At 40.4% G+C, this 72,089-nt stretch overlaps 1 protein-coding gene across 1 annotated transcript; it reads left to right on the top strand.

Annotated features, from left to right (window-relative positions):
- The first annotated feature begins 739 nt into the window (after positions 1–739).
- CDH20 (cadherin 20) lies at positions 740–42,883 on the top strand. The gene is made up of 11 exons (XM_032222828.1): positions 740–982; positions 13,086–13,380; positions 14,990–15,109; positions 16,321–16,488; positions 18,254–18,441; positions 21,771–22,024; positions 27,463–27,599; positions 29,633–29,754; positions 36,617–36,734; positions 40,289–40,540; positions 41,841–42,883. Exons 1-11 carry the CDS (start codon positions 740–742, stop codon positions 42,338–42,340), a joined length of 2,397 nt encoding a protein of 798 aa, XP_032078719.1. The 3' UTR covers positions 42,341–42,883.
- Positions 42,884–72,089: the final 29,206 nt, after the last annotated feature.

Consider the following 72,089-nt stretch of genomic DNA (forward strand, 5'->3'; position numbering starts at 1 on the left):
AGTATTTGGACTTTTTTTTTTGGATAATATAATGATTAACCAACCATTCAAAACTCCAGAAATGTTGCATTAGCTGATGTCACTGGTTTTTCAAAAAAAAAAAAAGCAAGCAAAAATGTGAAGCTGGCTTAAAGCGGTTGAAGGTTGACTGCTAAAAAAATAATGAAAGTGAAAAATAGATGGCAGCTGCTAAATTTAAATCAAAGTGTTATAATACCACTGATCAAAAAAAATGTTGTAGGTGACAATGAACATGTTGCAGAAGTCAAATGAGGAGAGGGAGAGAAAGAGAAATCATTGCATAGTTATTAGTTATGAATTATAATTTATACGAACAGAATTTCTCCTTGTAACTACTATCAAAGACATTTGGTCATAAATATTTCCAGAGAAAATACCTGTTAACCCAAGTCAATTAATAATACAGTGAAATCCAGCAGTTCTGCTAGCGAGGTCTTCCTCTCTAGCTAGTCAATTATTGCCTTCATTTCAAACGAGAAGCTTCCTTTATATGCAACAGCCCTACATTTTTATGAGGGAGATCAAATACTCCATGGCTCAGGTTTCTTCTTTTTTCTTTTTTAAGAGAGTTTTTATTTCCCCAAAAAGCTGATAGTAGATCTTCTTTAACTTTACAGGATATTATTCTCCTTTAAGGTGCTTGCCCAGTATCACCGAAAGGCTTTATTTGGAAGTTTCGCAGATCTATCTATTGGACTCTTTAGAGAACAATCCTCATATGAAAATGCGGACATCAAGCAGAATGGACAATGCAAAGAAGTGGCTTGGACTCAGTTTTTGCTTTCTGATGAACCTCATTACAACTGTATTATCTGGAACTAGCAGACATCCAAGCAAAGGCCAAGGACAAAATCTCTCGGACAACTTGCTTCTTCATCAACGGATGAAGAGGAGTTGGGTGTGGAACCAGTTCTTCGTTCTGGAAGAATACACGGGAACAGATCCTCTGTACGTTGGGAAGGTAAGAAGCTGTATGTGGGATGGGGAATCAGAGATCTTTGGTCACGAGATGGTTAATGGTTTAAAGAATATTAGAATGTTTGTTGGGAATTTCACAAAAGAGATTTTTTTTTCCTAGTTGAGAGAGATGGGAGAATAGAGGATTTCTGTTCTGTTCTATATATATATTTGTGGACATCTTGATTTATATCTGAGAGCTTCCTGTTCGTGTCACCCTGAACTGAGAGTAATGGCTGTGTTGAAAGACTGTCAATGCTTTGCCTTTCTCCTAAAGATCAGCACTGACAATTACCAGCTGTAATTGACATCTTCCTAACAAAATCTCTGTCAGCCTTTATTTGAACTGCTTCCTGGTCCATGCACAGACTGGTGCAGATTGATAAAGAGAAAGTGGGGACAAGAGAGATTGTGGAGTCTTATTTTGGCTTCCTTCTGAAGGTCTTTGAACAAGAACTATTTCTGTATTCAGAACTTATTTCCCAATCATTGCCCAAGTATCTGTAGCCAAGGCTGAAGTGAAATCAAAATCATAGTGTCCTGCTGTTGAAAGCAGGAATTAATTTTTTCCTCTTACCTATTTGTTGATTTATACATTCCCCTGTTCCTAAACAATGGCAAACAGCAAATTGAAACAAATTTGGGATATTGGAACACAAATAGATGATCCCAGAGAGTAAAAGAAGAGGAAATTATGTAACTCACCCAGGATTTTAAGCTAGTTTTTATTTACAATATTGTTGCTGAATAGGAATGGCTGATCCAACCAGATTATTAATTTTCACAAAACAAGTTCTCTATTTTGAGAATCAGCACTGGCATAATGTATCAAGAGTAAAACATCTTATACCCAATTTTCTTTCAGTATCAGGGTTAGGCTAAATTCATGACATTCCCATTTTTCCACATCAATTATACTGTTTAGGTTCAACATCTATTTAATCATCTATTCTTTAATTTATTTAATTTCTGTGTAATATTTCAGTATCAGCTTGTAAACAAGCTCTGCAAAGTTTTCAGAGTTCTGTGTTACAAGTTATATTCAGTCCGAGTATTTCTGTCCTGTTTTTGCAATTCCCTTTGAACTATACTGGTTATTTGAAGATGATTTTGACTATTGTGAAGAGAGAGCCTTAAAGGATTTCATCTTTGTCTTATTAAGAATTGGGAATTCATAATTCTGTATGAATTATTCTCTCTCCACTGATTACATTTTTGTATATTCACCTTCATTAAAGAAATATTTAACACTGAGGCAAGGCCAATGAATCTGGGCTCACTTTTTTTTCTGTATTTATTCCATAGTTTTAACCTGCTGCTTTTGACTGAATAATGTATTATAGTTTTTGCATTTCTGTTTCTATAAACTAAAGCTATTTATGCAAGCTGTCTGGAAGTCCTGCTCTCTCAGTAGATGTAACCCAGATGTAAGATTATAAAATCCAGTCTGTGGGGTAAGTTAGAACTTGGCTTGGTAGTTTTGTACGAGATTTCGTACCACAAATAGAAAATTAAAACTTGGTAAATATCCATTTTTGCTGCTGCTGTTCTTCCAGGTCAATGCTAATATATGTTAAATAAATTTAACAAAATTTTAATTATTTTTTTGTAAGTCTGGAAGTCATTTTTCTTCATTGTTTTTATTAAGTGAGTTCCCAAGTACTTAATTGCTTTAACAGTAATACATTTGCTGTTTCTTCTTTAGGGAAACTTCATTTCAGTGTTGTTCTTTTTAATTAATTCAATATCCTTATACCAAACCATATTACTTATTAATTCTAAAGAATCCCTTGGATGAATAATTGTAAGTACAACTTCACCTGCATACAATATCTAGTTCTTAATTTTCCAGTTCGTTTCCTGATATATTTTTTTTCATTGTCATATCTTCCTTGCAAAAGCCTATTAGCCATGCTATGTACAAAAAATATGAAGTTAGATCTTCATCATACGTAGAAAATGCCAGTTGGGAATGACTAGGATTTCCTGGTTTTTCATCAACCTGCAATTATTTTATCTGCCATATCATTTACACTGTAGTTAAATCTACATTTGAAATTGTATATTCCCTTAAAATACTTGTTTCTGTCAAATTTTTAAAATGCATTTCAAAACTGCCCATATGGGAACTGTATGGGCTACTCAATAATTAAGAGTTTATTTGCAACTAACTCTGGGAGTTATGAAGCAAATTCGTTCAAAACGAGGTTTGCGAAGAATTATTTTAGCAATCTCGCCTTAGATGTACAAAATGGGGGATTTCAAAGGGCCTTTGCAGCCAACTATTTTGCAGTCCAATAAAACATGCAATCATTACTAATTTGTGCAGAATTGAGCTATCTTCTTTGCAGTAGCAGCATCTTGCGGATATGTCAATAGTGGGGAAATGTGATTTGTAACCATTCTAAAAGTGTGTTGTTACTGGGAATGTGACTCTTCTCAACGAGTTCGTATCACTGCCAATCAGTTTCAATTTTAACCTCTTATGCTGAGGCATTGAAGAATAAATTGCTTGTTTACAAAGTTGTCTGGTAAAAAACATTCATATACTTAATCACTTTTTGTAATTCCAGCAATCTGGTCACATAATAGATATGTCCAAAGAACACTATTAAACAATGTGTTTTTGGTCATTTTACAATATGATCCTAGTATTTCCCAAAGCAACCCTTTCATATTTGCTCTTTGTTTTTTTTAAACACATAATTGAAAGCCAAGATGGCGCAGTAATTAAAGTGCAGTACTGCAGGATACTTCAGCTTACTGCTAGCTGCAGTTCGGCAGTTCAAATCTCACCAGGTTCAAGGTTGGCTCAGCCTTCCATCCTTCCGAGGTGGGTAAAATGAGGAGCCAGATTGTGGGGGCGATATGCTGACTTTGTAAACCGCTTAGAGAGGGCTGTAAAAAGCACTATGAAGTGGTATATAAGTCTAAGTGCTATTGCTATAATGGGGTGAATCTCTTCACTAAAAATCATTGCATTATTTATATAATGTCAATACAAAAATAACAGGATATAGACAACAATTTAAGATATGCCTGTGAGTTTAAAAATAACCCATGAGGTTTTTGTTCCTATCATAACCCCGATAAATTGGTATCTTCATTCTGAAATGAGATTTATTTTATTTGTATCCCACCTTTATTGTATTTTTAGAAACAACTCAAGGCAGCTAACATCTCTAACACACCATTTTGCCTCCTATTTTCCCCACAACAACCCTGTGAGGTGAGTTGGGCTGAGAGAGAGTGACTGGTCACCCAGCTGGCTTTCATGGTTAAAGTGGCACTAGAATTCTCAGTCTCCCACTTCCTAGCCTGCTACCTTAATCTCTAGTCTAAACTGTCTTCTCTTATTTTTTCTTTAAAACTAAGATATGTTAAGTATATTGATATGGAAGCATAAATACCATCAACATAGAATGGAGTTTGCTGAAATATACCAAGTGAATGAGAGGAAGAGTGGGAAAGGAGAGAAGGAAGATAGGAAGAGAGGGATAGGAGAGAGGGTGAAGGGGGAAGATGAGGAGGATAAGGAGGAGTGGAATGAAGAGAGAGGAGAAGGAGAAAGGAAGGGGAAGTAGAGCAGGAAAGGATGATGGAGGGAAGAAAGGAGGTAGGAGAGAGGTAGAAAAAAGAGGTGTATGGAGAGCAGAAGAGCTAATAATGGGTTTTTATCTTTCTGGGCGTTGATGGCAAGAGGAACTGGTGTAATTACTACTTAATAGAATAGGATATTGGCTATGTAATAGTATACATGTGTTTATATGTTATGAAAATGGAAAATAAAAAAGTATATTTAAAAAAATCTCTAGTCTAAACTGGATCAAATTAACAGTGGCGTAAACTGGAGATCATTACCACACTCACAACCCAGCTCACGGGTGATTCCTTAGAGCAGTGTTTTTCAACCTTTTTTGTGCAAAGGCACACTTTTTTCATGAAAAAAATCACGAGGCACACCACCATTAGAAAATGTTTAAAAAATTTAACTCTGTGCCTATATTGACTATAGGCGGATGTTTTTCCCACGGCACACCTTACACTATGTCACGGCACACTAGTGTGCCGCGGCACAGTGGTTGAAAAACACTGCCTTAGAGCTTTAAAAATCCTTCAAAGTTACCTATAAATCATTTCTTAACTGTGGATTTCCCATACTTAAGATAAACACTTTAGTGAAGCTCATTGTGAATATTTCAGTGGTTTCCTTGGTGTATTGTTTCAGGTCCAAGATTCCTTGAGTAGCATTTCCAGTTAAAAGAGGTTGGAAAGGAAAGCCTGGGAGAGCTGTTGTCCCTCAAAGTAGAGGGTACCAGATTACATGGATTAGTGGTCTCAATCAATTCATATGTAATTGAGAAAGGGATGCTAGAAAGGTAGATGATGGCCTGGCTCTATTAAATTTTCCAAGATCAAAGAGGTCAGCTGTAAGAATTACATTCCAACCTTGACTGTGTATTTCTGTGGTGTGCAGGCACTAAGATAAGAATGCTATTGTGAAATAAACTTGTTTAAATCACTCATTAACAATGCTAACAGACTGCAAGTATGCATAGAAATATTCATTATAATGCATTACAAGGGTCAGCTTCCCCAAAACTACACATCTTGTCAAACCTTTCATTTATCTTCCCCGAAACCTTTTGTAAGAAAAAAACAATATTTTAAAACGTTATAGTAAAGTGCAACAATGCTACTAAATTCCTTAATGGGGCATATTCTCTTTCCAAATTACTTCCCAGGTAGTCTTATGGGTTTTAAACTGATCGTTTTTCTAAATCAGAAGATTCAGATTCAGATTCAGATTTAATTTATTTGTATGCCGCCCTTCTCCGGGAGGGACTCAGGGCGGCGAACAACTCAAAAGGGGAAAAGGGGATACAAACACAATACATATAATTAAAATTAGATGAACATGAGCTTTTTGTTCCAGTGTCCCAACAAGATATACATACGTCATATATATAAATTTAAAATTGATTTTTTTGGTGGTATCTAAATTGTTATAAAAAGTAATTTTCTGTATCTATAATTTTCATCTACAAGTGAATTGTATGAAAGGGATCCTAATTTTAAAGAAATGAGACCATTTTTATATAGCAATGTATAGGTCAGTGTTTCTCAACCTTGGCAACTTGAAGATGTCCGGACTTCAATCCCAGAATTCCCCAGCCAGCGAATGCTGGCTGGGGAATTCTGGGATTGAAGTCCGGACATCTTCAAGTTGCCAAGGTTGAGAAACACTGGTATAGGTGTCTGCATCTGGATTCAAACCACCACAGAGAGTTCAGAATTGTCCTGACTTGTATCTAACAGATGTGACCATTTGAAGAAAAAGAAGACACAATTCTAGGTTCCATCCTTTAGTTCCAAGGTTGCGAATCATCACAAGAGCTGCCTGAGGATTAATTCATTAGCCCGAGGGCCACAGTGTTGAAGACATTGATCAAAGAGTCACCAGCGAATTGAAAATGAAGAGTATCACAGCAGGCCATTTGACGTATTTATTTTTAAAACTCTACTGTGAATTAGCTTTATATCTTTCTCTTTCTTTCTTTTCTGTCTTTCTCTTTCTTTCTTTCTTTTTTGCATTTTTTTTGGACATTTGTCTTACAACATTTTTCATTAACTAGGATAGCAACATAAAACCTGGCAGATTTATCCCCTCAGAAGTGTCAACTGTGCTTGAACATTATTTTCAATTCTGCCAAGAAATAAAATGTTATTGGCAAATCTCAAAACCCATGTTTTGTCTTCAATTTGGCATGTGTTGCAATCTCAGGAGAGGCTATAATTCTGCAAAATTTAGTTCAATTTCAGATTGCTTTTAATGGAATGTGGGCTGAAAATTGATTAAATAGATCAGTGTTTCTCAACCTTGGCAACTTAAAGATGTCCGGACTTCAACTCCCAGAATTCCCCAGCCAGCATTCGCTGGCTGGGGAATTCTGGGAGTTGAAGTCCGGACATCTTCAAGTTACCAAGGTTGAGAAACACTGAAACAGATGCTGTATCACACAGGAAAAAACAAAAACAATTGCCATTTGTTGTCTTTTTAGTCATAGTTAGTGGAAAGCACAGGGATTTTAAGGGGTTGAATCAAGTTAAGATTTGAGTCTAAGCCCCACCTATTACCTTCATCACAGGTGGAGTAGAAACCAGAATCAACCTCCCTGAGATAGGGATCAGTGCTTCAATCAATATTTCCCAAACTCAATAAATTTAAGATGTGCGGACTTCAACTCCCAGAAATGCTTGCCGACTTAGGAATTCTGGAAGTTGAAGTCCATAAATTTTAAAGTTGCCAAATTGAAAAACACTTGTTTAAATTATCCTTAGATCTGCACGTGAGCCACAGTGGTGCAATGGTTAGAGTGCAGTACTGCAGGCTACTTCTGCTGCCTACAGGCTGCCTGTAATTTGGCAGTTCAAATCTCACCAGGCTGAGAGAGGAGGAGAGAATGAAAGGAAGACAGGGGAAAGAAGAAAGAGGTAAGAAGGGGAGGATGGAAGGGAGAGAAAGAGAAGGAAAGAGGGTAGGAAGGGGAAGAGGAAGAGTAGGAGTAGGAGAAAGGGAAGGGAAGAAGGAAGGGGAAGGAGAGGAGGAAGGAAGAAAGTAGAGAAGGGAGGGAGAGAAAAAGGAAAGGGAAAGGAGAGGAGGAAGAGAAGGAGAGAGGGTAGGAAGGGGAAGGGGAAGAGTAGGAGTAGGAGAGAGGTAAGGGAAGAAGGAAGGGGAAGGAGAGGAGGAAGGAAGGAAGTAGAGAAGGGAGGGAGGGAGAAAATAAAGGGGAAATAAGGTGGTGTTACAACAGGAGAAAGGGATGGCAAATAAAGCAACCCAAACTGTATATTATAACCTATTAAATGAAATAATAAATGTATAAGAATGATAAATGTAAAGAAGAATAACAATCATGTGAATGTATACTTAAAATGGTATGCAAGAGAATTAAAAAATAAAAAATAATTTGAAAAAAAATCTCGCCAGGCTAAAGGTTGACTCAGCCTTCCATCCTTCCAAGGTGGGTAAAATGAGGACCGAAAATTGTGTGGGGCAATATACTGATTATTGAAAGCCTGGCTCACAGAAACAGTCACACATTAGACCTGCTTTTATACCAGGGTACTGACTATGATATCTGGAGTTGGGTGATATTAACTATTAATCCTTTGTCATGGTCAGATCACTATCTGTGGATGTAGCCATGATGGGGTCCTGCACCATGGAAGGGAGGCATTTTTCACCTTCCCCAGCTCCTGAGACTTTAATTGTGCCTCCGGGAGGGTGAAAACTGGCTCCCCTGGGCTCCAGAGGCCTTCCGTTTCCGGCCTTCCAGAACTTCCAGGAGGCCCATTTTCCCCCTCCCCAAATCTCCGCACAGGCCCTGCACTTACCTCGCACCCAAAACAGGCTGCGTGGAGACTCCTGGATGGGCAGGGCGGAATGGGCATGGCCAGCCAGGGGTGGGATTTGGAGGTTCTCTGAATCGGCCATAACATTAGCTACAGGTTTCCATCTCCATTTATTGAATTTATAGGCCGTCCAATCCCAGAGGACTCCGGGCGGCTTACAGAAATAAGAAATATTAAAAAGGATTAAAACAAAATAAGACACAACAAATTAAAAGAAACACAACATGCATTCCCCCAAAGCATCCCACCCCTGATATCAACACAAATAATATAGCAACAGCAGCTACTACTACCTTTGATGGTTCACCAAATAACTCTGATAGCTAAAAGATTACTCTTCAGAACAGTGGTGGGTTTCAAAAATTGTTCGAACCTACTCTGTGGGTGTGGCCTCCTTTGTGGGAGTGGCTTGCCTCCCATGTGACCGGATGGGAGTGGCTTGCTGCCCATGTGACCGGATATGAAGATGCTGACGACACTTGTCAGAACCACCTTAAATTACACAGCACTGGCATGCATAAGAATATGATGTAAACTTGTTCTTTAAAAGGCATCTTTGGTTTGCGTTAAAACAACTTCAACACACGCAATGTTCTGATTGCACCACAAACGCAGTAGCCATCCTTACCTTTCACAGAGGCACTGAGTTTTATAAATAGGAGCATGATAGTGCAGAATAATCATATCCAAGGACCAGTGGTGGGTTTCAAAAAATTCTGGAACCTCTTCTGTAGGTGTGGCCTGCTTTCCGGGTCCACTGGTGGAACCTCTTCTAACCGGTTCGGTAGATTTGACGAACCGGTTCTATTGAACAGGTGTGAACTGGTAGGAAACCCACCTCTGCTTCGGAAGGTATATTAGTTGGTCTACCACAACCACCATTTATTTTACAAAGAGCAAGGACCTTCCATGGGCCTCTTCTAGAAGACTATGCCAGCTGAGCAGATTCCATTCTGGGAGCACCAGGAAGACTGTGTGTAGGAGGATGTTCTGAGTTGTTGAACTGATGAGTATTAACATGAAAGAATTGATCTCACTGTGAAGCTTGTAGTTCTAAGGGGGAAAATCCGTAGTCCCATTTACACTGCTCTTGTGCTGGCTGCAGCTTTAGCTGTTTCTTCATTCGCCTAATTCCACAGAAATATTTATACAGTAATCAAAATTTGTTTTTTTAAAGGAGTTTGCTTTTAAGAGTATTTTATGGAGTTCTCAGGGTTTTTTTTCAGGATGCATTAAGATGCATGTTTTAAATTTTGATTGGGAGCCACCGAGAGCTTGTTATAAGACTGTATAAATATTTTAAATACATAAACTATTTGCTGAACAACTCAACTATTCCAAAAAGATTCACTCTAATGAGAAGCAGGAAGGATGGAGAGGTTGGGGGCTTTAATTAGTTTATTTGGCAGCATTACGGTGCTTTAGTGCATAATTTGTAACAAAAATTAAAATGACATGTTACCATGCGCGCTGTCTTAACATCATTCCTGCCCTAAGGTTTTCAGCTGCCTATTCATGAGCTACTTAGTGGCTTGCATTTGTATTTTTTTATATATATACTTATCAAATGGTTTTGTAAAAAAAACAACCCTAGAATTATATACAAGTGAAAGCAAGGAATTGTAAAATCCAACCAAGGGTATAGGATGAGGTTATTGTGGCCAAGATTAATGTGCAAATAGGTCTTCCTTTGTAAACCTTGAGATTCAGTCGCATTACTAGACATCTTCTAAATTCAATAAAAGGAGCAGTGTTTACTCCTCGTTTTTCCACTTTTTTTTTTCCTATCAATGCACGTGAACTCTGGGAAGGCAAACAAAATGTCTATTCAGTCTTCTATTGCTAATTACGGTTGCACAAGCTTTTAATGAAGCCAGAAATAAATTTTATATTTATTCAACTATTTTTACAAACAGTAACGGTGGGCATGTTATTAATTGAATTGTTCTTGTTTTCGTAAAAGATAATGGTACTTTATTTTGCTGATCTACATTTTCACCTCCCAGATTATCAGAGTCTACTCAGAACTAATTAATTACTGTGCAATGTATTAATTCATTAACTGCCTTTAACATTGTATCGTGTATTATCAACTTGCAGCTGTGTGCCAGTACATAAAGATGTCCCAAACAATTGTATTTACCTTATCTTGTATTTTTCTTGAATAATGTCCACATTGTAACTTCATCATTTCTCCTTAGCTTCACTACAGTATATTCTGTGAAATAAATTCACTGCCACATTGTTATTTCTGTACTTTAGATTTAATCTAGGAAACACTGATTAGGAGTGGGATATTACAATGCAAAGAAGCAATAGATTTGGCATCAAATATGTGCACTGCATACATAGCAGCTTTGGGTTTTTTTAATGACTTATTTCATGTATGTATTTTTATGATTCACTAGATGATTGGAGTGATGGGGAAAAGGACAGTAACATGGAAATTTTTAGTGCTTTTTGCTAGCCCCAGTGCTTAGTTTTTCCTTCACCATCAAGGCCATTGTAGATCAAGAACTATATATTTTTTCCAAATCCAAGCTATGGTGTGCTTCCACATTACCCTTTACCTGCCATTTCCTTAAAACAGACTTCAAAGTTTCTTCTATGGTATTTAGATACCTCCAGAGATGTGATAACTCATAATTAGATAAAAGTATTTCTGAGTCATGTCATATTGCTGAAATATTTTCCTTAAGAAACTTCCCTACCTTCCCATTGTGCTATCCCCTTAGTGTCCAGCAAAGACAATTTAAGCTTTTTCACCTTCCTATATCCATTGCTCCTGGAAGCATGAAGCCTGAAGATGATGAATGAGACTTCGTTTAAACGTCACCAAGACACCTCCAATTTTACGCGGGAGAAAACCCGAATAACCAAAGACCTACATACTAACACCCGCGAAAACCTCAAAAAACAAATATGTACATATGTACTTGTACTTGACGCCTCTTCACCCATCGTGGGTATAGGCGACTTCCATGGAAATTTGACGCCACTGTTTTCGGTCCTGGGCTAGGGTTGTCAGGTGGTGCAGCCAGTCGCTATTATATGATTTTTAAATACTTTTAGCGAGAAGGGCCTGCTTCCCTGTTTGTAACCGATATTGTTTAGCCCTAAAAACGGCGATCCATGGAAGCTGTTTCGGCTGGATATACCCAAGGGGACGCCAGTCCCAAGGGTCGACAGAGCCCGATTGGTGGGAACGGCGGGCACCACATGAAGGCCGGGTTGTCGTTTGATAGTTGAGAGGCTTTGCAATAAGCGTTGCAATGTATATTTTGCGCATCAACTATCCTTGCCCGCCCACTGTACATATGTATGTATATGTGTATGATTTATAACCCTAGACTTCCAGGGGAAATGGAAGGCTTTGCTCCTTCTCTATGGGATCTCTATTAGTGATAGTTAAGTCATCCATTCACGACGGTAATGGGCAGATTTTGCCTCTTTTACAATATTTTTTCCTAAATGCCGCTGTCCTCGGTAGGAATTAGTCATAGCCATTCATTTCATGTGTTCCCTGTTCTGAGTGTCCCCCATCGCATCTTGTTCCGTAGAATCGTGCGAGATTTTATTTATAGCTCAGCCCTTCAGTTACATTTCATAGTTATGCTACCGCAAACTTGCCCAGCCTGACAGCTTCAGTGGGCTTTCGGAGAGCAATTGTGATCCTTCATAGCAACTATATTTGCAAAGGATGATGGAAGGTTGCCAGGTGGCATAAGGCTTTGGCTACCATTAAGGGACATGACATTTTCAGCATCATAAGAAGGCTCCTACTAGTTCAAAAAAAAAACTTGCAGTCTAAAGTTTATACAAAAACTTCACAGTCTGGAGAGAATATGGCACAAGAGGAATGCAATAACTAAAATCTGTAATGTATATTTTTGATATTGTTTATTTGGTGAGGACGGTCACAGATTATTATTTATCTCACAGCCAAGAAGAGTTGGTACTTTTTTCCTGCATGAACAGCGGCTGGTTTGGGTGTTTTAGATTTTTGAATGTTTAAATTATTTGCACATTGCCGGTCAGTTCCATAACAGGACAAATCTATGAAAATGATTCTTTAATTTATTCTCAGTTCTATACTCAAACCCTGAGAGTAATCGTAAGTCTGAATACTTAATCTTTGCTAAGAATGTCTCTTCTTTCTCCCTCCTCTACTACTTCTAACCTATTAACCCAGGGAACCTGAATATACATCTTATTTCTGAGTAAATTGAGTTCTCCAGTTATAAAATATTATTTACAACACGTCAGTTTCCATCATTAAGGATCAGTGGAATGTGGAACACAAAACAGTTTGTCAACTAAAGCAAATGCCACAAAGCTGCTTCTGTTGCTGCTACTGCTGATGATAATGGAATAATGATAATAATAATTGGAAAAGGCAGCTTTACTTGGAACAGCTCACATTCAGCAAAGATACCTTTAATACCATAAATCAGCAGTAACTGCCTATCACGGGTGCTTCAGAAGGATTTGGTCAATGAATAAAAATGCATATCTAGTCCAAACATCTGGCTAACTGTGCGAACAACCATAATAATAACTCCTGCCAAAATTACAATAATTAAACTTGCTGGTCCTTTTGTATCATATGATCACAAACCTCCTGCAGCAGATTCATTAAGTGACTCCTGGTGAGTATTGTGTACCAATTCTATTCCGTTCCCTTTTTGTAGCTCCATTCTGATATGGACAGAGGAGATGGATCCATCAAATATATCCTTTCGGGAGAAGGAGCAGGAATTGTTTTTACTATTGATGACACCACTGGAGACATCCATGCCATTCAGAGACTAGATCGAGAAGAAAGGTCTCAGTACACTTTACGGGCCCAAGCCTTGGATAGACGAAGTGGCAGACCAATGGAACCAGAATCTGAATTTATCATCAAAATCCAAGATATCAACGATAATGAACCCAAATTCCTAGATGGGCCATATGTTGCTTCAGTTCCTGAAATGTCACCAGTGGGTAAGGAAAACTTAAAGAACATAATATGTGTTAAACCTTGCTGTAAATACACTTGATAAATATTAGCTCTATACAAGTGGTGGGATTCGGCCAGTTCGCACCTATTCGGGAGAACTGGTTGGTAACTTTCTAAGCAGTTCAGAGAACCGGTTGTTGGAAGAAATCTCCTTTTGTTTTTCCCCACTTTACAGGGCTAATCCTGTAAGGAAGGCAGGAAGGAAACATTCTGGTGGTGTTTCTAGCCTAATCATTATTGACCTGCTTACAGAAACTGCCTCTCCGGTTAACCCTTATTACCATTGTAACAACTAAGGCGAAGCGCCCATCAACCTGAGTGACGTTGAGTTGGCCATGCCCACATGATCACATGGCCACTGAGCCCCACCTACCCAGCTCGTCATTAGGGCAGAGAACTGGTTGGTAAATTATTTGAATCCCACCACTGCTCTATACCACCGCTTTGACAAAAACAATTGGGTTTGCTTGTTTGTCATATATACCACCTTTTATTTAAGAGCTTGAGACATCACCTATAATATTTCCTGCTCTTAATTCAAACAACTCTGTGAAGTAGTTTTGATCCAGTGAGCTTTTGCAAGTCTGTCCGCATCTAGTCCAATTCCTTAGACACAACACAACCATGCAGAAGAAAGAATAAGAATTTGATGTACAATTTAGACTAATTTCAGGCAATTCGGAGCGCAAGGTAGGAAGAAGAATGGTAGTTATAAAGGCTGGCCTTTGTGGAATAAACCTAGTTTTTGTGAATGATCTGCTGAAAATTTTGTGCCGGGATGACCAGCTGTTTCAAGAAAAAGATCTTATTGTATAGCATTAAGTTCAAATCATCTCTAGAAATAAGAAATCTATATTCTCATTAGGAAATGGGAATTAGGAAAAGTGGCCTTTTCATTTTCATTGCACTTTGCATTAGTTGAGATAGATTTTTCATCAGCTGACAATACAGGAGCCCTAACGGAGCCATAAGCAACAGTGTTTTGTGACACTGTTTTGCCTCTAGGATTAGAAAGATATACAGATGGTTGTAAAAATATTTCTGAGAGTTCCCTCCAGTTTAATTATAAAATAATGGGTATACTTTAAATATACATTTTAAAGCAAAAGAAATTAAGATCCACATTTAACAGAGCATACCTTATATATTGACCTGAGGTGGCGCAGTGGTTAAATGCAGCACTGCAGACCACTTCAGCTGACTGTTATCTGCAGTTCAGCGGTTCTAATCTCACCGGCTCAAGGTTGACTCAGCCTTCTATCCTTCCGAGGTGGGTGAAATGAGGACCCAGACTGTGGGGGCAATATGCTGACTCTGTAAACCGCTTAGAGAGGGCTGAAAGCCCTATGAAGCGGTATATAAGTCTAACTGCTATTGCTATTGCTATTGCTATTGTTTCACTATATATCTCTTCTTGATGAGTAATAAATTTGTGCCTGTCACTCCCGTTACTGCTAAGAACTCACGTGTGCAACATTCTTAAGAATCAGAAAGAGAATCTTCCTATGAGAAAGGTTGCAATTCATTGGTTCTTGTTAGATCTCTGCGTCTTTTCTCCCCAAATCTAACAAGGCTCTGCACTGTCTTCATCAGGCACCTCTGTTATCCAAGTGACAGCAACAGATGCTGATGATCCTACTTACGGGAACAGTGCCAGGGTAGTCTACAGTGTTCTCCAAGGACAGCCATATTTCTCTGTGGACTCCAGAACAGGTAATTTCATCCAAAATCATTCCCAAATGTGACATCCGCCCTTAGCTGTCATGGTGTGTTCAGCTTGGGCTTCATCATCAAAAGCCAAATGGTCACTAACCATGTCCCCTCTTGTACTTCACTCACGCACCAAGCTCTAAAGTATTGGGCGCACCAATACAAAATAATTGTTCACCAGTTTCCGGGGGGGGGGGAGCATTGGCATCTCTTTAAGCAGTGTAGGTTTTAAAGCATTTTTATGTAACAGCCTGAACATCCAGTCAACATTTCTCAAATGAATCCAACAACAATGTATTGACTTTCTAATGGCATCAAATATGCATGTGGTTCAGATGAGAAATTCAATGTTTATTTAAAAAGAAATGGCATTACAATTAATTAAATAAGTATTTGTCTTAAATTATTATGTCAAAATGCAAATGTGTGTTGCATCTCTGGGAAGATAAGGAAAAAAAAGTATGAAATGTTTCAAATAGTAATTGCCACTTGATGCTAACTGAAAAGCCTGCTTGCAATGTTTCTTTTACATTTCTTGTTGAAAATTAAATTCTACTTCAAAAATAAACAGGATCTCCTTCTATAATAAAAGAAAATTCACTGTCTTCTGAGAGAACCCTTCATACCAATTGCTTTGAGTAATCAAAAATTACAAAATTAGTCCCCAGTTGATAAAAGATAAATTTATTTCTTGGAAATCTTTGAAATAATTATTTGAAAAGGCAATACAGGTAGTCCTCAAATTATAACAGTTTGGTTAGTGACCAATCAAAGTTACAATGGCACTGGAAAAAATGATTTAGCAGTTTTTCACAGTTACGACCAATGCATCATCCCCATGGAATCATGATCAAAATTTACACTCTTGCCAACTGGTTCATATTTATGACCATTGCTGTGTCCCAAGGTTACCTGATCACCTTTTGCAACCTTCACCTAAGAAAAGTCAATGAGGAGGCCAGATTCCCTTAACAACCAGGTTACTGACTTATCAACGGCAGTGATTCACACAACGACCATAGCAAGAAAGGTCATAAAATGGGGCAAAACTCACTTAACAAATTTCTCACTTAATAACAGAAATTTGGAACTCAATTGGTCATAAGTCGATAACCGCTATATTTTCAATTCAAGGCTAATTCCTGTGAATTTGGCATATGATTATTTAATAAGTTGGGGGTTTTTTCCTATGTTATTCTCCGTGGTTTCCCTAGGATTAATTAGGACGGCACTAATGAATATGGACAGAGAAGCAAAAGAATATTATGAAGTTATTATCCAAGCCAAAGACATGGGAGGACAGCTGGGAGGATTAGCTGGGACAACTACGGTCAATATTTCTCTCTCTGATGTTAATGATAATCCACCCAGATTTCCACAGAGTAAGTACTGTGCATGGTTAGTATTTTGTTCTCTTCCAGCTTCTCAATGGAGCTCTCAATTTGATGGCATGCTTCGGCTGACATACTATTATTTGCTTGCTACCCAGTAAGCATTGGCTATAATCTGAAAATCTTTGAGATGTTATATAAAGAAGAAATAGTGATTTTATTTATTTTGCATAATGACGCCTGTTTTATATTTATTTTGTATTTATCAACATGCGAGGCACATCGAAAGTAACAGCAAGATAAATCCCTGCACTGAGAAGCTTACAATGTAAAGCGAAAAGCGAGAAAGAAAGAGACATACAAAGATAATGATCCTGAAAACGAAAACATGTTATGAAACATATTTATTCTTGTAAAATAAATCCGAAAAGCGTCCAGCATCTGAGGTGCTGAAAGGGTTTAGCCACAGCTTGAAACAACACGGGAGCCTCTTGCTCTTTAAAATATTTACTTCCCAAATATCTAGGCGAAATATCTTGATCTGGCATTACGTGAAATGGTGCATATTTCTCTAGAAAAAGGGGTGAAACAGAAGGAATGTGGGGAAAATAAAAGGAATTGTACAGACCCTGGGTGATGCGAAAGAGAAATGATGATAGATATGAGAACAAGGAGTTAGAAAGAGAGGGAAAGGAATACAATGAAGGAAGTCAGTTTGGGAGCAGAGCAACTTGCCATAGCCTTAGCCATAGCACTTAGACTTATATACGGTTCACCGACAAATGCGCGCACGACAAAACCGCGGCGACAAAACCGCGGCGAGAAAAGAGCGACATCAAAATCGCGCCCACAACAGCGTGCCGACAAAAGCGTGCCTTCAACAAACAACGCAAAAACAATGTAATAATCCTAACCCTAACCCTAACCCTAAACCTTACCTTAACCCTATTCGCGCTTTTGTCGGCGCGCTGTTGTCGGCACGCTGCTGTTGGCGTGATTTTGACGTCGCTCTTTTCTTGCGCGGTTTTGTCGTGCGCGCATTTGTCGGGTCACGGCTGTGCCAGAAGAAAAACCAACTCCACCAATCACTTCCATGGTGACAAGACTGGTGACAGTCCCAAGACAGTCTCAGAGCTATGCCAAATGTCTGATGCTGGGCCAAGTGAATCTTACACAGGCGCATCTCTAAGACAGGAAATGAAAACATTTCTATAAGGGCAGCTTTGATTGTGGGCCTAAGCTCTAAATAAGGCGGGCATCTTGGTTGCTGCAACAGGTATCCTTTGACGTTTTCCACCAGCCCAGCCTAGGCTAATCCTGCCATTGTGGCAAGGAAGGGGAAACAGCATCAAAGCCCAGCACAGCCACAGGGTTCCCAGGACCTAGTCTTACCCAATTCTCATATTTGTCTAAGAAAAAGGGAGGAGATCTAGAGGCAGAAATGACAGGACTGTCACTGTAGGCTTAAAAAAAATTCTGAAAGAAAATAGCAACCAATTACTTCCATACTGTTAAAAAAAGCCATACAGATGTTTCTCTCTTGTATTCAAGGCAGTCAAGTTCTATTTGCAGGAGACAGACCTGTGTGCATGAATGATTACACAATTGCAAAAAACAAACAAACCAACAACTCATTATTTACCACTGTTTCATCCTGTTAATGTTGGCTTATGATAATAAATTTATCTAATTTTTATCACATAATTTATTTAAATTCTCCCACGGAAATCTTTAGGAGTTTTAACTTTGCTTGGATCGTTTTCCAATTTATTTGTTCTTGGCAATCATTATCTTTTTTTCCTATTTATTTCTCCAGAACATTATCAGATGAGCGTACTGGAATCTGCTCCAGTCAGTTCCACCGTGGGTCGTGTTCTTGCTAAAGACTTGGACGAAGGTATTAATGCGGAGATGAAATACAGTTTTGTGGACGGGGATGGACTGGATGTCTTTGATATTACCACTGATCTTAATTACCAAGCTGGCATCATCACTGTGAGAAAGGTAATCAGTTTTGTTTCTCAAAAGTGTGCAAACACTTTTGAACGCAGCGCTCTCTGAACATACCGGGCAAATCTCTTCTGGCCAGCTATTTGATTTACTGAAGAACTGAAACACAAACACACCATTGCAAGAGATAACTCTTTTTCCATCTTTCAGATTAAATGCTGATAAAGTGAAGGATTCTGCATGCAGGCTATTAATTTGCCAAGGGACAAACAAATTGCTTTTTTTTCTGCAGTAAACTTAAGGAAGGATCTGTCCATTCCCATTTTATTTTCTCCACAGTCTAAGTGAAGGGTTAGATTGAAAGGTAGAGGCCTATCCATGGCATTCTAGGCCAAACTTTGCTAGCTCTTATCCAGAAAGGACATGATTAGCATCAGAGGGAATGGTTAGCATAATCAGGTCTTCCCTTCTGATATGACTGTGACGAGAGTTTGCAAACTTTCGGCAGGGTTAACAGCTAGCAGTGGGACATTGATGAAAGAAATAATCCAGACTGGGAAGAACTGGTACTCTTTTCACTTCTCAAATTCTTGGTTATATGGTGGTGCACTGCGTTGCATGTATATGTATACAATTTACATATAGTAGCTGTCACAGAGATGTGAATGCATGCTTACAATTTTCTATTAAACTTGGATCTGACATTGCTTAGCGCATGAATATGAAAATACGGGTAGAGAACAAAAATAAACTTCTTCCAAATTAGAGGTTGTTTCTAAACCAGCAACTTCTGGAACTAGCAAACATTTTCTTTTGATCAAGGTCTGTGCCAATTAAAAGGATTCCATTTTGCTAATATTCAGCAAAGTATCCATTATGTAAAAGTAAAGAGCACATAACCGCTGCATTCTTGGAAATTAAGCAACCAGCTGGAGGCCTCATAATGTTGTATAAGATCTTTGCAACCTCCATTTCCAGATCCACTTTTACGAAGATTCTCTGGTCATTCCTAGAACTTGTTTTGCTGTTGTCACGAAGATTCGTTTCAATTATCCTTTTACTGTTATGCATAAAAAGTACAACGTTACATATCAGTGCAATACAATTATCGGTGTCATTTTCTTCTGAGGTAGAATATGCCCAGCAAAAAAGCATGAAAGCTCAGCATGGAATAAAAATTGATCTGCAAAACGGAGAGCCTAGCATGTTGCTTTTCATTTTATTCCATTTCTCTGTAATAAAGACCTCTCTTTAAGAATTCAGCAAAGATAATAAAAGGCTTATAAACTAACCAAACATAATATATTTGAAACTCATTAGTTCCACTGGAATGCTTAAGCATGTGCATAACTCCATTAACATCAATGGGATTAATAGTATACAAGCACAGATGATTATAGCCATTAAAATGTTAAAATGTGCAGCCTATACATTATACACTTCTGGTATACTCCTAATGTGATTGCTTCTACTAATCCTTTTTTAAAAATAATATCTTTATTCAATTTCAAAGTCAAACATTAAAATAAAAACTAATATAAATGGGAAAAGAAATAGCAAAACGAATTAAAAGTGACAAAAAACCCACTACAAACATATTTGCAACAAAGATGACCTCCAACTTTCTTTAAATCTAGAGATAATAACAGTTCAACTACCTCTGTCTAAATTTAACCTAATAATACCAATATCTTAGAATATTAGTAATCCACTTTCTAAAACATCAACAGTCAGAAAATATTCTTTTCTTAATTTTACTAAATTGTAAAATTTTAAAATGAAGATACTATTATTGTCAAATAAATTATTGGACAATAAATTGTCAAATGAATCATATATTTTAAAAAGCTACAATATTTGTCTAACCCCATCAAATCAAATCTAATCCTGAAATCCTACAGTCAAAAATTGATTTTTCTCCTTGACTTGTAAGAAATCGAAGTCTCCAAGTCATAAAAAAAAGCTTACCGTATTTTTCAGAGTATAAGACGCACCGGTGTATAAGACACACCAAGATTTCAAATGGTAAGTAAGAAAAAAAGTTTTTGTCCTTTCTGGCCTCCAGGAGGACTCTGCAGTCTACAGCAGGGCTGGGAAAAGGCAAAAATACCTTTGTTTTTGCAAAAAAACAACTTGTTTTTCACTCATTTTTTGCAAAAAAAAACAGGTGTATTTTTGCCTTTCCCCAGCCCTACTGAAGCAGGCAGAGTGCTTCTGGGGCCTAGGGGAAGGAAAAAATGCCTCAACTTTTGCAAAAACTGGCCCGTTTTTCAGCCCTTTTTCACAAAAATGGGATGTGGGGATGGGGCTTCAGGAGGCCAAAAATGGCTGTGTTCGGTGTATAAGATGCACCAACATTTCCACACTCTTTTAGGAAGGGGGAAGGGCATTTTATACTCCGAAAAATACGGTAGTCAAATCATTGGCTCTGAGCAAAACAGTTTCATCATCTTGGTTACTCCATTAATTTCAAAATCTATTCTTCCATTGTGGGTATATCTTTCTATCTTCAGCATACAGCAACCTTTCTACCAATGTCATATATAAAAACAAAATCCCGTGTTTTCTTTCCAACTGCTTATCTGCCATCCCTAAAAGAAAATCTTCAGGTTCCAATTTTACATCTATTTTCAATTTTTTCTGAATCCACATAAATATTTGATTCCAAATTTTCTTAGCTTTCCTACATGTCCACTAAAGAAGATAAAACATTATTTTCTAAATTCTAGTCTTGGCAGAATATTTATTTTATTGCGTTTAACCAGTGTGGTTCATCAGAACTATACCTGGCTTTTGAGCAGGAATTTACCGAAACTCATGCCGCTATTTTTTCATTAACAGAATGGAAAGAACTAGAGATTCCAAAACATTTAAATGACAGAATGAAACAGATCTCTCAAACACCATCAACTTAGGATCAATTTAGACCAGGGGTGTCAAACTCATATCCAGCCCACGAGGTGCTTAAATCTGGCCCGCAGGACCGGCTTGGAAATATCAAGGGACTAGCCCACAATGCCTCTGCAGCCAAAATGATGCAGGAGGCCATTCAGGCTGAAAATGGGCCATCTGGGCACCTCACGGGGCCTCCGCACACCCTGTTTTGGCCAGCAGGGTGTGGCAGGAAGCATCCGTCCTGTCTTCTCCCAGTTCCCTGCCCCGCTGCCACATTCAGAGGAGAACTACAATGGTCATCCGGCCCTCGAAGAATTCCAGTTTGACACCTCTGGCTTAGACAGTTCCACAGTATAGATTGAAATAGAAATTCAATTGGAGTGATTTTTTTTTTTTTTTACGATATTGATAAGTAGGGGGAAAAGGTTCATTTCCGCTGCAGAGATTGCCTTACGATTTGTCTTTTATTTCTTCCTCTCTTTTTCCAGCCACTGAGCTTTGAGACCAAGAAAACTTACACTTTAAAAGTAGAAGGTGCCAATCCACACCTTGAAATGCGTTTCTTGAATCTAGGTCCATTCCGGGACACGACAACTGTGCATATCAGTGTGGAAGATGTTGATGAACCCCCAGTTTTTGAGCCTAGTTTTTATTTTGTGGAAGTGCCTGAAGACGTGGACATTGGGACCACCATACAAATGATAAACGCCAAGGACCCTGATGTGATCAACAATTCAATCAGGTTTTATTTTTTATTTTTTCCTTAATCATTCTAATTATATGAACTTCTTGGATTCACAGTTCGCTTGACTAATAGGCGTTGGAATACAATATTGAATTGCATATTCTTCTATTGCTTGAGACCAGTTTATTATCATCATATTATTTGTTCGAATCCGAATCAACATTTATTCAGGCCTGTGTCTTTCCAATACAGGAAAGCTAATTTACTACCATTGTAGTATAGATGTCATGGAACCTGTAGGCCTCTATGGAATATCAAAGAGATTTCATATGCTGAAAACGTAGTTTGTACAATCAGTATTCTAGCTGATTGCATAATTTGTGCAATCTATCTCTTGTCACGTCTTTGCAAGGCAAACATAATATATGGCTCACCATGTTATCCCAAAGGATATACAAAGGATGTGTAAATCCCTAGAAAAGGGAAGAGTGAGCAATTAGGGAAAAAAATATCTTATTTCAATGTTAACAGATGGTTTTTAGGAAATGGGTAACCAATCTTTTCTGAAAAAGGCAACATTTTTATAAATCAAAAAAACAAAATGATATTTTCTTCTTTGGCAGATATATTATGTCATTTTACAATAATATTTTGTAGCTGATTATTTTAAAGTGTTATATGGTATTTATTAACAAACTAGGGATTATATATAAATTTAATAGAGGAAACTTCTGTATACAATTTGATGCATGGTCACTTCCATGCAATCCGGTATCCATCCATAACCAGATCTTTGTTACGTGGATATCAATAGTAAAGTTGAACATGCAGTTGTCTACATGTCAACAAGGAAAGAGACTTTATCCAGGGGGGAATCATATATTTTATAAGGCACGTTTGTATGTGTGTGTTAAGGAAATAAATTCCAGATCTGGAATATATTACTATAAAATCTCCAGCAGATTCGGATGTTTCACTCCTCTTTCTTTTTTTATATCCTTTAATTAAAATATCAACTTTTAGAATGAAAAAGAGGGGTATGTTATGATTGTAGGAATTGTAGGGACTGCATTTGCAAGAGAAGATTAAAAACTGAACTTGAAGGATATTTACATGAGTAGATTTACATGAAAAAAGATGATTTGTTAATCCATTCCCAAACCATTTAAGACAGTAAAAACAATGAACTACATATTAAAGACAAACTGGCAATGAAAGTAGAAAATAGATGTTACGTGGTCCCAGTAGATGGGATTCTACATTTTATCAACTCAGTTCTCTATGTGTGCTTGTACAATTAAGTCTCAATTAATGTGGCTAATGAATCTCACAAAATGGTCACATTATTTGAATCCTGACTAATCAAAGGAATATTTTTGTGGAAAATGGGGTAATTGGTTCTAGCTCAGTGGAAATAAATTAAAATTTGTAAACATACATTTTATATATTTATTAATAAAATCCTACATACCAGTAAAAAAGGGGGGGCTAAATCTGTATCCAAAGAGTACCAGCTGATTCCTACATTCTGCTACAGTTCTTCAAATTCGCCTCCTCTTTTTTCAATCTTGCTTTTCTCCATTTTGCAAAAACAATGATTTGCATCTCAACTCTACCTGTGCTAGCCTTACCCTAACTGAATTTTGCCTCTTATTAAATATGACCTGTTATCAACTTATAAATCACACTAAAGTGTATTTTGCACTATTTGAACTCACGCTATTCACAACCTAGCTTTCTCTAAAAATTATTCTAAAAGATAAGGTACACACTACAGATTTAGCACAAGATAGACTTTGGCCTAAATCCTGAAACACTCCATAATCAGACCTGTGAGGTGAACAATGTTTCCTTCCTATGGTTTATTGGAAAGTACTCCGCCAGAGATGGAGTGTAGGAGAAAGATTCTGTCAACATAACTTTACAATAAGGTTGGAGCTATATTTCATGTCTGGAATATCTTGCAAGACTCTCAACAATCTCGCAAGGCTGATAGTACACTTGCCAAGAAACTAGGAAGGGTTCTTTCTGAGATGTTTCCTATTATCTTGTTCCTTCTGTGGACTCAAATGCCACTTGTCTCACCATTGCTTAATTTGCTGCTCTTCCTTTTGTCTTCCAAGGTCATTCTCACATATTATTATACAAAGTCTGCTTGCAGATAGCAGTAGCAGTAGCAGTTAGACTTATACACCGCTTCATAGGGCTTTCAGCCCTCTCTAAGCGGTTTACAGAGTCAGTCTATTGCCCCCACAGCCTGGGTCCTCATTTCACCCACCTCGGAAGGATGGAAGGCTGAGTCAACCTTGAGCCAGTGAGATTTGAACCGCCGAACTGTAGATAGCAGTCAGCTGAAGTGAACTGCAGTACTGCACTCTAACCACTGCGCCACCTCGGCTCTAGATATAGATAAGAACATAGATATCCTATGTTCTGATCTATTTAGCAGTCTGAACCTACTTTAAATGCTGATAGGTAAAAATATTGAGCTCCGGATAAACTGAAATAAATGGCAGCAGCCTTAGAGGCAAAACCATGGCATTTTATATTGCTTCCTATATTCAAAGTAAATTATGTACTTTGCAAAGTAATACCAACTTAAATTCTGTAAAAGCAATGGGGTTAAGATGCTCATTCAGAACCATTTTTCACTGAGGTAACCTTCCTTAAAGAATCGGGGTGGGGGGGATGATGCCACACACAAAATGTTACTAATCCCAAAAAAAGTGTTTAGAAGACAAAGTGAGAAAGAAGTTTCTTGGATGAATAGTTTCCTGAAATTACTTTGTCCCCAACAGTGACAAGCTTTTCTTGATGACAGTCAGCTAAGCAGAGAATTAATTTGGAATTGTAAAGATCTTGGATACAGTCCAGCCAAAGTTAAAACTTGTTTAATTTCATTGGCACCAAATGGAATAAATATAAGAAATGTGTGGCTCAATTGTGCTCTTATATTTCAAACAGTAAACTAATATTCTAGTCAAAAAATTGTGCTTATTTCATATTTAGCAATAGCAATAGCAGCTTCATAGGGCTTTCAGCCCTCTCTAAGCAGTTTACAGAGTCGGCATATTGCCCCCAACAACAATCCGGGTCCTCATTTCACCCACCTCGGAAGGATGGAAGGCTGAGTCAACCCTGAGCTGGTGAGATTTGAACCGCCGAACTGCAGAACTGCAGTCAGCTGAAGTAGCCTGCAGTGCTGCATTTAACCACTGCGCCACCTCGGCTCTTAGGCAGGCAGATTTCATCCTACAACTCTGCAATCCATTGAAATTCCAAGAAATAACACTTAAAATCAAATATTCACAAATGTATATGGATTATTTTTAAAGGAGTTGCATTTTGCTGAAAGTAAAATATGAATGCTACTGCATTCTGTTTTCAGTTATTTTAAAAATCTTTTACTATTGAAATGGTAAAAGCTATACTTTTCCTGTTAAAAAAGGACATGATGCATTTAAAGAATTTCGTCTAATTACCTTGCCCCATTCTAAAGATGATCATTTATTTTGAATATTCACTTATATGCCATCAGCTTCAGGAGTAAATTCAAGTTTATTGAGTGGGGTTTATTGGGGATGATTTATCCTCTAATATAGCTTTTTTAATTTATGTTAATTTATTTTATTTATAGCTCATATTTATATTTATATAAGCTCTCTTTATTATTTTGATAAATAACCCTAATCTAATATCCTGTGTCCCTGAAAATACGGCCTCCCCGGATAATAAGCCCAATCGGGCTTTTGAGCGCATGCGCTAAAATAAGCCCTCCCCCGAAAATAAGCCCTCCCTGAAAATATTGCAACACAGCAGTAGCCATGAGGTGACCACGTTCACTATCTCCTGCACCTCAAAAATAATAAGACCTCCCCAAAAATAAGGCCAAGCGCTTATTTCAGGGGTCAAAATAAAATAAGACCCTGTCTTATTTTGAGCCGAGGTGGCGCAGTGGTTAGAGTGCAGTACTGCAGCCACTTCAGCTGACTGTTAGCTGCAATTCAGCGGTTCAAATCTCACCGGTTCAGGGTTGACTCAGCCTTCCATCCTTCCGAGGTGGGTGAAATGAGGACCCAGACTGTGGGAGCGATATGCTGACTCTGTAAACCGCTTAGAGAAGGCTGAAAGCCCTATGAAGTGGTATATAAATCTAATTGCTATTGCTATTGCTATTATTTTGGGGAAAACATGGTAACTGAACTAATACCTAATACTCCTCCTCCCTCTTCCTATTTTTTCTATAACAACAACCCTATGAGGTGACTTAGGCCTGACTAACTCAAAGTCTCCCAGCTGGGTTTCGTGCCTAAGGAAGAACTAGCATTCACAGTCTCCTGGTTTCTAGCATGGTGCCTTAACCAGGACATCAAAATGGATTTAGAAGCTGATGGCAGATGGTTTCCCTTGGGATTGAAATGGCATAATATGGAATTTCTTGCATCTGGGAGTTTAAAAAATTCCGATTCCTTGATTCTGTAATTACTATGCATTCAGACTTTTCAGGATTATGCAACAGCTATTTTATGCGTCTTGATTCTGAAATATGCTCAGAGGAGTTTTGTTATGGAATGGACTTTCATGTTTTACATTTTTTATGAAAACCTAAATGACCACTTTTTGAGTACGCTGTAGAATTTGGTTTTGGTATGAGCAGATGCACTGATGGCTATTTCTGCATAACTCTTATGATTTTTAAACTGCAAGACTCTTAATTGAAACTATGTCATACTAAAACTATCGGTGCTTAATTTGTAGAAACATTGTGGAATTGTATTGCATGAATAAGGTTTCACTTTTACTGCCCTGAGTAAATTCATGAATATTTAGAAGCAAGTCCCACTGTGATTGGTGTGGTTATTTCATTAGCATGTTTGCATACTGTACTAAATAATGTTTTTTTTTCGCCCTAGACACAGTATGAATATTAACTGCTTTTCATGTCTCCAAAGGTCAATTACCAAACAAAGAAAGATATCTAATTCTTCCTAATGTTACCAACTGCTAATTCTGCTCATCTTAATTGTTTTCCATTGTCCTAAATTCTTTAAAAGAGAGCGTTGCCTCTTATTCTTTCTCCAAGAGAGTCTAAGAAATATTCAATAATTGTATATTTCTTAATTTAATATGGATGTTAATTTTTTAGCCTTTTTAAAATTTAATATCTAGAATTAAACACTCTTCCTTGTATTCATGCAACCAGCAAAGCACGCATAAGTCTTTCTTTGCTAAAGGAGATGAGAAAGTGGGATCTAAAGTGAACTAGCATAGCATTATTTCTTCTCCTCCTACTGCACAAATCAATGTTAAAAGATTTTTCAGGGATTAGGTGATTGAGCTAGTAAACTACACATATAAATTAGCATCCGAACTGAATAACTGTTAAATCCACAGAGCTAAAAAAAAAAAATAGTGACGAAACTAAATTACACCTCAATTTGTAATGGCAGGTTCTAACTACAACATTTTTTTTTTAAATATGTGAACTTCCGTAGATACTCCATCGATCGAAGCAGTGATCCTGGACGCTTCTTCTATGTGGACATTATAACAGGTGCTCTGATGACTGCAAGACCTCTGGATCGGGAAGACATTTCATGGCACAATATCAGTGTGCTAGGTGTGGAAATGAGTAAGGCAATCAAATTATTATTTATTTAAATTTATTGGATCGGGAAGACATTTCATGGCACAATATCAGTGTGCTAGGTGTGGAAATGAGTAAGGCAATCAAATTATTATTTATTTAAATTTATTGGCCGCCCAACTCCAAATTACTCTGTGTCTGCATTTGTCTTTGTGTGTGTGTTTCTGTACAGCAAGGATATATCACTGTATATCATTGGAGGCTTTCCAAGAAGAGAAATTGTATAGACTCTCCTGCTCAATCAGGGGGTTGGACTAGATCAGGGGTGTCAAACTCAAGGCCCAGGGGCCAGATCTGGCCCGCGGGCTGCTTAGTTGTGGGCCATGGGGCCGCCCTGGAAACAGCAAAGGGACGGTTCAAAGCCACATGCAGCTGTTTTCTCTGGCACAGGGTTGCAAGAGGCCATTGCAGCCAAAAACAGGGTTTGGAAGCCTGTTTTTGCTGGCAGAACACTCAGGCTACTACAGACACCCCCAACATGAGTGACGTTGAGCTGGCTACACCCACACCCACACTGCCCCCCCCCCAAATCAAACACAACCCTGATGTAGCCCTCAATGAAATCAAGTTTGACACCCCTGGACTAGATGACTTCCAAAGTCCTTCCAACTCTATGTTTTATGTTTTAAGGTTATACAAGTCTTTTAACTTTATGGAGTGAAATCAAATATTTTACGCTCATAGTAGAAGGAAGAAAACAAAACAAGGAAAAGTAGAATCAGTTCTCTTTTGCATTTCTAATTTCTAATGAAGGCTCCAATGTTCGCTAAAACATAACACCAACAAGTCTGAACAGCACCATATTTGAGCCATGTCTCTGTGATACAGCTTTGGTCTTCTTCACAGCTATTCAGTAACACAGTTACTGTTCCGGTATTAAAGTAGCAGTGCTTCAATTTTGTTTCCCTCCCTAATTTCAAGGGCAATGTCAAGATATAGAAAATCTGTTAGGCTTTGTCGCACATTATCCTAGAGAAAAGTCACTCACAATGATACAACTGGGAAAGTAGCAATGCGGGCAGAAGAGGGATCAGCAAAGGAGACATCGCATATTATACTGAGCAGGAATGCATAGTATTTCCATTCAGCAGTGATGAAAGCCAAGCTTCAGATTTCTATCTGCCAACTCCTGTTCTCTCTCCTCTGGACTGCAGCCACTTCAGCTGACTGTTATCTGCAGTTCGGCTGTTCAAATCTCACCGGCTCAGGGTTGACTCAGCCTTCCATCCTTCCGAGGTGGGTAAAATGAGGACCCGGATTGCTGTTGGGGGCGATATGCTGACTCTGTAAACCGCTTAGAGAGGGCTGAAAGCCTTATGAAGCGGTATATAAGTCTAACTGCTATTGCTAGTTTCCACCCATTGCTTCTGGTCCTGCCCTCAGGTGCTTTGGAGAATAGTTTGACTCCCTCTTCTTTGAGATTTTGGAAGACTGCTATCATGTCTCCCCTGGTCCTTCTTTTCATCAAACTAGACATACCCAGTTCCTGCAACTGTTCTTCATATGTTTTAGTCTCCAGTCCCCTAATTATCTTTGTTGCTCTTCTCTGCATTCTCTTCTGCACAAATCAAAAGTCTTAATACAGTAAAATACTATCTACTAAAGGGTTGATCTCAGCCTAGAGGAGATCAACCCTGACTGCTCTTTAGAAAGCCAGATTCTGAAGATGAAACTCAAATACTTTGGCCACCTAATGAGAAGGAAGGACTCACTGGAGAAGAGCCTAATGCTGGGAAAGTTTGAGGGCAAAAGAAGAAGGGAACAACAGAGAATGAGGTGGCTGGATGGAGACACTGAAGTAGTAGGCATGAGATTAAATGGACTCCAGAGGATGGTAGAGGACAGTAAGGCCTGGGGGAACGTTGTCCATGGGGTCACGATGGGTGAGACATGACTTTGCAATTAACAACAACAACAAATCTGGGCATACATTCTCCAGAGAACTTTTATGCAATTCAGGATTAATTTATGCTCAGGCAGAACACCTCTGATATTAAGTCACTCTTCTCTCCTTTCAGACAATCCTTTGCAGGTTGGAAGTGTTTCAGTAACAATAAGAGTCCTGGATATAAATGACAACGTGCCCGAATTTCCCAGGTTCTATGAGGCATTTGTCTGTGAAAATGCAAAAGTTGGACAGGTGAGAAGCTAAAACAGTATTTTATATTTAGAACTGGTACCATTATCTACTACCTTTATCCCTAACCTAACATTGTCTCGATCTGAACTGCACTCTCCGAAACGTCCGAAGTAGATTTCAAAGGGTACAGTAGCTTATAAGTGCAAGGAATGAGAATATTGCTAAGTCTACGTGTACGAGCACAAGTGTGTCCGTTCCCATTACAATTTCAGTAGAATATATAATACTATGTAATTTAGTATTTAATTTAACTATCTAATTTAAATATTAAATTAAATCCACTGCAATATTTAAAAGAGCAGCAAAGCAGCAGTAAAATTAATTTCTTATTACATCCTCCAAAATGAAACAGAAATGTTAAAATATATATTTCATAGCTAGAATATACAAAAAGGAGGAAGAATCTGAATAAAACACACACACGATAGATATGTAAAAGTAACTCTTGCCTTTAAATAGATTTACATTTTGTTCGAAGGAAAACATATTGATCGGTCTTTCCATGTTTAGGAGTTTGGATCCTTGCTAGCCACCTGCCCTCTAACCCAGGGGTGCTAAACTCAAAGCCCACTGGCCAAATCCGGCCCTTGGGTGCTTAAATCTGGCCCGCAGGACACCCTGGAAACAAGGAGCAGCCCTTCTGAGTTCCATTTTCAGCTGGGACAGCCTCCTGCAGCCCATGAAAATGAAACTTGAGCTGCCACAGGCACCCTACACGAGGGATGTCAAGCTGGCCACCCCCCACCCTGGCCACTCCCACCCTGGCCACACCCACCCCATCCCCTCAGGGTCAAAGACAACTCTGATGCAGCCCTCAGTGAAATCAAGTTTGACACCTCTGCTGTAACCCAACGTTAATTTTGTAGTCCTAGTTGTCCTGGGTTTTTGTCTTTTGGCTATTTCAGGAGACGGGGGAGTTGGTGGGATGTAACTGGTCTTTATCATGAACCATCCAGAGTTATTTGCTATCAGGTGGTATGTAAATTAATAAAATATATGAATAAACAATTCTAAGGTTTTTCACATTTATTTATTTTATTTTATTTTATTTTATTTTAATAGCATTTATAGGCCGCCCTTTTCCCTGAGGGGACTCAGGGCGGCTTACAATAATAAAGGAAGGGGAGTGAAGACAAAACATAAAAAGAAATGTGCAATAACTGAAAAATACTAAAAACACAACATTCTCTCAGCATTCGGGAGGGGCGGAAGAGTTTATCCCCAGGCCTGACGGGCTAGCCAGATCTTGAGGGCTGTATGGAAGGCCTGGACTGTGGTCAGGGTACGAATCTCCACGGGGAGATTGTTCCATAGCGTCGGAGCAGCAACTGAGAAGGCTCTCCTCCGGGTAGTCGCCAGTCGGCACTGACTGGCGGATGGAATACGGAGGAGGCCCGCTCTATGCGATCTGATGGGACGCAGGGAGGTTATTGGCAGAAGGCGGTCTCTCAAATAGTCAGATCCACTACCATGGAGCGCTTTATGGGTGGTAAGTAAGACCTTGAATTGCACCCGGAGATCCACAGGCAGCCAGCGCAGCTCGCGGAGGATAGGTGTTATGTGGGCGAACCGAGGTGCGCCCACAATCACTCGCGCGGCCGCGTTCTGTACTAGCTGAAGTCTCCGGGTGCTCTTCAAGGGCAGCCCCATGTAGAGCACGTTGCAGTATTCCAGCTTAGAGATCACAAGGGCTCGAGTGACTGTCGTGAGAGCCTCCCGATTCAGGTAGGGCCGCAACTGGCGCACCAGGCGAACCTGGGCAAATGCCCCCCTGGTCACAGCCGATAGATGGTGATCAAAACTCAGCTGTGGATCCAGGAGGACTCCCAAGTTGCGGACCCTATCTGAGGGGTATAAATTTTGTCCCCCCAGCCTGATTGATGGTACGGTGGTCAAATTATTGGGAGGAAAACACAACAGCCACTCGGTCTTGTCTGGGTTGAGCACCAGTTTGTTTGCTCTCATCCAGTCTTTAACAGCTTCCAGACCCTGGTTCATCACGTCCACCGCTTCATTGAGTTGGCACGGGGCGGACAGATACAATTGAGTATCGTCCGCATATTGGTGATACTTTATCCCGTGCCTCCGAATGATCTCGCCCAGCGGTTTCATGTATATGTTGAATAGGAGGGGGGACAAGACCGACCCCTGTGGCACCCCACATGTTAGGGGCCTCGGGGACGATCTCTGCCCACCCACCAACACCGACTGCGACCTGTCCGAGAGGTAGGAGGAGAACCACTGCAAAACAGTGCCGCCCACTCCCACCTCCCGCAGTCGTCGCAGAAGGATACCATGGTCGATGGTATCGAAAGCCGCTGAGAGGTCAAGGAGAACCAGGATGGACGCAAAGCCTCCATCCCTAGCTCTCCAGAGATCATCGGTCAATGCGACCAAAGCGGTTTCTGTGCTGTAACCTGGTCGGAAGCCGGACTGGAAGGGGTCAAGATAGTTTGCTTCCTCCAAGGTACGCTGAAGCTGGAGGGCCACCACTTTCTCAACAACCTTCCCCACATAGGGAAGGTTGGAGACTGGACGGTAGTTATTAAGAATAGCTGGATCCAGGGACGGTTTCTTCAGAAGGGGTCTCACCACCGCTGCCTTAAGCTCGGTGGGAAAATGCCCCTCCCGAAGAGATGCCACAGCAACCGCTTGGATCCAGCCTCGTGTCACCTCACTGCTGTTGGCAACCAGCCAGGAGGGACACGGGTCCAGTACACAAGTGGAGGTACTCACAGCTCGCATAGCCTTGTCCACATCCCCAGAGGCAACTTCCTGAAACTCAACCCAGAGATGGTTTACCAAGTCTTTCCCCTGTGTCTCAGCTGGCTCTGCAAGAGTGGAGTCCAGGTCCGCTCGAAACCGGGCAACTTTGTCCGCCAAGAACTGAACATACTCCTCAGCCTTACCCTGTAAGGGGTCCCCCGCCTCCCTCCTATTTAGGAGGGAGCGGGTTATCCCAAACAGGGCGGCTGGGCGGAACTCGGCGGACGCTACCAAGGAGGCAATGTATGTTCTTTTTGCCGATCTTAGAGCGCGAGTATACTCCTTGGTGCATGCTGTTACAAGTGCCCGGTTCAATTCGGACCTGTCTAATCTCCACAGGTGCTCTAGGCGTCTCCTCCGGCGCTTTATCTCCCGGAGCTCCTCGGTAAACCAAGGAGGTCTCCGGGGGCCGCTGACCCGGAGGGGCCGTAGTGGCGCAATCTGGTTTAGAGACCCCGAAGCTGCCGAGTGCCAGGCAGCGACAAGGGTCTCAACCGAACTGTGGGCGAGAGTATCTGGAATAACCCCAAGCTCCGTCTGGAACCTAATGGGGTCCATCAGTCGCTTGGGGCGGAACCACCTGGTCGGTTCCTCCTCCCTACGGTGGGGGTTTGGCCTCCGGAAGTCTAGCCTCAGTAGGCAGTGGTCTGACCACGACAGGGGTATGATCTCATTACCCCTCAGACCAAGATCGTAACTCCACTGCTCCGAGAGGAATACGAGGTCGAGCGTGTGACCCGCTGAGTGGGTTGGGCCTCGAATTACCTGAGTCAAGCCCATGGCTGTCATGGAAGCCATGAACTCCTGCGCTCCGTCAGAGCGTTCACCGAGCGAAGGCAAGTTGAAGTCCCCCAGAACTATGAGTCTAGGGAACTCAGCTGCCAGCTCGGCTACTGACTCGAGGAGCGAGGGGAGGGCTGCTGCAACGCAGTTGGGAGGCAGGTACATAAGCAGCAGACCCACTTGACCCTTGAGGTCCAGCTTCACCAGCAGGGACTCACACCCGACAAGCTCCGGAGCAGGGATCCTACGAGGTACTAAAGACTCCCGGACTACAATAGCCACACCGCCACCCCTTCCCTGGGCTCTCGGCTGGTGTAGCACCTGAAATCCGGCTGGGCACATCTCTACGAGGGGGACTCCTCCCTCCGTGCCCAGCCATGTTTCAGTAATACATGCCAGGTCTGCGCCCTCATCAGTTATCAAGTCCCGGATGAGGGGGGCCTTATGAACCACAGACCTGGCATTTAGCGACAGCAGCCTGAGACCAGGGTCCTGATCACTCGCGCCATCTGACCTTGGAGTGGGACTCCTAGGGCCGGAAGGAGGGATCTCTGTAATATAGCGAACCCTCCTTCCCCAATGATGGCCTGCCCTAAAGTCCCCGCCATATCTGCCTCTCCCTGTCATGACCGCAATGCTCCGACCCTCTCCTGTGGATATAGCCCCCCCAACCACCCCAATGGCCCCCATATGACCCGCCAGGTCCTCCGAATCATTCATACTCAAACTCTCACACAAGCAGTCCTCACTAATAGAGTTAAAACACAAATACAGCTAAATAAATTAAAAGTGAGATCATTCATACAACCAGACAATCCCATGCACTCAACATACCAGTTAAAATTAGAAAATAATAGGGTTGCGCAGGTCCAAGATAGTATTAGTTCGTAGTAGTCCAACGTAATAATCCACCCTCTCCTGAGGGGGGGGGGTCACACCCTAATGGGGGGCTCCACTCTTCTCCTTCTATGCCCCAAAGAAAAGTCCACAGCTGGAAGGTCAAAGTTCAATAGTATACAAGGCAATCGTGTGTAATAAAGGGAAGGCAAAAATGCCTGATGTTTATAAGCAAGGATTGTTCAGTCTTATTCCCTTTAAAGTCCCAAAGAAAGTCAGTCCCAAAGATATGTGACATATCAATGCAGAAGTAATATGCATTGTTAACATTATAATTACATATAAATATTATTTCCCATAAATTCATGGGATTTTTTCAGCTCTCTGTCTGTTCATATCAATTTGATAATGCCAGCAAGATTATTGTATGCACAAAGATGAAATGGAGGAATGAACTGTAAATGAACTAGCAAAAATAGCAATACTGACATTTTAATCATGCGGAAAGTACTTTTTTAAAACACTGACACCTTTTTGTGGATTATTACTAAAAGGACAAAAAATGAAATGATTTGTGGATTTAATGATTGAAACATATGAGAAATAAATAAAGGTTTAAAAGAATTTGTGGAAGAGTTAAGAGGGGGAAGAGGTGCTTGTAAACATCTATGGAGAAGTTGCTTTTTTCTTTTCTTGCAATTCTTTCTTCTTTTTTCCTTCTTTTGATCTTTTTTGTCTTTACCTTTAGATTTGCTTTACATTTTACCTAACATTAATATAAATATATACATCAAAATATAAAAATATGTATTTATATAAATTTAAAATCTTTAAATCTTTTTTTGAATGATTGTAGGTCTAATTGGAAGTTTTGTGAGAAGTATGGCAAGCTAAATTGATTAGAGAAAAGATAATATTGACATTTACAGTGGTTTAAAAAAAGAGTGCATTGTTGCTGTAATACATTCGTGTGTATTCTGTGCATGTAGTCAAAATTTACTTGAAAGGATATTGGATTTTACTTGAAATTACTTGGGATTTAGAATAAACTTTTTGAAATCAATGTATCCCAAATAATTAATATCCCATTTTTGTAATGTCTTCTCTAAGCATAATTAAATTGCATTCAACCTATCAGATTGTGGATTATTAGTCAAAAATCGGTTTTCATTGGGCCAAATCCTACCTTCACTAACTAGAAGCTTCTTCCCAAGGTATAGAGACAGAGAGAGGCAGACATATTTAGAAGACTCGTATGACCCATCTTATTTGTTACAAGTTCAAGAGGCTCACAAAACAGTAATAAAAACCCAAAGAATGAATCACCATTTGGACCTAATCACATTCCATGTCCATGGAAGCCTTGATCAACCACAAGGTGGCGGAACTCACAGCAGCAAGGACCCGGTCCATTTCCTCAGATTCAACAGTTCACACTCTTCCCGCATGTTTTCTCACTCACAAACTAGGGGGAGACATGATAGCAGCCTTCCAATACCTTAGAGGCTGCCACAAAGAAGAGGGAGTCAAACTATTCTCCAAAGCCCCTGAGGGTAGGACAAGAAGCAACGGGTGGAAACTAATCATGGAGAGAAGCAACCTAGAACTAAGGAGAAATTTCCTGACAGTTGGGACAATTAATCAGTGGAACAACTTGCCTCCAGAAGTTGTGAATGCTCCAACACTGATTGTTTTTAAGAAAATGTTGGATGACCATTTGTCTGAAGTGGTGTAGGGTTTCCAGTTGATCTAGAAGACCTCCAAGGTCCCTTCCAACTCTCCTATTCTATTCTATTCTATTCTAATATTGCTTCATGTTTTGGAGCTCCTCAGTAAACCAAGGTGCTCTATGAGGTCTGCAACCAGAGAGAATCCATGCAGGCACATTCCAATTCATGCTTCTTCCAAGCTGCAAAGTGTCCACTGAATCACACGCCAGAAGTTGAGAGAGAAAAACCCAGTTGTCTTCAAAAAGTGTGGGAGGGGAGGTGCCAATTGAATAGGATATCTATAGTATATAAAATGATAGGGCAGTGTTTCTCAACCTTGGTCACCTGAAGATGCGTGGACTTCAACTCCTAGAATTCCCCAGCCAGTTGAGAAACACTGTGATAGGGTGACAATATAATTACATTGGTGTAATCTAACAGTGTAGAAAAGTGTAATATAGAAATATTCTTTCCTAGCCCTACTAGTTGATTTTCTTGCACGGATTATCTGCATAGAAACCGTGTGCTCTTTCACTGAGATACGGACCATACAAATTTGAACAACTCCTGAGGAGATTTCTTTTTTTTCTTAACCCCTGATCCCTGCAATATTTTTATTGCCGTCATAGCTCTCTGCTTCCTCTTCAGCGACTACTTTCGTACTATTTAAAAGCTGCATATATTTTGCTTTCAGATTAATTCTTAAAAGCGTTTACCTCCACTGGAATTGTCGTTAATCAATTGTGTTGTTCTTCTGTCTCCTACAGCTGATCCAGACAGTAAGCGCGGTGGATCAAGATGACCCACAAGACGGACAGCACTTCTACTACAGCCTGGCTCCTGAGACAGCAAATAACCCGAATTTTACTCTTAGGGACAATCAAGGTAATTGAAGTAGGCATCAATTTGTTTGGCTTAATTAATATCTTCTGAAGTAGGTTGAATTGCAGAAGCTCTGTTTTAAAATTGCTTCTTGAGCCAGCCATTTCAAATGATAAGCGACACCTGCTCCTTAAAAGCAGCCGTGAAATAAAGGTTTCATTTTGCTTTTAGGAAAGTTGCAAAGAATTTGCCTGGTATTTCTCAGGGCAGTGATACAACCATTTCTTTTGAGGAACAATAACAAGGTTGCGCAAATCCAAAGCTTTTTTTTATCATTGTGGGGTATTTTCAGTAATAAATCGGTGGCGAGGCAGAGGGGAAGAAATGTCCAAAAGAATATTGTTGCATTTATTTTTCTTAATCCTGAGCTTTCTATGGACTTTCCCCAAACACAGAAAAGGTCATTGCCTATTATTTCAGATTTTCTTCCTTCGGGTGATACGCAGATACAAACAAGAAAAGGGGCTTCAGAGACAATGTGGGAAAATTTCCTGCATCCGGCGGCATCTCCTCCTTAATGAAGTCATATCTTTTTTTTTGCTCTTTGCTTGCAAGCTAATTCTGTACAGTGGTACCTCGGTACCCATCATTAATTGGTTCCGAGGGGCACCATGAGTAATAAAGACAATGAATACCAAACAAATTTTCCTATAAAGAATAATGTAGTACATCACAAGGCAGCTGACATCAACAAGTTCTAGCTTGTGTGTTGAGTACTGAACAAACGATTAATATTGGGACAAAATGTTCATATCACAATGTGTTGAGTTTCAAAGCAGTTGAATACCAACGTACTAATGTAGTCCCAGGAAAATTGGATTTTAATTTAGCAGGTACAAATGAAGTGCAACAAGGCCATTATAACTTGTCAACACCTCCTTAATATCTACCTAATTCAATTTCTATTTTCCTGGAATTACACAAATGCTGCATGAGCTAAGAAAAAAGTTTCTTCTTCTTTTAGAGGAATCAACCAGGTGTAACAAATATACTCATGTCCCTTTCAAAAACACCTTTTCAGTTCACTTCCATTGCCTTCCCTTTCTTTTGGAATTCCAGTTTTCCCCCACTTTATATAGCAAAAAAAAATTTTGGGCTTCTGAGCATGTTTAAGTTCCTTTTTGCCTAGTTGTAGTTTCTACGTTTTTTATTTATTATTTCAAAAAATATTAGGCAAACCAAGAGTTTTTCCTGAGTCTGGTGACACCTCCCCCTGTTCAGTGGATGATACTCTTTTAATTCAATGAAACAGTTGGGGAAATGAATGAGCTATTAATATAGAAAATGATATAAAAATAAGCTGCACTGCAGCATCACCTAATGGTGAACATTATTTCAACAGCTGGAGAAGCAAGGAAAAAGTAAATTTTACAAAAAGGAGTTCCTTGGAAATGTAGTAAAGATTGCTTTGGGACACCTTACTCACAAAAACAGTTTTGCCGTAGTCTAAAAGTTGAATTGGCATATTGTTTCAATTTATTTTTATTTTTTAAAAAAAGTTGCTTTATAAAATGGACTGGCCAGTTTGCTAAATTTCTAACTTATCCACAATGGGCCTTAGCATGTGGTCAGCCAGTGATTATTCTGTGCGTGTTCAGGAAGATGCATGCACAAAAATTACAGATTATTTTCGGCCCACTCAGTTCAACCTGGAAGGGTTTGGTAAAGGACATTGTCAGGTTCCAAAAACAGACACACCTTGTGGTTCTTCCAGACAGATTTCTTTATTTTTCTGTGGAAAAATAGACCCGCCATCATGGGTCTATTTCTACAGCAATGAAGCGCCCAGATTTATTATTTGGAAATTGCTGAGAAGATTGCAAGATATTGCTTTGCTGGAACCGATTTTCTTTCCTTAAACTTACAACTACTGATGAGCATGAAAGAAATCATCATTAAAAGATTTGTGATATAGGTTCATTTAATACTTGGGGCATTCTGCTGAAACAACATTCAGATATAAGACAGGAAGAAAGGGGGGAATTCTCTCTTTTGCCTCTGTATTTCAGCATCTTAATTAGGAATGACAAGGGAGGTTTGTTGTTAAAAAGCCGTTTTCAGGCCCATCAATTTTTATCAGGCAGAAGAATGAAAAGTTCTGGATCTCCCCATTTGTGCTACTGCTTTCAACATTTTTTCTTTATTTTTAACAGGGTTCTCACAATGATGGATATGCATATTAAGAAGGGATATAGCTTAGAATAAAACAAGACATTAAATTGTATTACAACATAGTTATCACAGCTAAAGTTCAATCTACGAACCTAAAGCTCCCCAAAACTTCCAAATAGTTTCACCTATAAGAAAAGAGTACAGGATATTTAAACTGAAATTCTGAAATTTAATGCACTGTCATGCCTTAGGTATCTCTATTTTATATGTTCTTTCTCTCCTTTCTTCTCCTCCCGCCTTCCTTTTCACTGCCTACCATCTTTTAATTTGCTCTTTTCATTCAATTTTCTTATGTGCAACTATGCTCATTGTCAGAAATACAGGTGAAATAATATATCTAAGGTCATGAACAAAATCACCTGGCTAGCAGGAGGCCATATCAATTGAGCAAATAAATAAATGTTTCACAAATAATAATAATATTATCCACAGCATGGATATGAACAAGCCAGCTTCCAAAGGCAGAGAACTATGTGTCATTGAAAGTCTAGAGCAGTGATGGTGCTCATCGAGTGCTGAAAAGGATGCACAAAAATGTTGTGCACGTGCTCATTGGTGCCACACTCTGGAAAAGCCAAACTTCCAGGTTCTAGCGCATATGTGTGCCTAATGATCAGCTTACCAGTGCACATGCCCAGGCCAGTTTTCAGCACTGGCGCACATGCGAAAGGACCACACTTCGGAAAAGCCAAGCTTCCGGGTTCTGGCACACATGCGCACCCAACAATCAGCTGGCCAGCGCCCATGCACATACCAGTTTTTGGCACTGCATCATGCGCGAAGGACAGCTGATTGTCGTGCATGCGTGCATGCCAGAAACCCGGAAGACAAACAGGCAAGGCCGCATGTGCCGGGTGACATAGCTCCGCATGCCACATTGGGCACACATGGCATAGGTTTGCCATCACAGGTCTAGAGTAACTCACAAACAATTGCATATTCCAAAAGTAGTTATGTTGCACCTGTAGATAAAAGTAAATGATCTACCCCCAGAGATCCGGACCCTCCCCACTCTCGCGGCCTTCCGAAAGTCTATTAAGACCTGGCTTTTCCGGCAGGCCTGGGGCTGTTGACCTCTTGAATGAGGTCCAGCCCCACTAAGGTTGAGTTGCATGTTGTGCCTTTTTAACTTGCCTGTCTCTCTATTTTTTTTAATTTTTAGTATTCTTTTAAATTGTTTTTTATGTAAGCTGCCCGGAGTCCTTCGGGATTGGGCGGCATATAAATTTATTAAACATTAACATTAAAGATAACACTGTAAGTTTACAAAACTAATCAATTTTGCAATAGGTATATTTGATATTTTAGCATTGTGGATAAGTATTGTTATTTTTCCTTTTTCATTCTTTCTTTCTTCCTTTTTTCTCTTCTTTCTTTCTCTTTAGACAACACAGCTTGGATTTTAACCAAGAGATCGGGATTTCGGCAACAGGAGCAGAATACCTTTTATCTTCCCATCTTAATAGCGGATAATGGGCGTCCTGTGCTAAGCAGTACTGGGACAGTAACCATTCATGTTTGCAGTTGTGATGAGAAGGGCCTTGTGATGTCCTGTAACGCAGAGGCCTACGTGCTCCCTGTTAGCCTGAGCAGAGGAGCGCTGATTGCTATTCTAGCTTGCATTTTCGTTTTGCTTGGTAAGTATACATAAAATCTCAAAAACAAATCTAATAGTCTTCAGGCAAGATTTGTTGGGCTGTAATACTAAATCACCACAGGTAGTCCTTGATTTATGACCACAATTGAGCCCCAAATTTCTGTTGCAAAATGAAGCCTTTGTTAAATAGAGAGCCGAGGTAGAGCCGAGGTGCAGTGGTTAAATGCAGCACTGCAGGCTACTTCAGCTGACTGCAGTTCTGCAGTCCGGCTGTTCAAATCTCACTGGCTCAGGGTTGACTCAGCCTTCCATCCTTCCGAGGTGGGTAAAATGAGGACCCGGATTGTTGTTGGGGGCAATATGCTGACTCTGTAAACCGCTTAGAGAGGGCTGAAAGCCCTATGAAGCGGTACATAAGTCTAACTGCTATTGCTATTGCTATTAAATGAGTTTTGCCCCATTTTACAACATTTCTTGCCACAGTCGTTAAGTGAATCCGTGCAGTTGTTAATGGTGTAAGAAAGTTGTTACGTGAATCCAGCTTCCCCATTGACTTGGCTTGTCAGGAGGTCATGAAAGGTGATCTCACAGACCCAGGACACTGCAACCGTCATAAATATGAGCCAGTTGCCAAGCACCTTCAATTTTGATCATGCCCGGGGGGGGAGGGAATACTCCAGGGGTCATAAGTGTGAAAAAATGATCCTAAGTCACTTCTTTCAATGGTATTGTCAACTTTGAACGCTCACTAAATGATCTGTTGTAAGTCGAGGATTACCACTATAGTGGGAGCAATTTTGAGCAGGGGGGTGGGGAAGTAGACCTCTTTGATTACTTTTACATATTTATTTATTTATTTATTTATTATCAAAATTTATATGCTGCCCAATCCCGAAGGACTCCGGGTGGCTTACAAAAAAAAGAGAGAGAGAAAAAAAAGACAGTTTAAAATCATAAAACCACATACATTCATTCTAATCGGGGCTGGACCTCAACAATGAGGTCAACAGCCCCAGGCCTGCCAGAACAGCCAGGTTTTAACAGCTTTCCTGAAGGCCATGAGAGTGGGGAGGGTCCAGATCTCCGGGGGTAGCTGGTTCCAGAGAGTCGGAGCAGCCACAGAGAAGGCTCTCCTCCGAGGGCCCGCCAGCCGACACTATCTGGCTGACGGCATCTGAAGGGAGGCCCAATCTGTGGGATCTTACTGGCCGCTGGGAGGTATGTGGCAGTAGGCGGTCTCGAAGGTACGCTGGCCCTAAGCCATGAAATATGAAATATTTCTTGTTGATTTGTCTTGAGTGAAGAAGAATTGCTGCCTAAGTATTTTCTGTTTCATTTAGTTCTGGTGCTACTGATCTTATCCATGAAGAGACACCGGAAGCAGCCTTACATGCTTGATGAGGACGAGAATATCCATGAGAACATTGTCCGATATGACGACGAAGGCGGCGGGGAAGAAGATACGGAAGCTTTCGACATCTCTGCCCTGTGGAACCCCAGGGAGGCCCAAGCGTTCATGAAGAACCGGCAAGACATGATGCCAGAAATCGAAAGCCTCTCAAGATACGTCCCTCAGGCCTGCACAATGGACAGCAGTGTTCACAGCTATGTATTGGCCAAACTCTATGAAGCGGACATGGACCTCTGGGCTCCTCCCTTCGATTCCCTCCAGACCTATATGTTTGAGGGCAACGGCTCAGCGGCCGAATCGCTCAGTTCCTTACAGTCTGTAACTACGGACTCAGAACAGAGCTATGACTATCTCACAGACTGGGGACCACGCTTTAGGAAGCTGGCGGAAATGTATGGCGCCACAGAGGGGAGTGGGACTCTTTGGTAACTAAAAAGGCCAAGTGCTTGATACTCAAATGCCGCCATCTAAACTTGTACCCGTCTGATGTGAGACATTTGGTGGGATGGCCTCTTACGATTAGCAATACGATGCTTGAGGGAGAATGCAGGAGAGTTTGAATAAGTCAAAGCACTCTCTGGATCAGCTTTATGAAGTTATTTTAAGCTACATTTGTAAACGATGATAAGCAGGAGAGAAAGAGAGGTGGGAAGAATTTCGTGGGATTTTTTTTTTTAAATTTTTCTTTCAAAGACTACACAATGAACATTTGGTTCTGGATTAGAATGACATTATTATCTTGCTGACTTAAGACACCCAAGCGCGCACTCACATCCATGGACCACTTATTAACTTTTTTACATCTGCGTGTAAAAATCTATACATTTCAATTCACATGGAATTGTGTGTAGAAAGCCGTCTCCTGTAGATGATTTCTTCCTCTTTGTTTATAAAAGAAAAAGGATACAGGAAATCATCAATAAAATGGAAGATTTTTTTTTTACCAGCAAATCCTAATGAAGAAAAAAGATTTGAGTGAAGTGGAAGGGAGAACAACTGACCCGTGTGTCATATGCATTATTACTAATATCAAATTAATGTATGCGGAGTCTCTCTCCTCAGCTTTTAAAAACTACGATTCAAAATCAAATCCTAAAAATTATGCCTCCTTTCTGCACTGTAGATACTTCTTCCACGTGCCAAATGCAAGAATCAGATGTTGCCAGTCAAAGCCAAATAAAGTTTTAATTTCCTATCTACGTGACGTTAGAGGGCCTTTCCCAAACTAGTCGAGATCAAACTGAGGGAAGTTTACACTGTAGGTGACCTACTTGAACAAATGCAGTATTATAGAGGAATAAAAGGATGTAATAAATATTCCATATATAAGTTTTGTATATTTGTTAATAATTTTGGTAATAAATATCATGTACTGGATGCAGTACCTTAGAACTCTTTTAATAAAATTTAAATTGAAGGAAAAGGAATCTGCAAATGATCTTTTGTCTGTTATAGCTAAAGAGCCTCTTGACCGAAGCCCTTTCAATCAGAAGTGGGTCTTCAGGGTTCCACCACAAATGCGCGCACAACAAAAGCGCGCCTGACTAAACCGCGGTGACTAAAGCGCGGTGACAAAACCGTGCGATGAATGAGCGACGAATTAGCCCTAAAACGCGCCGACAAAAGCGCGCCAACAGAAGCGCGCTGTAACGTAACCCTAAACCTAACCCTAAACCTAACCCTAAACCTAACCCTAAACCTAACCCTAAAACTAACCCTAAAACTAACCCTAAACCTAACCCTAAACCTAACCCTAAACCTAACCCTAACCCTAAACCTAACCCTACACCTAACCCTAAACCTAACCCTAAACCTAACCCTAAACCTTACCTTAAATTAAATCGCGCTTCTGTCGGCGCGCTTTTGACATCGCGGTTTTATGACGTTCATGCTTTTGTCGGGTCACGGGTCTTCAGCAGGTTCTGACCAGTTCTAGAGAACCAGTAGTGGAAATTTTGAGTAGTTCGGAGAACCAGTAAATACCACCTCTGATTGGCCCTGCCTCCATCTATTCTCTGCCTCCCGAGTCCCAGCTGATCAGGAGGAAATGGGCATTTTGCAGTAACCTTCCCCTGGAGTGGGATGAGGGGATGGAGATTTTACAGTATCCTTCCCCTGCCATGCCCCTCATGCCATACCCACAGAATTGGTAGTAAAAAAAATTGAACCCCCCCCCCCACCCACTACTTTCAATCCCTGTTTTATATTTGTTCCCAACTTGGTCTTTCCCAGACATCTAGGAAAAATTACTTCCAGAATTCCTATCAGTACCATTACTTTGGCATCCTGGAAACTGCAGTATCAACATTACACAAGGTCACCCATGGTGTTGATATTCTGCTCCCTACAATTTCTAAACCAGTATCTGGTGAGACAAATCAATGCATCACTCAAAAAAACATATTTTAAAAAATGTACATGAACCACATTGAGATTTCATGACTTTTTATCAACAACAATCTATATTTGAGGTACAGCCTTCCACGCGTCTTATTTCTATTACATCCTATTGAATTGTGTGAAGACAGAGCTCAGTAGAGAAGGCCCTAATGCAGGAAATTTGAAGGAAGAATAGAAGAGGATGACCAGCAATAAGGCGGATAGATTTAGTGATAGTGATGACGAGTGGATCATTGGAAGTCCCGAAAGACTAAATTCGGGACAGATTTGCATGCAGAAAATCTGGTGTGGTTTCAAAGAGTTGACAATGACTTTGATGGCACATTATCAATTCCATGCTGCTCTGAATTAATATCATGTAAGGAAGACATTCAATAGGAGCCGAGGTGGCGCAGTGGTTAGGGTGCAATACTGCAGGCCACTTCAGCTGACTGTTATCTGCAGTTCAGCGGTTCTAATCTCACCGGCTCAAGGTTGACTCAGCCTTCCATCCTTCCGAGGTGGGTGAAATGAGGACCCGGATTGTTGTTGGGGGCGATATGCTGACTCTGTAAACCGCTTAGAGAGGGCTGAAAGCCCTATGAAGCGCTATATAAGTCGAACTGCTATTGCTATTGCTACTCTAAGGCAGCAGTCTCCAATCCATTTGTGCAAGCAGCAGGCACATCAGTGGCAGGTTCCTACTGGTTCGGACCAGTTCGGCCAAACCAGTAGTGGTTTGGCAGCCTGGGTCCCTGGAACCGGCAGTGACAGATAAAAACCAGCCCTACGGGCAAACCGGAAGTTCAAGAACAGACTTCCGGTTTGCTCGTAGGGCCGGTTTTAGCCCTCCGGAGCCTACAGGGGCCTTTTGGAGGCTTCCCTGAACACTCCGGAGGGCTAAAATCAGCCCTATGACCAACCCGGAAGTGACTTTTGGTTTGCTCGTAGGGTTGTTTTCTACCCCCCGGAGACTTCAGGGAAGTTCCTGAAGCCTCCAGAGGGCCTGCTGGGGGCGAGGGAGGCTGTTACCGCCCTCCCCAGGTTCCTATAAAGCCTCTGGAGCCTGGGGAGTGCAAAAAAAGTATGCAAAATGGGGGGAGCACTGGGCATGCACGCTGGGGGTTGTGCATTGCATTATGGGTGTGGCACACCAAAGCACGACACCCCCCCTGTACTCCCCCCCCTGCTTTTGGCATGCGAGCCAAAAAAGGTTCGCCATCGCTGTCCTATACAAAAGGCTGATTTTTGGACCTTTTATAAATGCCTGGATTTTTATTTTTCCTGAAGTACATTGCCACCCAGTGGTAAAATCTTATACTTTCCCAAGAATGAATATGTATGTATGTATGTATGTATGTATGTATGTATGTATGTATGTATGTATGTATAATTGTGTGCCTTAAGAGGTTTATGCCATAGTACCAGGAAGGATTGGAAAGGGGAACCCATCCCTGACATGCTTTATCAAGACACAACTTAATGAAACAGGAACAGTATAAAACGTTGCTTTCCTATCACTGTTACAAACATTTGTACTGAATGATCTGCAGAGTACTCAGGGGTGGGCTTCAAAAATTGCAGCAAGGGGTTTTCTGCCCGGTTGCTGGGTGGGCATGTCTAAGGTGGACATGGTCTAGTCAGCCTCCTACACCATGGGGGGGTGGGGTGGGGCGTTCTCCGGAGGCTTTCCTCGAGCCTCCAAGAGAGCGAAAAGTGCTTCTCCCCCCCCCCCGGGCTCCAGAGGCCCTTTTAGAACTTCTGGGACCATTTCTGGACTTCCAGAACCTCTAGTAGACCCGTTTCCCCCCCCCCTCCTCAAGCCTCTGCATGGGCCCTGTTCTTACCTAGCATGATGAATGGGCTGGGTGGAGACTCCTGTGAGGGAAGGGGAGGGTGCGTTGGGAGGGGAGGGGAGGGGTGGGTGGGGTGGGGCGGGGCAAGGCTAGTCAGGAGTGGGATTTGGGGGTTTGCCCGAACACATGTGAACCCACAGCAGCCCACCCCTGAGAGTAGCAATAGCAATAGCAGTTAGACTTATATACCGCTTCATAGGGCTTTCAGCCCTCTCTAAGCGGTTTACAGAGTCAGCATATCGCCCCCAACAACAATCCGGGTCCTCATTTCACCCACCTCGGAAGGATGGAAGGCTGAGTCAACCTTGAGCCGGTGAGATTAGAACCGCCGAACTGCAGAACTGCAGTCAGCTGACGTAGCCTGCAGTGCTGCATTTAACCACTGCGCCGCCTCGGCTCTCTAATCCTATACTTTTATGTTTATAATGTTTTATAGAGTTTATAGATCTTAACTTGCAGGTAGTGGGGACAGAACATTATTCCAATGGAGACATTGTGTTCCTCATTCTGGTAGCCTTAAATTCATTCTGTAGCATTTCTTCCATTTGGCTAATGAAACAAAAATGACAATTTCTTTGCCTTGCCACGTTTTTTTTAATTTTGCTTTTCTCTAATACAATGGCTACATTTGCCCAAAAACAGGTACATTTTTCCAAACATTATCTCCTGAATATAAATTCCACGTGTTTTCTCCTCTATATCTGAATAGATGATTGTAACCTTTTTGAGATGCAAGCTGAAAAGATTATCTATCTTCCATTCCCCAAAGTTAATCACCAAAAGGTATCTTTTCCAAGTTTTGCAAAGCAGCTTGCGTCACTTGGAAAAGATACCTTTTGGTGATTAAGAATAGACTTTGGGGAATGGAAGATAGAAAAACTCATCAATTACTGGTAAATGACATTAAACAATAAGATCATTTACAGGTGTCACATAATTTCCTACACACTGAGATGGATAAAAATAGAATATAATCCAGATTTGTGACCATATGGAGAAACATTGAGGCTGAGAAGCCGATTTTCATAATGAATTGCAACTGTTTGTAGTGTATATGGGTTGTGCTCAAAAAAAGGGAGCAGAACAGGAGCAGAAAAGGCTATTTACAGTAATTCTGTTTAAATGAAATTAAAACTAAATGAAAATTCCAGAAGGTGGCAGCATCTACCTGACATTGGCTGAACTCAAAAGCTAAACAGGGTTGACTCTGGTTTGTATTGGATGGCGAACACCTCCACACACAACTGGGGAGTTATCAAATATCTTGGAAAAGACATGATAAACCATTCCTTTTGCCAACAAAATTATATCTGTATTAACACGCAGTCCCTAGAAATCGTGAGCATCTTTACTTTTTAAAATTAAATATAATTACAAAATTAAATATGATTTAATGAATCACTTAATATTAAATAAATTCAACTACGAATGGGAGATTTTGACAGCCACACTTGGACTATATGAAAAGGCTCTGTGTAAAACCCTCCTTCCCCCACCCCAGAGAATGAAATGTTTTGGGGGATATTAAAAGAGACAGAATATTATATGTCCCCAAAGGAGAAATAGAGGGGGGAAAGCTTAATAAAGGCAAAAGGCAACCCCAACAACATTCAGCAGATACCTGAAGTCTTTAGAGGTGGATATTTTGTGTCCATTAAGAAAGGCTGGGTCAATTTATTCACAAACAAAACACCTTCAATTCCAGGTGATGGGATTAAGAATTTGCGTCATCCCCTCCACAATTTCTAAGGGTGGGCATGACCTTTTAGGACATAATAGGATTAACCCACCTCCATTGAAATGAAGGTAAAGGTAAAAATTCCCCTCCCACGTATGTCCTAGTCGTTCCTGACTCTAGGGGGCGGTGCTCATCTCCATTTCAAAGCCGAAGAGCCAGTGCTGTCCAAAGACATCTCCATGGTCATGTGGCCAGCATAACTAAACACCGAAGGCGCACGGAACGCTGTTACCTCCCCACCAAAGGTGGTCCCTATTTTTCTACTTGCATTTTACCATGCTTTCAAACTGCTAGGTTGGCAGAAGCTGGGACAAGTAGCGGGAACTCACTCCGTTACGCGGCCCTAGGGATTCAGACCCCCGAACTGCCGACCTTTCTAATCGACAAGCTCAGTGTCTTAGCCACTGAGCCACCGTGTCCCTTACCATTAAAATAACAAGACACAAAAGCCCCTTCGTTGCACAATCCCAAGAATAGTTCAAACTTCAAAGTCACAGAAACCTAGAAAGTTCCATTTTTATTTTTATTTATTTTTATTTTATTTTATTTTATTGGAATTTATAGGCCGCCCTTTTCCCTGAGGGGACTCAGGGCGGCTTACAATCCATCCACTTATTCAGCCATTTTGTCAGCTGTCCCAGAACTACATGCTGTTATCGTTTCTGCTCGTCAATAAAGAGAGTCCTTCTTTCCAATCGTCCTCCATTTTATTTCCAGTTCCTTTCTCACGGCTTGGAACCAGTTCGGATTCTTCTTCCTACCACTGGATATGTCTGGGACTTTAAGTTATGTATCCATATTAAGTTTCTTGCATGGTGAAGTAGGGTTGAAAATGACACTTCTCTGGAACTCTGGAGGAGCGTACGGACATAAGGTGGGTCTTGGGGTGATTTCAGACATCTCAAAGCCACTTGCAAAGGTAATTGATTCACATAATATTCAATCAATACCATTGCTGAATGTATGTGATGATACTGGGACATTTTTTTTCACCTGCTCAACTCATACTGATTGATTGATTGATTTGTTTGTTTGATTGATTGATTGATTGTGTTCTAGCTGGGAGAACTCAGTCAGACAAACAGAGGCGAGCCAGGACTTCAAGTCAGCTAACAGTTTATTTCTAACAGGTTGCCTAACGCGGCACTTCGCATTTCGCGCGTATTAGCTAACTGGCAACAGCTGAGCCCTGCTTGACAGCTCTTTATATACCCTAGCTGTCAAACAGGTAACCAATCAGAAACAAGGACACGCCCCCTCTAGCCAAATGGACCAGAGAGGAAACTGTAGTACACAACAGATTGATTGATTGATTGATTGATTGATTGATTGAAGGCAGGGAACTCCCCTTTGCCCCAGTCTGTGGCTAGGTTTTTATTCCGATCTCAGTCACCAGTCAATAACCGAGCATTGTACTACTCAGCTGCTAGCAGGGAAAGGCACCTTCTGATTATCTGTTGATTCTCTACAGATTAACATTGTTTATATCCTAGCAACTTTAAAAGTCAGACCAAATCACTTAGCTCTGCCTGCTTTGTTTCAAATTGGAATCAAACAACAGAAAGCCGTCTAATCTGACAGCGCTTTTTGTGTTACCTTAGATATAACAGGTATGTTGTGTTGAGAAGGAAAGGATAAGGAAGTACATTGTAGGGCTAACTCTGCCTCTGTAAATATAAAACATGCAAAATAAATAAGGCGTTCTTTTCAGTCTTTCCACCGTCCCATTTTTCTCCCTTAGTATGTTAAGATACATATCTATGCTGCTGGCACAGCGGCAAGTTTAATTACTATATCTAATCATTTGCCCCAAACCACTAATGGAGTCAGGTTCTCACAACAAATGTGACTTCACCTGCTGTTTTTCAGCTTGCTGGGGCACTGCAAAAAAAAAGCTGGGATTTGTAATTAACAGAAGATCAGTGGTATAATTTGCCTCCCTAGTTCATGAAAGGGGGAAACTAATTTAAATAGGAAATTATGTATAAGTAGTTAATAACTGAACTAGGTTCAACAGCAATCATTTAGAAAGTTGGCCTCAACTTTACTGAGTAGCAGAATGTAGAATCACAGAGCCATATGGCTAGAAGGGACCTTGGAGGTCTTCTAGTCCAACCCTCTTCCTAAGGCAGGGGTCCGTATATCATCCCAAACAAAGGGATGTGCAATCTTTTCTTGAAAACCTCCAGCAATCGAGCACCCATAATCCTGAGAGGTGACCTGTTCCAGTATTAGTATCTTAGTATCCAAAGGACATGTTAAATCAGAGGTGTCAAACTCAGGCAGAATCCGGCCCAGGGGTGGGGAGGAATCCTTAAATCTGGCCCATGGGGCCAGCCTGGAAATAGCCATAGACTGGCTTGCAGTGCCTCTGGCAGCCAAAATGGAGCATGGGGATCGCATGTGATCCCCAGTTTTCGATCTGGACAGCCTCCTGCAGCTGTCTGCCACCAAAATGGGGTGCAGAGAGCCATTCCATTCCATCCATTCTGCCCCATTTTACCAGCAGGGTGCTGTAGGAGGCATCTGTCCTGTCTCCCCCCCCCCCCCACTCCCCTGCCCCAGCCAGCCTGCCAAGGAGAACTACAATGCTTATCCGGCCCTCGAAACAATCCAATTTTACACCCCTGTGTTAAGTAAATTCACATAACCAGGGTTAACCTATTAAGAAACAAGTTCTTGAATCATATCAAGATGCAGAGGTCTTATTTAATATCTAAAAAAAGCAATCTTTTCAATGAATCCGGACAATTTAAATGGTCACCTATTTTACCGATCCAATTCTATAGGGAGTTAACATGTTTAAAAAAAATTAAAACATCAATTTTAACAAAGGGTGGGGGAAAAAAACTATAGTGGTCAACAAGGGTTAACTTCACTAATGAAACTACACAACCTTCTCACTAGGAAACTTAACATCTTGACTTCCGGATCCCGGAACCCATCTAGATCTTTTTGAAACTCCAGCAGGGTTGAGGCCAATCTAAATCTCGGTGGGTAGAGTGGCTGAAGGCATACTTCTGTGGTTCCATAAGATGACATTCTTTAATAGAAGAATCCTGCAAATAGCCCAGCTCTTTGGCATGAAGGGTTTTATAGGTGGCAAGGAGCACCTTGAATTCCAACCGGAATCTCACTGAAGTAGCTGCAGCATCTGAACCAGGAGTGGTATTCAGCCAGTTCTCTCCGGTCTCGACGAACCGGTAGAGGCAGCTGCAGGAGGCTCCACCCACCCACCCCGACATAATGCACAAGCAATGCGCAAGCACTACACAGGTGCAACAGCCGATGTGCATGTGTAGATGCAGTGTATGTGTCCCATTTGCGAACTGGTAGGGAAAGTAAGTGAATCCAACCACTGATCTGAACAGCCTTCCAGAATAGCATCACGTAGTGGGAACTACCGGTTCTGTGGGCATGGTTTGGTGGGCAGGGCAGGAGAAGGATACTGCAAAATCTCCATTCCCTCCCCACTCGAGGGGAAGGTCACTGCAAAATCCCCATCCCCTCCTGATCAGTTGGGACTTGGGAGGCAGAGTATAGATGGGAGTGGGGCCAATCAGATATTTGCAGGTTCTCCGAACTACTCAAAATTCCCACTAACGGTTCTCCAGAACTGGTCAGAACCTGCTGAATACCACCTCCGACAGCACTTTATACTAAGAGATGACCAAAGGGTGAGCAACAGTGACAAGAAGAGCCACAGATAGTGCATAAATAAAGTTGTGCAGAAATCCTTCTCCCTACAGCTGCCACTTGCTCTTTCAACAGGAGCTATGAGTCCAGGAGAACCCCAAGTAATGTAGCCCTATCCAAAATCGGAAACGGGAAAACCCTGGGTCCAAGAGAACCTAAACCCAAAGCTTTTTCTTCACCACTGAGACACAATCTCCGAAGCATCACTTAACCACAACAAAAAAGTAAAGCTAGGAATCATCAACATATCAATGGCACCGTACCTTATGCTGTCATATAACCCACACCCAACAGGCTCACGTGGATGTTGAATAGGAATGTTTGAACCACGTATGTTAAAGAACTCTAAGCATCCAAATGCTTTCAACATGCTTATATTTGATAAGGAAAAAATGCAAAAGGAAAAATCATTTCATAATGAAGGACAATGTTTGCATGAGTCTCACACTGATCTCAAAGATGCAAAGAAGGTTCAGACCTGGTTCCTAGCTAGGTGGAAGAGGACGGACTATTCCAACGTTGTATTTGAGACTAGCAATTCATAAAATCAGTAGCAAATTATTTCTATATCATTGGCAATAAAATGAACGTTGGTATGTACGTGATGTACGAGATGGGACGTGGTGGTTCAGTAGCTAAGATGCTGAGATTGTCATTCAGAAAGGTCAGCAGTTCAGCAGTCCGAATCCCTAGCGCCATGTAACAGAGTGAGCTCCCATCACTTGTCCCAGCTTCTGCCAACCTAGCCGTTCGAAAGCACATACAAATGCAAGTAAAAAAATATAGGAATCACCTTTGGTGGGAAGATAACAGCGATCCATGTGCCTTCGGTGTTTAGCCATGCTGGCCACATGACCACGGAGACATTTTCGGACAACACTGGCTCTTTGGCTTTGAAACGGAGATGAGCACCGCCCCCTATAGTTGGGAATAGCAATAGCAATAGCAGTTAGACTTATATACCGCTTCATAGGGCTTTCAGCCCTCTCTAAGGGGTTTACAGAGTCAACATATCGCCCCCAACAATCCAGGTCCTCATTTTACCCACCTCGGAAGGATGGAAGGCTGAGACAACCTTGAGCCGGTGAGATTTGAACAGCCAAACTGCAGATAACAGTCAGCTGAAGTGGCCTGCATTACTGCACCCTACCCACTGCGCCACCTCGGGAACAACTAGCACATATGTGTGAGGGGAACCTTTACCTTTTACATACGTGAAATCACAAGGAGTTGAACCTAAAATAAGAAAGGGGTTTTTTTTAAAAAAAAAAAAATCTTTACTCTTATCAACAAAAAGGACCAAGAGTTATAAGTACAAGAGATATGGGACCTATCATGAAATATTGCAAAGTGGCATGCTGACACACTCAAGATAATAGTTAGTATTTTACTTTGTCCTTCTTTTCTTGTTCTTCTCCCCTCATTCACCTGGGTGATACTATTGGACTATGGACATCGGAGTAATAATGGAAGAAGAGAAATGAATACTGCATCTTGCAGGGAAATGTTTTTTTTTCCCCCTCAAAAAATGACTTCTGGCTGACTGGAACAAGATTGCCCACTACCTGAAAAAGCCACGTCCTTTGAAATCGTTTCCATTTTAGTGCACTGTGATATATGAAGTCTGATTTATTTTTTTTGTAAGACCTTGAAATAGTTTCTGTCATAAAGTTCACAATATTAATGCCATGCAGCTGTAATAGTGGATATTCCTATGCAGTGGTGGGATTCAAATAATTTAACAACCGGTTCTCTGCCCTAATGACCACCTGGGTAGGTGGGGTTCGGTGGTCATGTGACTGGGTGGGCGTGGCCAACTCAAGGTCACTCAGGTCGATGGGCGCTTCGCCTTAAAGCTTTTACAATGTAATAAGGGTTAACCGGAGAGGCAGTTTCTGTAAGTAGGGCAATAAAGATGAGGCTAGAAACCTCACCAGAATGTTTCCTTCCTGCCTTCCTTACAGGATTAGCCCTGCAAAGTGGGGAAAAACAAAAGGAAATTTCTTCCAACAACCGGTTCTCTGAACTACTTAGAAAATTACCAACTGGTTCTCCCGGATAGGTGCGAACCGGCTGAATCCCACCACTGTTCCTATGCCAGGCTAAAATGGTGACTGTATTTGGAAGTGGGGTGAGGGCTCCTACGTCCTTGACACCTGCATGGCAAGGAAAAAAACTCGACATGAATTTAGATTTTTTTAACAAAAAATCCGTTTAGGTATGGACAGAGTGATTTATCATACTGTGTGCCGAGATTAATTTATGCCAGAGCTCATGCTGTTACAACATCTGCTCTCAAAAGCAGCTCTTAGCTCTAGAACATATAAGCTCCTTTAAATAAGTAGAATTGTAGTGGAGTTAAGGACTTGCAGGACGGATGGTAATTTTCAGCATTTTATTGGTCCAGAAAATAGATCTCTCTTCTACTAAGAGGTAGAGAGGTGAGGGAAGGTGGCATTTAGACCAGAAGAGAGGGAGAAGTATAGCTGGCAACTGTGAATAATCAATAAATGAGGAAAATGATAAACAAGGATTATCTGCAGTACAATACACTGTCTGTACGAAAAAAGTTTTAAAGAATGGGACATTCATCATGGGAGGAAGGAAAGAAGAGACAAGAATGAAAGAAGAATATCTGTATTAACAGAAAATACAAATCCTGTATAAAAAAATATTTGAAGAGAGATGAATCACTCAATAGGCAGTCGACATAAGGAAAAAGAATGTGAAAACCGCTGGAACAGAGTAAAGAAACATATGTTTACTATGTGTCATAAAAATATGTGGAATTACATTGCAAATACAGGTGAGTGGCACAGTGGCCTAGGAGGGAAGATACTCGCTTCCCACTTGGAAGGGAGATTGAGAGTTCAATTCTAGGTAGCAGATGTTAATCTATCAGGGCACAAAGGGCAAATATCTGCTGTGAACTCCACATAGGCATCGGGAAGGGCATCCAGCCAGTAAACGCTCAGCTCCATCCAGTTGTCCTAACTCCACCCTGAGGCAAAGGATTGCAGGGTCATAAAAAGAAAAAAAAAAGAATGACAAATATAGGTGGTCCTCAACTTACAACAGTGAGTGACCATTTGAAATTACAACAGCATTGGGGAAAAATACAGTATCCCCATAGTCATGGGATCAAAATTCAGAAGCTCGACAATTGATTCATATTTATGACGATTGCAGTGTCCAGGGGTCAAGTGATCACCTTTTGTGACCTTCTGACATTCAAGGGATGCCAGATTCACTTAACAACCATGTTACTAATTTAACAAGTACAGCAGCAAGAAAGGTTGTAAATGAGACAAAACCCACTTAACAAATGTCTCGCTTAAGAAATTCCGGGCTCAATTGTGATCCGAAGTTGAAGATTACCTATATAGCAAAGAAAGCTTTTCGGCATGATGGAGTGAGAAAGACCATGGATGAGAAAAATGCACGTAAGAGAATGACTGCTGAAGAATATGGAGAAGTAGCGGGTTTGAAGATTAATAAAGATAAAACAAAACTTATGGTGAAGAATATGACAGGGGAGGGGCAAGGAGAAGCCAGGCCAGGTGCCCCTCCATGTGAGTGACATCGAGTTGGCCATGCCCAGCCAATCACATGACTTTACCCACCTAGTCACGCCCACCTGATCACATGATCGCCAAGCCACTCCCACCCAGTCACATGACCACTGAGCCACTCCCACAAAACAGGCCACACCTAGAGAATAGGGTCTAAAAGAATTTGAAACCCACCACTGCATAGTTAGGATAGATTTGCAAAGGTAAGGGAATAAGAAATGATTCCAAATTATATTTGGGTTTGCGGAAATACCATCCCAAGGAAACATCTGAAGATCTGAAACAACAATAGAAAAGAAAGAGTGAGAGGAGGAGAGAATGAAAGGAAGATGGGGGATAGAAGAAAGAGGTAAGGAGAGGAGGATGGAAGGGAGAGGAAGAGAAGGAGAGAGGGTAGAAAAGGGAAGAGGAAGAGTAGGAGAAAGGGAAGGAAAGAAGGAAGGGGAAGGAGAGGAGGACGGAAGAAAGTAGAGAAGGGAGGGAAAGAAAAAGGAAAGGGAAAGGAGAGGAGGAAGAGAAGGAGAGAGGGTAGGAAGGGGAAGAGGAAGAGTAGGAGTAGGAGAAAGGGAGGGGAAGAAGGAAGGGGAAGGAGAGGAGGAAGGAAGAAAGTAGAGAAGGGAGGGAGAGAAAAAGGAAAGGGAAAGGAGAGGAGGAAGAGAAGGAGAGAGGGTAGGAAGGGGAAGAGGAAGAGTAGGAGTAGGAGAGAGGGAAGGAAAGAAGGAAGGGGAAGGAGAGGAGGAAGAGAAGGAGAGAGGGTAGGAAGGGGAAGAGGAAGAGTAGGAGTAGGAGAGAGGGAAGGAAAGAAGGAAGGGGAAGGAGAGGAGGAAGAGAAGGAGAGAGGGTAGGAAGGGGAAGGGGAAGAGTAGGAGTAGGAGAGAGGGAAGGGAAGAAAGAAGGAGAGGAGGAAGGAAGGAAGTAGAGAAGGGAGGGAGAGAAAAAGGAAAGGGAAAGGAGAGGAGGAAGAGAAGGAGAGAGGGTAGGAAGGGGAAGGGGAAGAGTAGGAGTAGGAGAGAGGGAAGGGAAGAAAGAAGGAGAGGAGGAAGGAAGGAAGTAGAGAAGGGAGGGAGAGAAAAAGGAAAGGGAAAGGAGAGGAGGAAGAGAAGGAGAGAGGGTAGGAAGGGGAAGAGGAAGAGTAGGAGTAGGAGAGAGGGAAGGAAAGAAGGAAGGGGAAGGAGAGGAGGAAGAGAAGGAGAGAGGGTAGGAAGGGGAAGGGGAAGAGTAGGAGTAGGAGAGAGGGAAGGGAAGAAAGAAGGAGAGGAGGAAGGAAGGAAGTAGAGAAGGGAGGGAGGAAGAAAATAAAGGGAAAATAAGGTGGTGTTACAACTGGAGAAAGGGATGGCAAATAAAGCAACCCAAATTGTATATATTATAACCTATTAAATGAAATAATAAATGTATAAGAATGAGAAATGTAAAGAAGGATAATAATTATGTGAATCTATATTTAAAATGGTATGTAAGAAAACAAAAAAAAATTCTGAAAAAACAGAATGACTGCTGTAAAAAAAAAAACAGGAAGAAAAATGTGGCCCTGTGGATCAAGAGAGAAAAAGACGATATCAAACAACGGAGTGGATAGCAAGAAACGTCTTTTATTCTTTTAGGAAATAAAAACTTCTTCTGAAGTGGGTAAAAAGTGCTAATTAAGGACACTCCCGCAGAGTTAAGTTATGCAATTATTTGGCATAAAAGGGAAGTGCCGGAAGAAGTATTTTAAACATTTGCATGGGAATGATAATGATGTGCCAAATGCTATTAATGTTAACGTACAAGAAAAGTGAATGAAGAAGCAGTAATAAAAGGTTTGGGAATGTTAGAAAACGGTAAGCCTGCAGACTAGCTGTATGACTGAAGAAATATTGAAATGCAGATGGGGTTTTACTTGGTCTCATTGGTGGCCTCTTAAATGTCCCTCTCCGTGTTCTCCAAAATGTTTGTTTCATTTTGTTTTGTCCCTCTGAGTTTGTGTTGACTCCCGACAACTTCTTGGACCTAAAGTTGCTGACAAGATTTTCAGAAACACCTCAGCTCTAGGAAGGAGGTGATGACAAGATTGCCATCACCTCCTTCCTAGGGCTGAGATAGAACCTAGAAGTCCAAGGCCAAGGCTTTGTGTCTAAGAGAGGCCTAGGACTCGTGGTTCCCCCAATTTCTAGCACCTCAACCATCACACCAAGTAATGTCCTTCTTCTAGACAACTTTTGCCCAGTATCTTTCACTCCCAAGATAGGGAAAATTTTGGCAGCCAGTAATATACTTTTTTTTTTCATTTTTTGCAACTGCGAGGAATATTCCTGAAATAATAATGCAACCCAGGATATGGAGTGGAATTTTCAGACTTTTCAAACTGATACGGAAGCCAATGCAAACAGATGTCCTTATACTTATCATGGGTTCAATGGACTTTCTTTATTACTGATCTGCTTAAAGGGCAGGAGAAAAACACCGCCATAACTTAGAACCTTGCTATCAATTTTGGATGCTATGACTTTACAATTTCCTCTTCCATTTGATACTTCAAGAGGAATTTGTATATTTTCCCTATCATCTTTCTGTCCGGACTTTGAATAATTTTATCCAATTCGTGTTGTTCTGTTCCAATACCATATATTTTAGTGTCTTTATTGTATTTGGTTTTAATTTGGAGGTAAGTTAGCCAATCAACTTTCATATTCTGATCTGCCAATTCTTCAATTGTTTTTAAATTTCCCTGTCTGTCAATTAGATCTCGGTATCTTAGGATTTTGTTCCAATCTGTAAAATTTGGGTGTGTGACGTTCTTTCTGTTGGTGATAGCCAATTTGGGGTTTTCACATACTGGATTCTTTTGATTTTGAGCCATTGTTGCAGTAAAGTTCTCCTAATTAAATGATTTTGTAAGTATTTGTGCGTTTTATGTTTGTCATCCCATAAGAAATTATGCCAGCCTGCCTGGAGGTCATGGCCTTCTAAGATCAGAATTCTTTTATTCCTTAACTCTATCCAATCCTTCATCATTGTCATTGTTACTGCAGTTGCGTGTAGATCCCAATTTGGTAGCGCTAAGCCTCCCCTCTCCTTGCTGTCTTGCACTGACTTTAATTTGATCCTTGGTTTGTGTCCCTGCCAAATAAATCTGGTAGTTAATTTCTTTAAAACTTGAAGGAATTTTTTACCTGGATTAATAGGAGCGGTTTGCAACAGGAAAAGTATTCTTGGTAAGATATTCATTTTAATTGTTGCTATATGTCCCATTAAGTGATAATTGAATATTCTTCCAATTTTCTAAATCTTTCTTTATTTGTATCACTAATTTATTGTAACTATCCTCTTTGATTGTGGAACATTTTGCTGACAACCAGATCCCCAAATATTTTACTTTCTTAGTTAACTGCAATCCGGTTGCTGCTATGGATGCTATGACTTTAGTAAGCCACACAGAAAGGAAGGAAGCGGAGAGATGTCCCGTTTTTTTAAAAAAATAAAATCCATTTGCTAATGTACAGGTAGTCCTCGACTTACAACAGTTTGTTTATTGACCGTTCAAAGTTTACAATGGCACTGAAAAAAGTGACGTGACCCTATTTCACAGTTATGACCTTTGATTCAGGTGATCAAAACTCAGATTCTTGGCAACTGACTCATATTTACCACCCTTGTTGTGTCCCGGGGTCATGTGATCACCTTTTGTGACCTTCTAACAAGCAAAGTCAATGGGGAAGCCAGATCCACTTAACGACCAGGCAGGGGTGGGTTTCAACCGGTTTGCGGCGGTCCCCGCGAACCGGTTGGTCGGCGAACCCAGAAGTAAGTAACTTCCGGGAACGGCAAAGGGCCCACCCGCCCGCCCGCGCTCCTTACCCGGTTTTGACGAGTTCTGCGCTTCCACGCATGTGCAGGACGCATACAGCACCTGCGCGATCCTCCAGGAGCAGCTGGAGCATCGCACAGACGCTAGTACGCATGCGTGCACTGCGCGCATGCACGAGGACGCCGCCGGCCCAGTTCCAACCGAACCGGTTGGAACGGGGCGAGAAACCCACCCCTGGTTTCTAAGGTTAGTAACTTATCAACTGCAGTGATTCACTTTACAACCGTGGAGAGAAAGCTCGTAGAATGGGGCAGAACATACTTAACAAATATCTTACTTAACAAATTTTGGGCTCGGCTGTGGTCATAAATTGAGGATTACCTGTCTTATAGCTGCAGGAGAACAGTGGAAACCAACAAGCAAACATCAGGCCAGTTGATAGATTACCTGCAACCCTTAAGGGGACGACAATTTTGCATCCTTTTTTGGAAGGAGGATCTTTGGATTTAGCTACCCTTCTTCTATCTCTGCTTCCCTCCTGCTCATCCTCTGATGTGTTTGCTTATCTCGCCTTCACCGTCTTTTAATCAGCACTTCAAGAAAACCCAATCAACACTAATATCGAGAAGTCGGATCGCACTGAATGATTTATTTACAACATAACATTTAAATTATAATAATAATTCATGTTGTTGTGTTCATGCCAGTAGACAGAACCAGGAGAATAGCAATAGCAATAGCAATAGCAGTAGACTTATATACCGCTTCATAGGGCTTTCAGGCCTCTCTAAGCGGTTTACAGAGAGTCAGCATATCGCCCCCAACAACAATCCGGGTCCTCATTTTACCCACCTCGGAAGGATGGAAGACTGAGTCAACCCTGAGCCGGTGAGATTTGAACCGCTGAACTGCTGATCTAGCAGTAGCCTGCAGTGCTGCATTTAACCACTGCGCCACCTTGGAAAAGGTCTCTAAAGGTCTTAAAGCAGTGTTTCTCAACCTTGGCAACTTGAAGATGTCCGGACTTTAACTCCCAGAATTCCCCAGCCAGCATTCGCTGGCTGGGGAATTCTGGGAGTTGAAGTCCAGACATCTTCAAGTTGCCAAGGTTGAGAAACACTGTCTTAAAGGAAGAGACGGGTCATCCTATTGGCTGTTACGTCAAATGGCCCGTACGCAAAAGCCTTCCAGTAATGGGATATGGTGAGAAAAAATTCTCAGGAGCACATTAACATTCAACAAAGAAATGGCTGTGTCTGCCTCGTTAATCATTTGGCACAACAGAACCAATTTCCTTGAATGTTATTTTGGCATCAGCACATCATTACCCCATAACAAGAAGCTTCTCGGTTATCACTATATCTTGGGGGGGTAGAAGTAATTGGAAGTGAAGTGAATACTGTAAAATTGTTTTGAGGTGCTACTTCGAAACCCGTGATTGACATAAATAGCTGCTCATTATGTTTAATTCTCATTATACTCTGTTTTAAATTGCCCGGGAGACAGCACTCCATGGGATTCTAAATCAGTTGCGCAGGTAACAATATTATTAGAGCAAGCAAATGGAAAGAAGGATGAGGTGTTAAAATCATTAAAATCTGTGCGTTGAGCCTTTCCGCCAAAATGAACAATGGGAAATATACCTCTGAAAGGGTTTCCTTTCCAGAGTCCCACTAGGTAGGAATCAGAAGGAAATATGAAAATTATCCCGTAGCCTTCACTATGGTGCTAGCCTAATATTTCTCAGTTGTCAATTCCTTTAGTGTGAACTGTCAATCCAAAAGGCAAATCCATCACATCTAAAGCTTCACTGCCAATAGCAATAGCAATAGCAATAGCAGTTAGACTTATATACCACTTCATAGGGCTCTCAGCCCTCTCTAAGCGGTTTACAGAGTCAGCATATCGCCCCCACAGTCTGGGTCCTCATTTCACCCACCTCAGAAGGATGGAAGGCTGAGTCAACCCTGAGTCGGTGAGATAGCAATAGCAATAGCAATAGCAATAGCAGTTAGACTTATATACCGCTTCATAGGGCTTTCAGCCCTCTCTAAGCGGTTTACAGAGTCAGCATATCGCCCCCACAGTCTGGGTCCTCATTTCACCCACCTCGGAAGGATGGAAGGCTGAGTCAACCCTGAGTCGGTGAGATAGCAATAGCAATAGCAATAGCAATAGCAATAGCAATAGCAATAGCAGTTAGACTTATATACCACTTCATAGGGCTCTCAGCCCTCTCTAAGCGGTTTACAGAGTCAGCATATCGCCCCCACAGTCTGGGTCCTCATTTCACCCACCTCGGAAGGATGGAAGGCTGAGTCAACCCTGAGCCGGTGAGATTAGAACAGCCGAACTGCAGATAACAGTCAGCTGAAGTGGCCTGCAGTACTGCACCCCTAACCACTGCGCCACCTCAGCTCGTCAAGAAGGAGGAACTGGTTGACTCCCAGCTTTGAGCATCTGATACCATTTTAATTACTCATCAAGAAAGCTATTCTCCCAATCATCATCATCATCATCATCATCATTTGAACCTTCTACTGCTACTTTTTTATTACTTTGTTATTTTATTCTTTTATTCTATGTGTATATTTTATATGACATGTTTTGCTACATGTTGTGCAAATTGCTAACGACTTTAACCTGCTTTGAGGTCTTCCTAAAAGAGAAAATGATACAGAAATATGCTAAGTATGACCCTGCATTAAATGTTCTCAGGCTTCAGACCCAAAAAATATATTGAGAAAAAGAAAAAATGGACTCAAAGCCACGTGTGATCATGGGAGCAAAGTTGGTCCCTTAGATATCAAAGTTCTGCCCTCAGCCCACATAACAATTGTATCACTTGACTATTCAGAAGCACTTATGTTTATAAGCAAGCTGTGTGTATGTGATGTGTTTATCCAGGGTTAATTGCATCATGATTTTACTGAACTATACCAATATGGTTTCCATACCATTTGTTGATGTCAGTTGCAAGGTCGTATCCGACCCATCGCGACCCCATGGACAACGTTCCTCCAGGGCTACCTGTCCTCCACCATCCTCTGGAGTCCATTTAAGCTCAGGCCTACTGCTTTGGTGACTCCATCCAGTCACCTCATTCTCTGTCTTCCCATTCTTCTTTTGCCCTCAGTCTTTCCCAGTATTAGGTCTTCTCCAGTGAGTCCTTCCTTTTCATTAATGGCCAAGGTATTTGAGTTTCATCTTCAGGATCTGTCCTTCTAAACAGCAGTCAGGGTTGATCTCCTCTATGACTGACCGGTTTGATCATCTAGCAGTCCAAGGGACTCGCAGGAGTCTTCTCCAGCACCAGAGTTCAAAGGCCTCAATTCTTTGGCACTCAGCCTTTCTTATGGTCCAACTTTCACAGCCATCCATTGCAACTGGGGAAACCATAACCTTGACTATACGCACTTTTGTTGGCAGGGTGATATCTCTGCTTTTTAATATGCTGTCTAGATTATCCATAGCTTTCCTCCCCCATAAATAAATTTGGATATCCTCAGAGCTATTTATTATTATGATACAGTATAATGACTAAGTCAATCACCTCTTCATTGGGACAGGAAGAAAGTCCTCTTTGTGGAGTTCTGTAGAAGGTTACGTCTTTTATCTTGCCTGTAGCAAAACCTTTTTTAAATTGTTCTAATTTATAAACAATGCAAAAACATGGTGATTCTTCAACAGGAGACCTACCTAGGCATTTTACTTACTGATTCGAAGCAGCAAAAGAGTGAAGAAATGCATACTTTTAGTTTCTAATTCTAATACCATTTAAATGTCTCGTTTTGTTTAATTTGCTCTTTGCTCTAATATTTAAATATTGTTTCTAAAAATTACTTTTTAAAATACAGTATATTTCATTCAATGAAATTTCATTTTGAAGAACGGAAAATTGTTAAATAAAATATCCCAGGTTTAGTTGTTTCACTTTCCAGGAGCTGAAGAGGTCACTTCTGGTGGGAAAAGGGAAGAGATTTATGAATGCTGAATGCTGATTTTTTGTTAACAGGATAAGTTGTCTCCCTTCCCTCAACATATGGAAGTAACATAGGGAAATTGCTGAAAGGCCCTTACTGTAAAAAATTTTTACTATCTCCACACCTTGTATTTTGATTCTATCTAGCAGTAGAATTTCCAGGGAGGGCTAATACAAACTATCATTCGTAGTGAATTGGATAGATCCCCGATCAACTTTTCAGGATTAATTGCATGTGACATAAAAATGAGTAAAAGGAATTTGCTGGAATGACCAACTATAACAGAAAACAGTAGCAGCGGCTATCAAGATTTTTTTTTTTGTCTTCCATTTTTCTTTCCTACCCTTTGAAAGTTGCTGATGATAAGGATGTGTCAGATCTTCAGAGAAATCATGCTTCAGATGCTAACTGCTTTTGATTAATTTTCTCTAACGTACTGAGCTGTGGGCAGATGGATTAAAAAGGCATTTGAACTTGAAGAGGAGGTTTAAAGTAGCTTTGATGAATAAGTGCCAGGAATTGCAATGGATTATCTTATATAAATGATTACATATGTAGGTGCTTAAAGAAGAAAGGGCACTCAAATATAATATGCGTTGTTTTCAATGTGTACAACAGCTGGGTTTTTTTTTTCCTCATCTCCTTTGCATAGCAGAGAGATTGGAGCAGAAGGGATTTCAAGAGAGCAAGTGTTTGCTGTTCTGCACATCCACAACTATCCAGTAGTTTGCTTGCTTATTAGAAGCTTTTTCTGTTTTCCCCCCCCCAAAAAAGGGGGGGGAAATGTCTCAGGTACGAATTTTCATATATCCAATTAAGGTAAATGAATATGGGTGGCAGCAGCTGTTGATTAATTAAGAAATAAATATTTTGCCTCTAATAGTGCAAAGAAACTGGGAACATATGTTCCTTCAACACAGCTAGGTACTGTTGGACTGAAATCAGCAGCATTCCTAGTATATTTGCTGATCTTGCAAATCCCTGCAACTTTCTAATGGAAAAAAAAGAGCAAAAGGAGCAAAATGTTTGTTTCTTGTACAGAATTATCAGGAGAAAATCCAGAAAATAGGGAGATACTTTTAAGCTAACAATGCAATAAAATACGACAAAGCCCTTGTATCGTGTGGTAATTACCGGTATGTCCTTCAAGCCTCTTTCTGTCTGTTTTACAACCAGAACTTTGGGTATGTAGAATACAGGAGGAGATGCTCAAGGATGAAGGGAATAAATAGAAAAAGTTATTTATTAAAAAGTCATTACGGTAATTTCTTACAGTTCATTATAAGATTATAGTTCACCCTGTTTTCATTAATGTAATAAAAAGAAGACCTGGGGTGACATGATAGCAGTGTTCCAATAGCAAGAGCCGAGGTGGCGTAGTGGTTAGAGTGCAGCACTGCAGGCCACTTCAGCTGACTGTGATCTGCAGTTCAGCTGTTCTAATCTCACCGGCTCAAGGTTGACTCAGCCTTCCATCCTTCCGAGGTGGGTGAAATGAGGACCCAGATTGTTGGGGGTGATATGCTGACTCTGTAAATCGCTTAGAGAGGGCTGAAAGCCCTATGAATGGCAAGGGTTCATCAGCCTCATTTCTCAGGTGTTGTGGGTGGCTCATATAGGCACCTAAGCATTTAGTTACATCATTGGCCCATTTAATTCTTCGTTTTTTGAAATATATTGCTTGATTGTATTAATATTAATATCAGTTCAGTTTATGTTATTGATTAGCCCTTGGACCATATCAATTGTATTAATTAAAAAAACATGTACAATATTATATTATTTGGATACAGTGGTATTTATAAAGTATTAACTATAAATAATTTAAGGCCTTTGAATTGTGGTGCTAGAGAAGACTCCTGCGAGTCCCTTAGACTGCAAGGCAATCAAACTGGTCAGTCCTAGAGGAGATCAACCCCAACTGCTCCTTACAAGGCCAGATCCTGAAGATGAAACTCAAATACTTTGGCCATTAATGAAAAGGAAGGACTTACTGGCGAAGAGCCTAATGCTGGGAACGATTGAGGGCAAAAGAAGAAGGGGATGACAGAGAATGAGGTAGCTGGATAGAGTCACCGAAGCAGTAGGTGTGAGCTTAAATGGACTCCAGAGGATGGTGGAGGACAGGAAGGCCTGGAGGAACGTTGTCCATGGGGTCGCAATGGGTCAGACACAACTTCGCAACTAACAACAACAATATAGATAATGTATATAATTTAAATATTTAAAGATAAATAAAAAAGTTTAGGTAGATATTAACTATGTTTTCTAAAATGGCATATTACTTTTTGCTTTATCATACTGTTATAAAATATGTATAGTACATTGTATTATTTTGATACAGTAGTATTTGTACAGTATTAAGGTTTATTAACACTCTAATGTTTAGATAACTTAGACCATTAACGATAGAAAAGAGTAAGTAATGTATCAGTAATAATTATGCATTAAAATGTCAATGTTAGTAGGCGTAAGATTATTTAACTTGGCATACAGAAACTAAGATATGATTTTAAAATGCTGCAAATTACATCAAAATATTTGTTGTTCAATAAGGGTTCCTGGCTTAAGCCGATTACTCGGTGTTGAGGTCTCCACTGTATTGTTACTTACTGTGCATGTTGAAATAAAACACAAAGCAAATTTGACAATGACTAAAATAATAATAAGAAAAATGAGAAAAATGGTTCTTCGGTTTCTAACTGCCCTTTTCTTTAGACCTCAGCCAATTTGCAATGTTTATAAGCATTTAAGGCCCCTAGAAACCATGCAGTAAATGTTTATAATTGACTTGCTGCATAATATATTGTATACACGGGAACTGTTCTTGCTTCAATTTGATTAAATTTCCAAATTCAAAAAGGTTCTCAACCTTTTAAATCCAATTGTTGATTAATGAATGACTTCTTCATGGCCAATCTAAAATCATGTCTTTTTTTAAAAAAAATCATCTCATCTTTATTACTTTTATAGCAATAGCAGTTAGACTTACATACCGCTTCATAGGACTTTCAGCCCTCTCTAAGCGGTTTACAGAGTCAGCATATCGCCCCCAACAACAATCCAGGTCCTCATTTTACCCACCTCGGAAGGATGGAAGGCTGAGTCAACCTTGAGCCGGTGAGATTTGAACAGCCGAACTGCAGAACTGCAGTCAGCTGAAGTAGCCTGCAGTGCTGCATTTAACCACTGCGCCACCTCGGCTCATTGACTTTTACAAATAATTCAAGGTAGCAAATTTATCTAATGCATCTTCCTTCTCCTATTTTCCCCATAACAATAACCTCCTGAGACCAGATGAGCTAGCTTTTATCTCTAAATTGGAACTAGAAAAGGCATTCTCCTGGTTTTTAGCTGGTGTCATAATCACCACCAGACCAGAGGAGGTCCCGGTTTGGACCGAATTGCCCAAACCAGTAGTGGAAATCACAGATGGCTCTCCCACCCCCATGGCCAGCTCTATGGCATCCCATTTAGGCCCTTTTCTCACCAAAAGCACATGCGCTCATATTTGAGAACCGGTAGGGAAGGTAAGTGTATACCACTCCTGCACCAGACCAAACTGGTTCTATTACATTTCTTAAACCACATCATTTTAACATTGAGCCTTTTGCACATGTAGACATTTTTAAATCCCTTTTTGCTCTACAAGGTACAACGACTTTGATTAACAAGTGTTTGTAGATTTTTACCACCAGCAATGATTCTTAAGAGCTGGAATGTTTTAGGCAAGACAAGCAATTTGAAGAAAACTTCTCGCTTGCCTGTTTCGTTTTTGTTTAGTTTTTCATTATCAGAAATATTTGGCCTTCATTGAGCAAGTCATCCATTAATTCTTGCTGCACCGTTTGATTGAAATGATTTGCAAGAGAAGAATGGAATAAAGACGGATATTTGAGTCAAAATTTGATTGGTGTATTCCATTTCTTCACCATCTTGTTCTTTTGCAGCTCCTATTGTTACTAAAATATTTTTTCATTTGTTCAGGTCTTGCTGAACATATATCCAGTAGACGTTTCATTGTTTCCAATGTGGTTATCCCAAATATTTTTCACAAAATTACAATATCTTTTCCTTGTTTCTTAGAAGGTTCAATAGGTTTTGTGCTTACAGTTAGGCTTTGAAATAACAATGTTAGTTTGCTGAAACTGCCTATTCTATTGCTTGGTTCTATTTTCATATAAATCAATTTTCTTAGAAGCTGTCACTACTCATTGTTTAATACCTCCATGACTTCTGCAATCATTTTGCTCTCCAAATTCTATTCCTTTTTCAAAATTGTTTTATTTTCCCGTTTTTCAATTTCTGCTTATTCAGATGCTGTAAGTTGCTAATATATTTTCAAAAGTAATTTATTTTATTTTCCATTTTAACTTTTGACTTTGCCATTTAATTTTTCGTTTCACAGCTTGCTTTCCATTTACAATCCAGTTCTGTTGTTCTTGTTTTTGTGAAGCTATACATGAGCTGTTCATCTCTTTGATCATTTTTGTCACAATTAATTGAGCAGCCGCATATGCATCATGAGAAAAATAATTTAAATATTTATTTGGAGTGGACTTCAAAGGAGGTAATTTTTAATTATGGTTTTGTTTCACTATTTTGATTTGTCTGCTCAGAAGGTTCATTTGCTGCCTCCAAATAGATATGTTGCCTTGTTCTTCTATACTATTTTGGTTGTAGGTTTTTTTTTCAATTTCAATGTTTTTCAGTATTTCTATAGTTGTTCCAATTAATAATAATCAATAAATTGGAACAACTATAAAAAATACTGAAAAACTTGAAATTGAAAAAACATACAACCAAAATAGTATAGAAGAACAGGGCAACATAACTATCCATTTGGATAGTTCAAAGTCTATAAAGACCCTTTTTTCTGACCCTGAAATATCTATGATCCATAAGTCATTGTTTAGAAATATATGATTTCAGAAGTGTTATCTTCCAAATGCCATACATTTATTTCTAGAATCCACAAGTCAATGGTTCCAGTTCATAACAACATTTTATAATTCCTTGGTTTTCACTGAGTGCTATTTGTTTGTTCGTTTGTTTTTGCAATTTTCTTCATGTCGCAACAGTTTCTTGCCCCCAATTGCCCTGGTCAAGGGACCTGAGCCTTGTAGTCCATTGGTCACCTCATGTCCAGAAGCTCATGTCACCTCATGTCCAAAAGGATTGTATCATTAGATCCAACCCTTTTGAGCCAAGCAGCAGCTGATCTGATACGAAATGTTTCTACCACTCACAATTACAAAGGAAAAATTGAGGTGTTCTTGGTTTAATCCCACTAAAGGCCCCTCTAGCTTAGAGATTTTGCCAGTATCTACCTTAATGTTAGCATAGCCCTTAGCTTTATTGAGAATCCGAATCATTGCCAAATGACAAGATTGATTTTTTAAAAATAGAAGCCTTTTTATTAATCAATCTTCAGACCACCATACACAAAATATAAACAAACATTCACCGGTGATAAAGAGGAAAAACCATTATACAAGTAAACACATAAAGAAAAAAAAAGAATCTGTAATTAACACCATATCCTAAGTTCAATTGATTTTATTAAGTCTTTAAAAGGGAAAACTAAACTTTCAAAGTTCACCACCCCTGCCCAAGATGGTATCCCGTATTCAGATGATGATAAGCAGTGGTGGGTTTCAAAAAATTTTAGAACCTCTTGTGTAGGTGTGGCCTGCTTTGTGGGAGTGGCTTGCTGGCCATGTGACTTGGTGGGAGTGGCTTGCCAGCCATGTGACCAGGTGGGAGTAGCTTGGCAGTCATGTGACTAGGTGGGTGTGGCCAACTTGTAAAATGTGGTGAAACTCACTTAACAACGCTCTTGCTTAGCAACCAAAATGTTGGCTCAGAAACTCTGGCATTTGAAGTCCACAAGTCTTAAAGCTGTCAAGTTACAAGACCCTTGCACCCCTAACCTCTTAGAAAAAAAAAAACCCAGGGGTGTTCAAACTTGACAGCTTTAAGACTTGTGGACTTCAACTCCCAGAATTCCTCCTCCAGTCACGTTGGCTCAGAAACTCTGGCATTGAAGTGTGCAAGTCTTAAAGCTGTCAAGTTACAAGACCCTTGCACCCCTAGCCCTTTAGAAAAAAAAACCCAGGGGTGTTCAAACTTGACAGCTTTAAGACTTTAAGGTTTAGATAGGACTCTTAGTCCTATCGGGGCAATTGGTGAGCCAGGCAATCAGTGGGTGGCAGGCAGGGCAAGAGTGGTGTGTGTGAAGTTTCCGCTGTTCGCCCATGAGGCCAATGTTGAGAAAAGACAGGAGACATATATTACAACAGGTGTGGATGGACGGAGGGAGGGAGCTGGAACTGGTTCTAAACAGCACTGTAGATTTGTGGAACCTCTTCTATAGAAGAGGTTAGAACTGGCAGGAACCCCCACTTGAGGGTAAGGATGATAATTTCATTATTTGCTACAGATTGCTGGACCCTATTGCTTTCTTCAAATTATCAATATTTACTTATTCAACAATCGAGAAGCATGACTAATTTAAAACCAAAATTTAAAGTACCACATACTGATACAAGATCTACAAAATCAGGGAATTATTTTAAATTATTGCAATCATCTACCAATTATTGTTTGCTCATCTCCCCCTTCTCCTTGCAAGTTCAAGCATACAAAAACCTCTCTTCATTTTATTCCAACATCACCCTGGAAGTTAAGACTGCAACCTGACTGATGGCTTTGTTTGAACTTTTATACAGACTGATTACATATGATCATGTTGCATCTCAGTTTCTGCAATAGGGGGAAATGAGATGATAAGCTTAATTAAATAAAATACAGAACTGACAATACAAACAAGGGCATGCCTAAACTAATTAAAATGTTGCAGAATTCAATTAGTCAAGATAAAATAGATTAAGGCGTGCTGAAACATGCCGATTAGGAGTTCTTTATACATAGATTTCAAAGAAGACAAACATGGCATTTCATTCTCACTAGAATAAGGTTTCCAAACAAAACACACAAACTCTAGACAACTAACTCAGTGTGGCACCAAGATAGTAGCAACAGTGTGGTTTCACGGGATAAAGATGCACCATAAGTAACTGAGGAAAAAAGAATAAATAAATTAGGTATGCTATAGAAAAAGTATCCTGTCACCAGAAATAGGTATATCTGTCAGTGTTGCTTTCATCCAGTTCCTCTTGCATTTATTTTACCTCTTGTAATTTCTCCATCTTGCAAATGCAACACCCATGACAATAGCTTCTGCATTTTCATATTTCATATTTCCTTTCAATATAAAGATCTTTAGGAGTCATAGTTGCACAATAGTTAGAATGCAATATTGCAGGCAAATTCTGCCCACAGCCTGGAGTTTGATCGTGATGGGGCTCAAGGTTGACTTAGCCTTCTATCCTTCTGAGGTTGATAAAATGAGGACCCAGATAGTTGGGGTCCATATGCTGACATTTGTAAACTGCTCATAGAGAGTTGTAAAGCACTATGAGGTGGTATATAAGTCTAAATGCTACTGCTATTGCTGTTACAGGTAAATTCAGAGTACCGTTTGCTGAATTTCTGCAGTGATTTTTCCTCGAATTTAACATGGGTTGGTGTCTTCCATGCTTTTACGTCATTCAGTGCTTGAGGACTGAAGGGGAAAAAAAGTAGGAAGATAGAAGTATGGTATTCCGTCTTTTGAAATTGTGATAGGCGAGAGGAAGGATCCTCTCATTCAGTTTGAGGAAAGGAATTTGCTTCTAAAATTTCTTTCAGAGAAAACCCTTGAGTTAAAATCTGATCAGGGGAAAATGCACTTTCATAGTCATTTAATAGCAGGTGGTGCTGGTGCTGACTTTGATTGGCCAATCATCTCTTCAACAGCCTGCAGCCTCCATGTTTCAGCACATGTCAGTTAGTTTCCAATAAAAAGAATTCCTTTCATAAGACTTTTTCAGACCTGGAAATATGGGAGTGAGAGCAATGGGAAGGTGTATAACAGGAAACTATCCCCGCAGTGGCACCCAGTGCCTTTTTAAAGAATAATAATTAAGGTCTATAAAGAGGGATGGTTTGGCCATGTGGCAGAAGTACTAGATTAGAAATAGGAAATGTGAGTTTCAGTCCTGCCTTATCTTAGTTGTGAAAACGTTGCCTAGAAAACAGTATGGATTTGTACAAGTCTAAAAAAAAATAGCATTATTAATAATATCTGCCTATCTCAGGTTCTAGGACTTGGATTTGATGGGTGGATTTAAAATGCTAAATCCAGTCTGAACATCTGGCTGACTGTGTAACCCTCCATAATAATAACATCATCAAAAGAAAATGAAGATAAATTCTCAAGCCCCTGCCTTGAGAATAAGGAAGAAAAGCAAAATCCTTGCCCACAAAAGAATTTGTTTGAGAAACTACAAGGCCAATTTAGGCAAAGTATTTGAGATGTTTCATGGCCACATAACCCGAAATATTCTAGAAAATATAGTTGATTGGCTATAACCACAAACTACAGCATTTTTCATTCCAACTGATTATAAGGCTCAACATCATTTATTATTGGAAGTTGCACCTGGCTGCCAAGATAAATCAAGTAATAAACTGCTCCATAACACTAAAGTAATAATATCACCTCATCTTACACAATTGTTGCAAATATTGCTGAAGAAGATTCATGGCGCATGTGCTATAAATGATGTACATGATGCCACAATAATTCTTTTTTAAAAAGTCATAATAAAGTATTTCGTTCTATTGCTTCAGGAGTTGACAAATAGGTTTCATAAGTCTCTGTATCAGTCATGGTTTGTTCGGTCATGGGTTAGATCTTATTCCCATGAACTTCAGAAATCTAATTATGCAGGGAATCATAAGAGAACTAAGCCTCTAAACAACTTAGCACTCAATGTATAAAATGTGTTGATTAAATAGCCCTAAAGAACTCTCACTTTCTGCTGCATGCTTAACAGGGAAAAATACAGCCCAGCCCAGTCTATTCTAGACATTGAAAGGCATAAGGAGAAACAAACTTCCATGTTTTTCATAATGACGTGTGTAGAACATGGGTTCTGGAGTTCTTTCCAACACTAGTGTTCCCCATTTGTTAGTGTGTGGGTGAGAGAGAGGGAGGGGAAAGGAGGAAGAGGGAGGGAGGGAGGGAGGGAGGGAGGGAGGGAGGGAGAGAGAGAGAG

The sequence above is a fragment of the Thamnophis elegans genome, chromosome 8, assembly GCF_009769535.1.
Source record: "Thamnophis elegans isolate rThaEle1 chromosome 8, rThaEle1.pri, whole genome shotgun sequence".
NCBI lineage: Eukaryota > Metazoa > Chordata > Lepidosauria > Squamata > Colubridae > Thamnophis > Thamnophis elegans.

What these genes read in the sequence shown, in the direction of transcription:
- CDH20 (XM_032222828.1), top strand. Translation starts at nt 740, where the DNA reads ATGAAAATGCGGACATCAAGCAGAATGGACAATGCAAAGAAGTGGCTT. An exon ending in GCATCATCACTGTGAGAAAG is followed by an intron (nt 18,442 to 21,770) that starts GTAATCAGTTTT and finishes CTCTTTTTCCAG; the next exon opens with CCACTGAGCTTTGAGACCAA. An exon ending in GTGATCAACAATTCAATCAG is followed by an intron (nt 22,025 to 27,462) that starts GTTTTATTTTTT and finishes GAACTTCCGTAG; the next exon opens with ATACTCCATCGATCGAAGCA.